We start from the raw sequence: 70,211 nt of genomic DNA on the forward strand, positions 1-70,211 counted from the left end.
TTACCCTTCCCAAGAGAAGTGTGAGGTGTAACTTCCCTTTTCTGCCTTTGGACGTTGTAGCCACTGCAGCCCTCTTGACATCATGAGGGGAGGAGCTGGTCTGCTGTGGATGGAAGAGGGGATGGTTGAAAGGAACCTGGATCCACGATGATGTTACGTGCCTGAATCATGGAAGCCAACAAATCTCCTTTTTTGCTTAAGCCAGTTAGAGTTTTGTGTCACCTGCAACGGAAGAATCCTGGCTAATACTTCCATCACAAGAGCCGTAATCAGATTTGTGGAATGCTGTGTTTGCATAGCTCTCTCCTCTCCAGAAGCTTTGCACAGCTCTCTTCTCCTTTGCAAATTCTAGCTGCCTAGGCCACTCTGAGATTCTATTTTGTCCTCCACAATTCAATGAGATTGCCAGGCTCTAGCTGGATTCCACCTATCTACCCTGCAGTCCAGAAATCGCTCCCAGGAAGAAAGCCGGGGTGAAGGTGGGTCTCATATCATTTGCTCTCCTCTCACAGAAATTACAGTCCTGCACTGCCTGCTGCCAGTGACTGAAAATTGTTGTTTTCCACATTTTCTTCAGTTTTCTAGTTGTTTACAGTGGGAGAGTTATTGTGGACCCTGTTTTCCCTGATGATTGGAACATTTTCCTTCCCATTCTTAATGCTTTTGAAACAACAATGCTCCTTATGTAACTGAAAGTGGACTTTCTTCCTCCCTAAAAGGAGATCCTGGGTAGCAGGTTGAGGGAGAAACCTCCATTCTTCTGGCATCTTGTTTCCTTGTGGAATAGGAAGCAGGTTGTCTGACTGGTGAGTCTGGGATAAAGAAAAGGGCATGCATAGCTATTTTCTTCTTCCTCTCTTGGAATCTGTCTGCCTTTAGGGAGCATGTGCTTTTGTTTATTTTTGATCGCATGGTAAAGTATTTGACTGCTGTGTCTATCGCTACTGGTTCCATACTTTAGTGCAGAATAGATGAATGTTTTAGTATTTTTATTGTTTTAATGTTTTATTGTGCCCAGCTCTATATTCAGGTTTTCTGGGTAATGTCTTCTCCTTCTTTAGTTCTGTTGTGATGCTGTCTTCATGCTATGCATAGAAATCAGAAAATATCGTCTTTAATTTCTTCAGTCATTCCTTTTTATGGAAGTGTATTTGGCAAGAAGTCATGAAACTATAATAACATATCAGTTGTTGGGATTCTACTTCCAGCCAAGATGGAGTAACAGAGACTGAACTTACCCTCCTGCTTTAAACTAATAAAAAATCTCACAAATTGGCTGGCTGGTTAGCTCAGCTGGTTAGAGCACAGCCTTACAGCACCAAGGTCACAGGTTTGGATCCCCGTACTGGCCAGCTGCCAAAACAAAACAAAAAACCTGACGAATTATGTCAATAACAGTTTTTAGACATTGGACAATAGGCAGTTCAGGACAGTCATTTCTGAGAAAAGAGAAACAAATAAAATGAGCCTTATGAACCAGCTTACTTCTTGGAGAAATTTTTCAGGCTGTAGAACAGGGAGGGGGACCTAGTCAGAGCCTAGAAGGCTTCCTGAGTGGAAGAAACAAAATTGGGAGTTCAAGGAGGCCCAGATGGCAAGAGTTCACGGGGCAGAGGACTGGAGAGGAAAGAGCTGCACAGAGCATTGGGGATCTGTAGAGAATTTTGTTAGAGTCTTCAGCTGAGTATTGTTTGGTGCGTGCATTCAGGGAAACAACTTCATAAAAGAGCAGGCAGAACAATCCACAGAGCTTGCACAAGGCCAGGAATAGTTTATGTTCCTACCAGCCAGAGAGAGATGAGAGAGAGGAGAGAGAGAGAGAGAGGGAGAGAGAGAGAGAGAGAGGACAGAGAGAGAGAGAAGAAAAAACTCATCATACTCAGCAAGTTTGCTTCATTAGTGAGGTAAAATTAGCAGCTTCTCCGCTCCCACTTAACAAAGCTTAAAAGCAAACCTTCAAAAGTAACTTAATGGGCCGGCCAGTGGCTCACTCGGGAGAGTGTGGTGCTGATAAAACCAAGGCCACCAGTTCGGATCCCTATATAGGAATGACCGGTTCACTCACTGGGTGAGCGTGGTGCAGACAACACCAAGTCAAGGGTTAAGATCCCCTTACCGGTCATCTTTTAAGGAAAAAAAAAAAAAAAAAAAAAAAAGTAACTTAATTGTGACCCAAAATAAAGTTCAAAATTAAATCTATAGATCCCAGATCGAAGAAGGTAAATAAGCCCTGATACAATAAATACAATGAAAACTACAAGGTGCATCATAATCAAGTGCTTAGAACCAGTGGATAAAGAGAAAGTCTTGAAAACAGCAGGAGGAGAAAGGCACACATTAATATAAAACAACAAAGATAAGAAGAGCAGCAGATTTCTTCTCAGAAATCACATAAGCCAGAAGACAATGGAAAAATATCTTTAAAATGCTGAAAGAGAAAACCTGTCACCCTAAACCTCTATACCAGCAAAAAATCTTCAGAAATGATGTTGGAATCAAGACTTTTTCGGACATACAAAAGTTGAAAGAATTCAGCAGGAGCAGACCTGCACTGCAGGAAATGTTAAATGAGGTTAAAAACCACCCCCACAGGGTCTATCCGCGCCCGCAGCGCTCCCCGGCCACACCCGCACGTGTTTCTGCGGTCACCGCCGCTCCCGGGCCGAGAGGAAGACTCTGAGTCGCCGGCAGCGTCTGCTGGGTCAGCGTTGTGAGGGACCCCCCGCGGCGTGTCGTCTGCGCCGCCGGCCGGGTGTGCCTGTGGGGCCGGCAGAGCTGCCGCCCGTTTCCCCCGGCTAGTCGGGGGTCCGGGCACCGCCTCCACGGCGACTCCGCCGGACGCGCCGACCGGACCGCAGCCCGCGCCCCGAGCGGACGGCGTCATGAGGCACCTGCCGTACTTCTGCCGGGGCCAAGTGGTGCGGGGCTTCGGCCGCGGCTCCAAGCAGCTGGGTATCCCCACAGCTAACTTTCCTGAACAAGTAGTAGATAATCTTCCAGCTGATGTATCCACTGGCATTTATTATGGTTGGGCCAGTGTTGGAAGTGGAGATGTCCATAAGATGGAGATGAGCATAGGATGGAACCCATACTACAAGAATACGAAAAAGTCCATGGAAACTCGTATCATACATACCTTCAAGGAGGATTTCTATGGGGAAATCCTCAATGTGGCCATTGTTGGCTACCTCAGACCAGAGAAGAACTTGGATTCTTTAGAGTCACTTATGTCAGCAATTCAAGGTGATATCGAGGAAGCTAAGAAACGACTAGACTTACCAGAACATTTGAAACTCAAAGAAGATAATTTCTTCCAAGTTCCTAAAAGCAAAATAATGAATGGCCACTGATGAAAAAACATCTTATTTATTCATTCACTGTTTTCTCGTATTTCACTGTTCATAACTTTGCCATCTCATCTTAGTTATATTTTAAAAATCAAACATTTTCTTACAGCCGTGATTAGTTTAAACAGTACAATGTAGTTACTGTATTATGCTTCAGTTTTAAATCCATCATGCCATTGTACTAAAAAGATTCATTTAAAAGTCAAAATTCTTTTTTATGTAATACATTGATTAAAATGTGCTACTCAAAAGGTATAAATGTCTTATAGTGGAAATGAAAAGTGTATAAGTTTGGGTAAAAAGACAAGTCACTAGTTTGAGATGAGAACTATAATTCTCATGGTAAAATAGCAACATGTATGTAGTTGTACAGCAGCTGCTACTAAACAGAGAAGGCTTATAAAACTAAATGCATCAAACAGAAATTTGATCGTTTAGTATATAAATCTAAAGGGGGAAATCTAGACTTTATATTTTTGATATTTTGTGCATTAATATATTATAGACATGAAGACTTTTGTCATGTCAAAGAAATTTTGTTATTTTCTTTATGAGGTCACATCATTGTACTGTCTTCATTTTTGTATAGAGCTGCCTCAATTCTAAGTGGTCTAGACTCCCTCCTCCTATCATGTTTTGTCTTATTTTTTAAGACAGTAAAATAAGCGTTTTCCAGTCTATAGGTCTCGTTTTTGTGTTGGTTGATGCCTCTTTTCTTTTTTTTAGAAGTAGTTATTGTTCTTCACCAATTTTTTTTTTGTTTGTTTGTTTTTTGGTGGCTGGCGTGTACGGGGATCTGAACCCTTGACCTTAGTGTTATAACACCATGAGCTAATGGGCCAGCTCAGCAATTTTCTTGACTTTTTTTTTTTTTTCCTTTAAACAATTTACCAGTGTCAGATTATTCCTTTTAGAATATCCTACAATTATACATTTAAACGAGATTGTACTTTTCTATACCATTTTATCCCTTCACTATATGAACAGTGATTAAGTGCACGTACTATAGCATTTTTAGGAAAAAACAAAACAACAGACCACTTTAGGTTCCCTCAAGATAAATAAAGATGTAAATAAATACATGGCTGTTCATTTATGTGTATCAGTTTGTTAAAGAACACAAAATGCTGTTTTCTCCCTAGGGAAACTATGTAAGAGCAGTTAAACTATGGAATAGTTAGAAAGTTGTTTATTTTTAATGTAATTATATATTCCAGAGCAAATCTAAACTGTTGTAGTTGTGTTACACAATGTAATTTAACGCTAAAGAGTGCTTGTAGCTTGTGGGAAAGGTATAAATAAAGTTTTAGTTAAATGGTCTTCATACTATGCATCTCTCCTCCTACTAACTGTATGATTTTTGGCCACTTGAGTCTCTGTTTATATTGGCAGAAGGCTTAAGTCTTTGAATATTTAGGAAATTAAGATTGCAGATTGCTTTGGGTTCCCTCAAACAGTAGATTGAATAATTTTTCATTTTTGCAACAGATTTGGTGGTTGGGGGTTGGGGTGGGGTAGAAGGGAACTTTAAAGATAACTTGTTATAAATAAATCTTTTTCTAATCTAAAAAACAAACAAACAAACAAAAAAAAACGACCCCACAAAGAAGATTCCAGGCACAGATGACTTTACTGGTTAATTTTGTCAAACATTACAGGAAGAAATAATACCAATTCTACACAAACACCTACAGATAGTTGAAGAGTAGGGAATACTTCACAACTCATTGTATGAGGCCTGATACTAAAACCAGGCAAAACATTACAAAAAAAGGAAACTAGATATACTGGCCAGCTGCCAAAAAAAAAAAAAAAAAAAAGAAAAGAAAAGAAAAAAGAAACTACTAGAGAGACCAATATCCCTCATGAGCCTAGATGATGCAAAAATCATATAATTTTATCAAATTTAATTCTAAAATATGGAAAAAGGACAATACATCTTGACCAAGTGGGGTTTATTCCAGGAATGAAAGATTTAACATTTAAAAAATCAATTAATATAATTCACCATACTAATACATTAAAAAAGAAAAATCATACGATCATCTCAATAGATGCAGAAAAAGCATTTGACAAAATTTAACATCCGCTTGATAAAACTCAGCCAGCTAGGAATAAGGGAACTTCTTAAAATTGTAAGGGACAACTATGAAAAAACTACAGTTAATATCATACTTAATTGTGAAGGACTGAATGTTTTCTACCTAAGTTCGGGAATCAAACAAGGACATTCACTCTCGAAACTTTTATTTAACAGAGTACTAGAGGTTCTGGGCAGTGTAATAATGCAAGTAAAATAAATAAAAGGATTCCAGAAAGGAAGAAAAAGGAAATCTGCTTTATTTTCAGATAGCATGATTGTACAGAAAATCTTAAGGAATCTATTAAATCCCTACTAGGACTAACAAGTAATTTTAGCAAGTTTGCAAGATGCAAAGTCAATGTACAAAAACCGATGGTATTTCTATATACCAGCAACAAACAATTGATAATTAAAATAAAAATACCATTCATAATAACTATGAAAGCAAAATAAGCAAGAGGCCATTAGCCTGGGGTTGTTTCTGTACCCAAAACCCTTACACAAGCAGACTGAAACTTAACATAGAGGCATTCCTTATAACTGGTTAATTTTGAAAACAGAGACAAAGACAAAATCAAAAACCAAGCTTCAGTCAATCACAAATAGCCAACGAGCCATTAGTTATATAATTAGGAACTTTCCACCAGATCATACCCCAAAATGCCTAGCCGTAGCCAATTAAGTTATTTCTTCACTTTGCTTCCACGTTCAGCCTATGAAAACCTGCTGCTCCACACTGCCAAAGTACAACTCTATGAACCTCTTCCAGTTTTGAGTCATACTCAAATAAACTCTGTTAAATTTATTTAGTCTAAAGTTTTCTTTTAACATAACATAAAAATATAAAATGCTTAGGGAGAAATTTGACAAAAGATGTGCAAGACCTGTATACTGAAAATACAAAGTATTGCTGTGAAGACTTAAATAAATGCAGAACCATGTCATGGATTGGGACACTCAATATTAAGGTGTTAATTCTTCCCAAGATGATTTATAGATTCAGTGTAATACAAACAAAAATCTCAGCAATTTTTTGGGGTAGAAATTTACCAGTTGATTTTAAAATTTATATGGAAATGCAAAGGATCTAGACTTTGACAGAGTTGAGCAGTAAAGGATCTACACTCTCTGAGTTCAAGATTCAACAAAGTTACAGTAATCACGACAGTGTAGAACTCATGTAAAGACGAATAAGTAGATCAATGGAACAGTATAGAGAGTCCAGAAATAGAGCCACACATATGTAAACATTAATCTTCAAGATGTCTAGACAATTCAGTGAGAAAAAGAAAATTTTTCAGCAATTGGTGCTGGAACAATTGGGTATCCATATGCAAACAAACAAACAAACAAAACTCCATAATAAGCCACAATCTGCTTACCTCGCATCATTTACAAGAATAACTCAAAATGGATCATAGATCTAAATGTGAAAGTTAAAACTATAAAACACCTATAAGAAAACAGGAGAAAATTTTAGTGTTTTGGGGTTTGGCAAGGATTTTAAAAATAAGACACAAAAAACATTAACTATAAAATTAGTAAATTGGACTTCAAAGCTTTAAAACTTTTGCTATTCAAAAGTCACTGTTATAAAAATGAAAAGGCAAGCTATAAACTTGGAGAAAATATTTGCAAAACACATATTGGGCAAGGTACTTGTGTCTAGAATACATAACAAAGCTTCCAACTCAATAATAAGAAATCAAATAATCAAATTAAAAAATGTGCAAAGTTTTTGGACAGACATTTTACCAAAGAAGAGGTCGAGATGGAAATAAACGTGAAAAGTTGCTTAACATCATTATTCATTAGGGAGATATAAATTAAAACTACAATAAGATACCACTACCCATTCACTAGAATGGCTAAAATTAAAAATTTTGATCATTCCGAGTGGTGACAAAAATGTGGAACAACTGGAATTGCTGGTGGGAATGTAAAATGTTCCAACCACTTTGGAAAATTGGCTATTTCTTAAAAAGTTAAACATATACCTTGTATACTACTTTGCCATTCTCCTTGATGTAATAAAATCAGGGCTCGAGAGGAATGGAAGCCTATGTCCACACAAAGAACGGGCACGAGGAAACTTTCGTTGGTGGTGGATATGTTCATGGTCTTGACTGTAGTGATGGTTTCATGGATGCATGCATCTGTCAAAACTCATCAAATTGTATGCTATCAATACGAGCATCAAATTGTCTATTATGTTTCAATAAAGCTGTAAAAAAATACACATTATCTTTGACTGCAAATCACAGAAAAACCAACTCACAATGGCCGAACATAGAAGGAGGACTTAAATTTAAATTGTCACACTGAATAATTAGAGTAGAGGTAGGTAGCTCCAGGACTGGATAAATCAGAGGGGTTAAATCATCAAACCCAAGATTGATTTAATCTTTCCATTATTTTATTCTCATTTGTTGCCTTAGGCCTTGGCTCTGGCTTCCCTTCTGGGTTCCAAGATGGTTGCCACAGTTCCAGGTATCCCACCCAGCCTCAACATTGTCTACCACCTAAATCTAAACCCTAACCGATTCAGGCACTTACAGGCTGCTTGGTTTCTTGCATGCGTGTGGCTCACATTGCACTTGCTACTGGGGTGTAGACATCTCCTGAGGGAGAGGTTTAGGGGAAGCAGGAGCACATCACCCTAGAGCTGGCCAGGGAAAGCGAGCCTCAAATTCATCTAGTTTTTAACTCCAGCATTTTGCAGTGGAGTCAGCTACTGTTCTGTGACTACAACCTGAACCACATGGAAATAGTCGCATGTCAGAGAACATCATATATGGCTTTCTTGAAAGAGGAGGCACAATGGAGCAACGGAGTCTGCCCAGTGTTTTTGTTTTGCTCCCTATACCCATAACAAAAAAGTTTTCTTCCACAATTTTCAAACAACTAAGGGGGGCTGGGGATTTAGCAGAGAGGAGTCTAGGAGTCCCCAATTTAAATGCCTACAAGGACCAGAGGGTAATCTGAACGCTGTGGATCTGACAGAATGTAAGACAATAGGGAGCGGTGAGGCCTATGGTGATCTAGACATTTCGACCTTATCCCCACCAAAAATACAGTGCATGAGAAAATAAAAATCTCTGTGGGCCTCCCTGGAGGAGTCTGAGAACAAGAAATGCGTGTCAGTTTTCTATTACTGTTTTTAACAAATTGCCCCAAACTCTGACTTAAAACAGCACTTAAAAATGACTTAAAAATTTATTCTCTTATAGTTCTGGAGGTCAGAAGTTTAAAATCAACATGTCCCAGGGCTGCGTTCCTTCTGCAGGCTCCAGGGCAGAATCCATTTCCTTGCCCTTTTCACCTTCTAGAGGCAATTTGCATTCCTTGGCTTGTGGTACCCCCCCCCCTTTTTTTTGAAAACACCCAATGTATTTATTTAGTTGTTTGAATGACCAGAAGTTATTTGTATTTGGTAACAATTAATTGAGGTTTATGGTCTCCACCTTAACTTAAACATATTCTTTTTCTGTTTGTCTGTCTTTTGGTTCTTTTTCGTATCCCTCTAACCTCTGTCTTCTTTTGCCACAGCTCCTAGTTCTCACTCTGACCTCCCGCCTCTTGCTTATGAGAACTGTTGTGATCACATCAGCCCCACCCAGAAAACCCAGAATCATTTTCCCATCTCAGAATCCTTAATTGAATCATATCTGCAAAATCCCTTTTACCACGTAAGGTAACACATCCACAGGTTCTAGGGACATATTTGGTGTGTGTGTGTGGGGGGCATTATTCAATGTACCACATGATGTGAAAGCTTAACTGATCGTCTGCTCTCTAAGGGGTCGTGCAAACTACTGGGAAGCGGGAGAGAAGAGCCTAAGGGAGGGCTTGGTGTGGACTGAAGCCTGGGTTGTAGTGGTGGGACTTGGGATGACAAAGCAGAGCCCTGAGAGGTGGCTTCTGGTGAACATTCTACCAGGGCCAAGCAGTTGAGGATTGTTCTGAGTGTGCCATCCTGGCTGAGGGTGGGACCTTGTGGTAAAAACTGGGGATAGCATCTGAGGCCAATGGGGGTGGGGCACGGTGGTATCAGAACTCAGGCTCAGGACCAAGGCTTGAGGATGGGATCTGAGCCAGTGTTCTGGGGGTGACTCCTTGGGAGGGCAGAGTCAGAAGGACCTACTGGTGACCTAGGAGTGGGAGGAAGTATGGTTCCATGTGGTCGAAGGCACAGGATGAGTGTAGGAAGTCCCAGCCAGGAGCTGAGGGAATGGGTTCTGTGCAGATGGTCTGAGCTGTCTGAGGCAGCACCCACAACTTGGACCCGTGGGGAGCAGCTGGGGCGGGCCAGGGGCTGGCTCTGGGTGGCCTTGTTGGGCAGATGCAGATACCAGGTGATCTATCTGACCACAGAGATGAGAGACCCACAGAAGGAGTCAGAGCTTGCTGGAGGGGTTTTGAGGCAGGGGGAGGGCAAGTTGCTGGTCTCAAGACCCCCAGATCTGCAAAAGCAGGGCTAGTGCAGTTGTCCCATGCTCCCTGAACCCCCGGTCTCAGCCCTGTTTCCCTGCTCAGGGCTGGTGAAGATGCCATTCCAGGTGTCTCATGAGGGTCAGCCATGAGGGCAGTGCTGCCCAAGAAATTGCAGCAGGGGTGGGGCTGCTGGTATCTAGTGGGTCCCCAGGGCCAAGAAATTCTCAGGGAGCATGGGAGTGTTAGCACCATGGGGGATACCAAGGCTCCAGATGTTCTAGGAGGTGGGGTGGGTTATGGCGATTTCAGCTCTGCCCAGATTTGTCCTGAGAGTCCTGCTGTCTGAGCTGCCATGAGCTCTCCCAGGGCCGTGTGGCCTTTTCAGGGAATCTCCAGGCCACATCCCCTCTCCAGATTGCCCTCACTCAACCTGAGCCCCAGGGTCCCACCCGGAAGGCAGTATGTACAGCATGAGGGATGTAGACTTTCCCTGGGGGATGAGGGGCTGGGGGGCCAGGTTGGCTGCAGGAGAAAGGGGTACAGGCAATGTGCTGGCAGACAAACATGCTGAGCGAGCACATTTACGGCAGGGCACAGCAGGCCCCACTCCTGCACCTGCAGGTGCTAGTAGGGCTGCCTTTTCCCATGCCACCCCAGGCTTTCCCCAAGTGAGCTCCCTTGCTGACATAAGTGCTGGACATCCTGGCCTTTTCCTGACTGTAACGCCTAAATTGCCTTCCACTGCTCCTGTCACGTGGTTCTTCTCATGGTCCCCCCCACTTCCCTTTTTGCTTTTCTTTTTCTTTTCTACCCAGGAGGAAGGAGAAGCTGGGTGCTGGGGGTGGAAGAGGCTAAAGTCTCAGTGCCTCACAACCCCAGGCCAAGAGGGGTCAGGCACACATGTTCTAGTGCTAGATTGTCTGTATTCTAATCCTGACTCCACAATTTACTAGCTGTGTGAATTGGGCAAGTTACTTAACCTCTCTGTTCCTTGATTTCCTTAACTGTAAAATGGGGAATAATAAAAGTACCTACCTCCAGAGGTATTGGGAAGATTAAATGAGTTAATTTATGTAAACTGCTTAGGGCCGTGCCTGGCACATGATTAGCTCTCAGTACTGACTCTCCCAGGCTGTGTTCCCCACACGCCTTCTTTTCCCTCCCTTCTCCCCTCCACCAGCCCAGGCCCCACGGGAGGCAGAGCAACAGAGGGCTCAGGATGTGCAGCAGGAAGGATCAGGCTAGCTAGCTGGTAGAACTTCCAGCTCGAATTTAGAGGATTCCAGCCTCCTGACCATGCTGCTAGAAGGGCCAACATCCTGATGTCACAGCTGTAGTCATTTTTTTCTCCTCTTTTGCTGCCGAAGTTCCCACCTGCTCTCACAGAGGGGGAAGAGCCTGAAACAAAGCCTCTGATTGGCTGCTTTCATTTCAGTCTCTTGTCAATTTCTGGCCCCAACAAGCAAGGGGAGGGGCATAACGTTTTTAGCTAAAACTCAGGGAAACATTTGAATAAGTTAGAGGAGGAGGGAGGGAAGGATGGACGGAGACGGGTCTGATGTAAGAGAATCTTTTCTAGTTGTCCAGGATCCTTCGTAAAGCCCTTGGAGTGGGAGTAGGGGATGGGATTGTCTGATCTCTTGGGCTGGAAGCTGGCTGATGTGAAGTGGCCTTTCCATTTGAGACGAGAGACAAGCAGAGATGCGGCACACAGTCAGAACTTTTAATGATGTGGTCTTGGTGGGGTCTATTTATGGAGGGGGAACCCTGGGGAGGTGCTTCCCTGAACCATGGCCCCACACTTCGGCCGCCACTCCCTCTTCCCCCTCCTTGTATGGGTGGCCCAGGACTTGTAGGACCCTCACTCCCTTCAGGCCTTTGTAAGGCCCTTTCTCAGTTCTCAGAGTCCATTCTTCTCTTGTGCTGAGGTCTGCAGTGGAACCATCTGCTTCTGCTGCTCCTGCTGCTGTTGGCTCGGTTTCCCTTTCCTCCTGGGGGTAGGGGTGGGGCAGGAGAGCAGGACTCTGGGTATGCAGCTTCCAGGTGGGCTTGGGAGTTGTGGGCTTCCAGGGGGCTCTCCACTCAGCTGTACCCAGTCACCTGCTCTCTGCCTCAAACATCTACTGCTCCTCAGAGCTGGGAGCCCCAGGAAAGATTTTAGGAGAATCTCAGCCAATTGTGGACAAAGGAATGAAGAGCTTTGGTCTGGAACAGGAGACCTGGGTTTGCGTCTCAGTGCCACCCCAGCCTGGGTGTGTGACCTGGGATAAGTCCCTGCTCCTCTCTGTGTGGGAGCCTACCTGCTCTCCAGGTCCTGCACTGTGTCCGGCAGTGGCTGGCCCAGGGTCTCTGGCAGGAGGGCAGTGACAGCGCTGGCCACCACGGGGACAGCGCCATAGATAAAGAGGGGCATGGAGGGGTAGAGCTCGGCGGTCATGCTCACCAGTGGGCTCACGATGCTGCCCACTCGGGCCATGGTGCTTCCCATCCCCATGCCTGTCTGCCTGTGGGGCCCACGGAGTGGGTGTTGGTTAGAGTTCTGGCAGGAATGCTGATGTTCTGGCCACATTTGGAGTAGGGAAGCTCAGGCCCAGCCCCAGGACACCCCCTGGTGCCTCCTATGTTCCCCATTTGATTAGCAAACCAATCTGGATTTGTTTCAGTGATTTTTAAAAAAGGGAAATTGAGAAGGGCTCTCGCTAGAGAATCAGGACTGAGATTGAATTTTGCCTCTGTCCTTAACTTGCTGTGTGACCTTGCATAAGTCCGTTTTCCTCTCTGAGCCTCACTTTCCTTAGCTGTCAAATGAGAAAGTTGGGTTAGACCAATGGTTTTCAGGTCATCCGGAGGATTTTTGAGTCACAGCCCTACACAGACCTATGGGGTTACAATCTCCGGGAGAAGAGACCTGGAATCTGCATGTTAAGAACATGTTAAGAACATTCTCTGTGAGAGAAGAGATTAAAAACATTGACTCAAGAGACAAAATGTTTGGGGTTCAAGTGCAAGCTTAACCACTAGCTGTGTGATCTTGGAGAAATCATAAACCTCTCTGTGCCTCAGTTTTCACATTTGTAAAATAGGAATAATGAGAGTAGCTACCTCATTGCCTTGTTATGAGAATAAATGAGGATTAAACTTAACATTTTACCAATACTAAATATTAAATTTAATATTTGCAAAAAGTTTAAGACCGTGCCTGGCACATAGTGAATGCCTTACACTACTGTTCTTTCCTCTGAAATCCCCTAAGGGCACAGGACAGTGACCATGACCCCTTGGGGTTCTTATTCCATGTAACCTAGGGAAGCTGTCTTTCTTTGATATCTCATGGGAATTTTGCATTCCATTCTTAAAATAGGCATGTTTCTTGTTTCTTAATGTAAAAATACCCCCCCATTAGACTTCCACTCACCGGATCACTGTGGGGTACAGCTCCCCAGTGTACAGGAAGATGCAGTTGAAAGAGGAAGCCAGGCAGCCTTTCCCCAGCACAGCAAGGGAGGTTCGGACAATGATCTGGTCTAGAGAGAAAAGAGGGGGACAGCTGGATCTTGGAAGTGGGGGTTGGAGGAATTGGCCCCCTCCCTTCTGAGAAGTTGGGTTAGGTCTGGGGGATGGGTCTGAGGATGAAGGGCCAAGGGCTGTGCTCACCGCGGGGTATCACCCCATTGACCAGGATGCAGATGCCAGCCAGCAGCAGTGAGGCCATCTGGGCGGTCCGGCGACCCAGAAAGTTGATAACAAAGAAGCACACAAACTTGGAAGGTAGGTCCACGGCACCAAAGATCACCTGGATTAGGTAGATGCTGACCCCAAAGCCCTGTAGATCCATGACAAGTCCGTAGTAGGCAAAGCTAGTGGCAAACCTAGTGGGGAGGGGTGAGGGGTACGGAGTTGGTTAGGGAGGCTTAAAGGGGGATGCTCTTTCCAAATAGGGGTGAGATGCACTGGGAACCCCGCTTACACAGCTGGAATACACCCTGGTCAATATTTCTTCAGATATTGAACTGCATGTTTAAACTGCATAATATAAGTATTGGGGGGTAGTCCTCTAATACTCCAAATTTCCCAGTCTTCTGATAACTAGTGTCCCCAGCGTGTCGGGGAATTTTCACTTGGTTGCTATGTAGGATTTACATAGGTTTAGTGTTTGTCTTATCTGTTGATGCTGGGCTGAGGGAGGGCAGGTGGATATCTAAGCCATGTCTTTAGGGTCAATGTGTTGGGAAAGGCCAGAGCCTTCTGGGACCTGTCCATGGTCCTGAGATGAGTGTTGTACTTCTTAAGGTGTCAAGAGCCCACAAAAGGAAGTTCAGGTTACTGGAGAGAACCCACAACTGAAAGTAAATCCCAAATTAGAAGCAAAGAATTCTTTGACAGGATTGTTCCTTTTGACCATGCTTCTCTGAACTGTCATGGGATTGTTATGGTGGTGGGAATGTTGCAAAGGGAAAGGAAGATTTTCAGCTTATATCGGCTTCTCCAAAGTGTACTTTCAGAGGTGAGTTTTAGTTATCTCATTGCGTGTGCCTGTGTTTCTGGCAGGCACCACCAGGCCAGCAAAGTCTCCAACTGGTTTGCAAGCCAGACTGGTCTCTTCCTTCCCAATGTAATTCTACTGACTCTGGAGGCCACTGGTCCTGAGGAGGTATTTTCATATTGGAAAGAGTTGGCGAAAGGAGAATGTGGAGAGATTGATGTCCAGTTTGGGGACTGGAACTGAGTCAAGGCTGGAGGGTGTTTGCTTCTTCAGGAGTCTCTCTGGTGTGGGATTAGTGCTCCTCATAGCAGTCCGCTGACTTTTCCTCCCTCTCGTCTGTTCTCTTCCACCCATGGCACGCACTCCCTCCCCAACCAGCCATTTGTCTCTTGGTCCGTCTGTTTGCCTATCTGTCAGTTTGTCTCTCTGGGCTTACCACACCATGGAGAGGCAGAGGAAGAGGTGGCGAAGGGGTGGGCAGCGCAGCAGCTCCATGGCCGAGGCCCGACCTTTGCCTGTGGTCAACTCCTTCTGCAGACTGGCCCGGAGCACCTGGTGGGACGGGCAAGGCTCACGGCCTGAGCTCCCCCTAGCCTAGCCCCTTCACTCAGAGAAGCCCCTTGGGTCCTGGGTTTGGGGTTTGGAGGTGGAGCCCTAGTGGGGTGTCACAGTGTCTCAAGGGGGTCTCACCTCCATACTCAGCTTGTCCCCCTCTTCACGCTTCCCATTGATCCGTGCCACCCTCTGCAGGGCCCTCAGGGTGAGGTCCAGCCTCCCAGAGGAGGAGTACCAGCGGGCTGACTCTATGAAGAACCTGGAGGTGGGTGTGGAGGGTGGGTGTTGGCAGGGCCTCGGTTCTAGTCAGCTGGTCTGGGGGTGGGGGCTGGGCTTTCCAGGGGTTTGCAGTAGGATTTTACTTAAGGTTGGGAACCAAGAGGCCTTGCCACATCCCTCTCTCTAGGACCACATGGCAGAGCCCAGCTTGGTGATGACCTATTTCCCAACCTGGAAGCTCAGCTCTTGAGTGCTGGGTGGGAAGAACAGTGCAGACAGGCTGGAGAATTTGGGGAGCCAGGGAACTGGGTACCCTGGGGCAAAGCCTTCTCCCCACAGCCTTGGTTTCCTCATCTGTCACACTGAGGCATTGGACTGGGTGTGACCTGGCTTTAAGCTCTGATTCTGTGGCGTGGGGTGTATGCTGAAGTCTAGGAGATGTTCTCTTCCTTGCAGCCCTCTGGGCTCCTATGACACCACTCCCCACCCTGGGCCCCACGCACCAGGAGTAGATGAAGAAGGCGAAAAAAGGCACAGAGACCAGCAGCTGCAGGTGGCGCCAGTGGGGCACAGCATAGGCCACACCGGCCAGGAGGAACTGGCCCGTGCTGTAGACATAGCCATTCAAGGTGCCCACATGGGCCCGCGTGTGGATGGGCATCCACTCCATATCTGGAAAGAGGGTTAGAACAGGGTGGTGCACCTAACTGGGCTCTGGGCAGGTAAAGACTACCTCCCTTGGAACCTTGGTCTGTCCCAAGGCTCTGGGGAAGATGCATCAAGTGAGATTAGATGCCAGGGCAGGGGGAGTGGGGAACTTTTGGTGAAGGTAAGGATGGGAGGTGGGTTCAGAATCCCCCGGAACTTCCCCCTTACCACTCCTGCTGTTGTTTTGCTCTTCTCCAGCCTGCTATCCTGTCTGGATCCCCTTTCCCTTCAGAGCATCTTTGACCACTCAGTCTATCCTCAACAGAAGCTAATCCTCTGGTCCTCCTCAGCCCTGGGCCATATTCTGCCCTCAATGGCTGGAGCAGCTTGAAGGAGGTAGTGGCTTTTCTCCACCCTGGAGTATTGAGTTGGGAGTGGGACTGCCTCTCTGCTGTGATCTGAAGAGGCCCAGCTTGGTTCCTGGTGGGCTCCTAATTTGGCTGATGGGGAAGGGACTTGGGTATTTAGACTGGACTGGGGCTGGATTTCTTGGGTGTCCTGCCTTGACCCAAGCCCAATCCCAGGTAATTAATTTAGTCTAGAGAATCTCAAATCCTTGGATTCCTTTCTGGGTTTGAGGGGTGACCTTGGGCAAATCCTTTCCCTTCTCCCCAGCCTCCGGTCCCTCATCTGAGAAACAGGAGGGAGGGGAGGTGATATATCAGATAATGCATATCGATGGCCCATGGATAGATCATACTGTTTATAAATGTGTTTTGTCTGCAGGGTGCTGGCTTGCCCTGTGTTTAGAAATATCACAGTTAATTGCAAACATTAAAAAGCTGAGATGTTTTACTTTAATCAGAAAGGAGGGGGGAAGATCTGACAGCCATAGGACCTCTTGGTTGGAACAGCTGAGTGTCTGTGGTGTCTCTGGATGGCGTGAGTTTCTCCTTTGGATACAGTCCTCACCACTCCCTAATGCCTCTTGTACCTGGCCTGCTTCAATGGAGTTTGCAATTTCATTTCTAGATGAGGGGTGGGGATGGCATGAGCCTGAGAAAAAGGTTATTGTATTGGCTGGAAGGGCAGACCCAAGGGAGAGGCTGTAGGCAGGGCTCAGGGAGGGTAGGCTGGCAGGGGAGGCTGGGAAGGGGCTGCTGGGTGGGGTAGTCAGAGGGGAGCAGGTAGTTGAACATTTCTTACTCAGCGTCATGCAGTTGAGGGCGATGCTAGCCATAGACATGCCCGAGAGCAGCCGGAAGACACAGTAGGTGGAGAAGTTAGGTGCAAAGGCTGCGCAGGTTCCTGACACGGCTGTCTGCAGGTAGTTCAAGATCAGTACCTTCCGGCGGCCCAGCCTGTGGGGGAGGAAAGACCCGCAGCAGGGGCCTGAGGACTGACGGGGGCCAGTGCTCGCTGGGAAAGGCCAGGCTGGGCTGGGAGAGGAGTGTGTGTCCTGGCGGGGAGCCCTGGGCTGGGGGTGTTTTGAGGATCTGTGAAGTATCAGGAGGCTGGTGCTGTAAGTCCTCAAACCAGCTCCAGCTGGGAATGCCAACCTCCCATGTAGGCCCCCTGAGCCCAGCCAAGGAGCCCCCGATCCCAGCCCAGCCCCTTGGCCCTACCCAAGACTGACCTGTCTGCCAGGTAGCCGAACAGCATGGCTCCGAGCAGCACCCCCACCATGTACAGGGACTGGGCCAGCTGGCGTAAGGCCCTCTGGGAGCACACAAGGTCCCACTGTGGGAAGAGGGGAGTGAGGGTCAGGCCGAGATGAGCCTGGCTACAGGGAAGCCCCTTACCCTCTTTTGGGGTGGACCTCTGGGATCCATGTCACCCTCTTCCCCTGACACTTTCCTTGCTGTTTGTCTTCCTGGTCCCTGGAGCTGTGAGCATTTTTTCTTTTTTTAACCCAGCAGCTCTCACATCCACCTTTTTTACAAAGACCCCCGTCTGGAATCCCTTTCTCCATCTTCCCATCTTGGCCCCTGGAGAATTTGAGACAGTGTGTGTGTGTCTCAGAGGGGAAGGCACAGAGACGGGGAGCCCCAGGTCCTCACCTCAGTCACAATGGTGGAAGGGAAGGTACTGTTGTCGTAGATCCAGCCATCGGTGCAGGGCTCTGTGGTCCCCGTGCTGTTGGCCTCTGTGCCATTGGGAAAGGGAGGTCCCGCCTGGGGGGAGGTGAAGCGGAGGCAGGACTCGGGCTGCCCTGACCTGCTCCGGGGCAGCCAGGCCTCCAGGCCCTTGTCCTTGCTGAGGCTGGTGTTGGCAGGTGGGCGGCAGTGGTGGGTGGGGATGGCAGCGGTGAAGTTCTGCAGAGTGTTGTGGGAGGCCATCAGGAGAACGGGCAGGAGCACCAGGGCGACCTGGATCTGCTGGAAGCGGCCGACGCCCCCCACCTGCATCAGGAGGTCATTGAAGGCCATGGGGCCAGGACCGGCTTAGCGGCTGGGGGCTGAGGACTTCCAGTTCCAGCACCTCTGTCTGTCTGTCTGCCTGCCTGCCGTCCTTTGCCGGAGGAGTGGGGCTGCCGTTGGCTCTGTATTTGAATTGCTCCTAGAGAGGAATCTGAGCTGGCTCTGTGGGGGGACAGCAGCCTGGCCGGCTGCCCCTCCTTCTTTCCCTCCCTTTCTCTTGTAGCTTCTCCTTACTTTGGGGGTCGGGACGGCTCAGTTCTCAGGGCCTGCTGTAGCCCTGACTGGTACATGGGCAGTTTTAAGTCCTTGGCCTGGAGGGAATGAGTTAAAGTGTGACTTGGTATCAGAAGGATTAACCCTCTGAGTATTCCTTGTGTCAGTGGAATTTCTCCAAGTGGGTATAAAGGTCAGGAGAGGGTGGACTGAAGTGGGAGTGGAGAGAGGGGGTGTCGTGGGAGGGCCCTGGGGTCAGGAGGGGACAGGGTGGGACCTTTTGGTCTTCTTTTTAGGGAGGAGACTGGGCTCTGTGAAGCGTGGTGGCCTCTTGAAGATTTCTGTCTTTTTTAGTGGACGGCATCCAAATGCTCTGTCTTTGGGAAGGGTTGCCAGAGAACGTGCGGGATGCTCAGTTAAATCTGAATTTTAGATCAATGAATAATTTTTAAAAAGTGTATGTATCCCTAATATTGCATGGTATATACAAACACTAAAAAATTATTCATTGATCTGAAATTCAAATTTGACTGGACATCCTGTATTCTTATTTGCTAAATCTGACAACCCCAGTCTCTGGCCTTCAGAGGACAGCTCACATCTTATAGGACCACGGCTTTATTCAGTTAGAAGAAACAATAGAGGTCAGAGGCTGCTCTTGAAGGAAGGGGACTTAAGACCAATGACACAGGTGGATTCTTCTAGTGTCTCAGCTTCCACCTTCTTGCTTGTCTTGATTCAAACTTTTCCCTTTGTCATATTGTCTCTGTCCATAGTGTTTTTTTTTTTTTTTTTTTGAGCAATGACCATGAACTCATTTTATTTTTAGCCACAATGCTAAAATAATCACTTGAATTCCTCCAACAGTTTTTGGCTCGTGAGCCCTGGTTGCTCATGACGGGGGCAGTGTTGAGCTCTGATTGGATGGGTTTCCATGGGATCCGGTTGGTTGGACCATGGATTGGGAATGCCAAGAGAGCAGGTTGCGGATTCTGGTTTTTAGTCTGCACAGTGTATATTATATAAAACATGGACTCAGGAGTCAGCCTACTTAGATCCAAATCCTCACTTCACACTTACTGGCTGTGCAAGCAGGGGCAAGTTACTAAACTCTGTACCACAGTGTCCTCATTTGCAAGGTGGGGATAATAGTCATGTCTGCCACACTGAGTTGCTGGAAAGTTAAATGAGCTAATGGAGGTAAGGAGCTAAAGTAGTTCCTGCCTTGTAGCTCAGTAATTATGAGCTTGTCTTATTTGTTTCTGGTGAAAAGCTGAGACTGTTGCATTGATTTCAGAGAGAAAATATGCCTAAGCACATCTTACCCTAAGAATGGTGATTATCCACTGGGGGTGATTTTGCCTGCTGGGGGACATTTGGCTATGTCTGGAGACATTTTTCATTTTGCAAGGTGAGGAAGAGAAATTGTCTTTCTCCTTGTTCTGCTTGAGCACAGCAGAGTATCCTGCACGCCAAAGTACTTCTGGCTCTTTCTCTATCCAGGCCCACCCAGCCACTTTTGCTGCTGGGGTGACTGAATCAGGACCTGATCTTTTGTGTTCAGGCCAACTCTCTTCTCCATGAGCTCTAACTTGAGTGCTAGGCTTGACTTAGCATGCTAGACTCTCCTTTGCCCTTTATGGTATGTTTCCATTTTGGGTCTGTAGCTGTCTTTCTCTGTCATCTGGCTCTAGTCGACTGTCCTTCCACTGGCTTATGTCTAAACATGATGGCTGATTATGGTTCCGTGGTTTTATAGGAAGTATTCCAGGCTCTGTACAAATTAGCTGATGCCCAGGGTCATGAGGGAAGGAGTGTTTCTCAATTCTTCTTGGCAGAAATCTCCAAGTTTTGCTGTTGAGGGGAAGTTTTTTGCTCAACTTCTCTTGTTAGAAGTCAAGATGCCCTGTTCTCATTGTGCAGTTAACACTAACTGCACTTTTGTTTATTAAGTTGAGAGGATATTTATTGTCCATCGAGGCTCTGGAATATATGAGGTCTTAGACTGGTTCAAACTTATTCTAACTTCAGAGCTGGGTTCTTAACAGCTGCCCTAGAGGTGTAGACTGCCCAGCTAAAAGGGTTTTGGAGAGTATCTGGTCTCATATTGTACAGAAGAGAATAGGGGAGGTCCAGAGAGGCATGAGACTCAGCTCAGCCTTCCCTCTCCTACCCAGTGTTAGTTCTGGGCTGTGACCCAGTAGGTGTCCAGATGCCTGACAACATTCTCCAGGCCAAGGTATATAAGAAGCCTGTGGCCTGGGGATGCAAGGACAGCTGGACAAACAGTTTGGGTCTATGGGGCCAGTCTCCTGCCAGGACTTGGTGTCCTCATGGAGGAGTGGGCAGAGTGCGGAGGGTGGTGGGGGAAGATGGGGGCCCCTACAAGCACCTTCCCTTTTCAAGCCTGTACCCCACCTCACCTTGGAGAAGAGCTCCTGCCCTAGTGCCTGACCAGCTCCAAGCCTGGCTGAGTCTAGAAACGGCTCCACTGGAGACTCCAGGGACTGAACTGTGGTTGGCTCCTGGAATCATCTGAGTTGTGATGGGATTCCCCAGCAGCCTCCCAGCTCATGGAGAATTTCTGGATGGAAATACTCCCATGGCAAATGATTTGCAGAGCCAGGAGCTATCTTTTAGGAACCTTCTGGGTCACTAAAAACTTAGAATTGGACTCCCCTGTGCTGACTGGAATGTGAATTTAAATTCTGGCAGTGATCACTGAGAAGGGATGAAATCCTGTGACTTCCAATTGGCCCAGAGCCAAAGCACCACACACTGTCTAGGTTGAATGCCATCACTTAGGTGAAAATGTCTCAGCGCACAGATAAGGAGACCGAGGCTCAGAGCAGGCAAGGGCGTTGTCCGTGATCACACAGCATGCTAGACTAGAGCTAAACTCTTGACTCTACTGCTCTTTCTACTGTGCTAACAGCCACCACCTATCCCAAGTTGTCTGGGACAAGTCCTGATGGTCTATAACTTTATTCTGTTAAGTAAATGGGGTTTAAAGTGTGGGACTACCTGTGATTTTGACTTGTATCATTTTGTGAGACTTTTCAACTAAATAATTTACAGATCAAAGAAAACACCCTTGTCCAGATCACATGCCCTAAGTGAGAGTTTGAAATGATTGACCCAGAGAGGACTCCAGCAGGCTCCATGTGCCTGCCAGGACCACAGCAACATTCTGAGCAAGGAATTGTGAACCTGACTGTGTGCTTTGTGCCTCACACAAAGCCTGGCTACCCTGGCCAATGGATGGTGCAGAAACTAGAAATTCATCCAAAGACTGCCATTTGAAGACTGGACATGAGACCAGTTACCAATGAGGTAGTCACCATGAGGACTCCATCTGAGAGGGGTGTGCCATACTGGATGGCGATCACTGAGCCAGTTGGAGCTCCTGCTCAGGGACAGAGAGAAGGGAGTAGGGGAAGCTGGAGGAGCTAGGGTTGTAGAAGAACAAACAGCAATGGAGAGAAGGAGGAATCTAGAATGGGGATATGGGGATGGCAAGAGAAGTGGGTCATGTGAGGGGCCCACCTATCCCGGCCAGCATCCCAGTTTACCATGAGTCCTGATCGTGTGACTGCGAAGTGCTCTTTTGGGTGTCTTCCCTTTCCTTCGGATGTGTCCTTGCAATAAATACTCTGAAGCAGCACAGGAATGGCCATGGCCAGGACATCTGGGAGCCACCCTGAATTCTGGACAACCAGAAGATGGGCATAGGGTGGGGGCCAGTGTTCCTCATTGGGCCAGTTCTTTTGGCTTCAGGTGGAGACCCAGTCAAGCCAAGGGGAGGCATTGCTGGCTCCATTGTCTGCTGATCCTAGGCTCCAAGGTAGAAGCTCCAGAGGTAGAAACCAGGTGGGGCCTGGTGACTCCCAGAGTAAAGGCCAGATCTCAGTGGGCAGTGCAGCACAAGGCTGGTCCTGGCTGCCAGCCCCAGATTATCTAAAGATTGGGAAGAAGGGAGCCCTGCAACCAAAATGACCTGACATGGCCAGTACCAGCAGTTTCCCGTATGGCTGGGTGACAGATGGGCTGGCACAGAGGACCCTTCTGCCTTTTTCTCATTCTCTCTCCTTCTGGCTCCTGCTTCCCTTCCCCGACTCACTCCCACACTCCCCTATTCATGCTTTCTGGGATCGCCTGCCACATAAGCTATGTGCCCTCACATCCCTGTCTAGGGGTCTGCTCCTGGGGAAACCCACACTAAGATACAACTGTGATCACAGTTCAGTGTGTTTTAAACAGGACCCCTAACCCAGGCTCTGCAGAGCCACAGAAGACTTTTCAGAGGAAGTGATCCGAGCTAAGGCAGTAAGGACAAGTTGGGCCAGTGAGCCAAGTGCAGTGGTGGTTGGATGGGGAGAAGTCAAGTGCTGGGCATGTGTGAAGGGCAGGAGCAGTCTAGGAACTGAAAGAAGCTGGATGAGGCTGGACTTCAGGATGCAAGGGAGAGGGGGTTAAAACCTGAAGCTGCTGAGGCAGGTTGGGGCCTGATCATGGTGGGCCTTGTAAGAAAGTAGGAAGTCACCGAGAGGTTGAAGCAGGGGTGCAATATGATCTCTTTCATGTTTATTAAGTTCCGTCCCAAATCTCTAAATACAGATTTGAGAATAATTAGCTGATAACCGAAGTCCTGGGGCCTGCCGAGTTGTCCAATATGGAGCCGCTACTGAGTGCTTGAATTGAGCTAGTCCAAACTGAGATACGCTGTTAGTGTAAAGGACACCCCTGATTTTGAAGACTTAGTATGAATTAAAGACTATAAAATATCTCATCTTTTTGATAACTTTTATGTTGATTAATGTTAAAATGGTAATATTTGGATGCATTGGATTAAATAAGATATATTAGTATAATTCTTGTATTATGTACATATTATTAAAATTAATTTTACCTGTTTCTTTTTACTTTCTAAAAATGGCTACTAGGAAATTTAAAATTACATATACGGCTTGCATTGCATTTCCACTGGACAGAGCTGGTGAAGTATGTTAGAGGATGCAGTCCTAGGAGAGATTTCTGAAGAACGTCAGTGCTTAAGAGATGTTAGAGGAAGAGGAGCTGCTTTTGGAATTGTTCGGTTGTAAGAAACAGAACCCTTGAGTTTGCTTAAACACAAAGGAGAATTTATTTGGAGAATTCAGGAATATTTAATAGGACTCAGGGGTAGAAAGTGCATCCAGAGCTGATGAGGAACTGGGACAGGAATTTGTTAAGAACCAAGGTAATAGTCTCACCAGCTCTTTTTATCTGGGCCCATGTGGTCTCTTCTCTTTTTCTCTCTGCAACTGGCCTTCTCTGCTCTACTTGCATCTGGGCTAGCCCAGCCTCATGCTAACTTGCCTCCTCAGGGCAAGCACCAAGAGATGGACTAGAACTTCTTGCATATCTCAACTCTTAGCACAGGAGGGAACATGATAACGAAGTTTGGATCAGGAGTGCCCTCTGTGCTAGTTAGTCATGACCAGAGGTGGAGCGTCATGGAACTTTTTAGTTAGTAGACTCTGGGGACACAGACCCTTGGAGAAGAGGTGGGGGCAAGATAGGCAAAGTGACCACTGTGACATTTATAGGAGATTCCAAAGGATCCTGAGAAGGAGCAGCCAGCGTGTGAGAGGGAGCTGCAAACACACAGAATCTCAGAAACTAGGGAAGGAGGGAGTGACCAGTATGGTCAAATGTGCTGAGAGGGCAAGTGAGAGGAGGCATGAAAAGTGACCTGTGGATTCAGCACAGGGGGGTGATGGGCATCCTTGCGGAAGGCAGTTTCAGGGAGGGAAAGGGTGGGAGCCCAAGTGCAGTGGGGAGATGTATGAAGTTAGAAAGTGGAGGCAGGAGAGGCAGACAGCTGCTTTATGAAGTTTGGACTCAAAGGGGGACAAAGAGACAGTGTGGCCTCTGGAAGGAGATATGGCATCCACGGAGGGTTCGTTTGCTTGTGTTTGGTTTTTTTTTGAGATGGGAGATGGAGCTTGTTTAACTGGTGATGGGAGGGAGCTGGAAGAGGGGAAAAGGGCAGAAACCCAAGGGCGAAAGAAATGGTTGCTGGTGGGACAGGCTTGATGTAGAGCAACAGGGCCCATAAGAGGCCTGGCCCTTCTGCTGTGACCAGACGGAACCAGGGAACATGGCAGTAGACATGGACAGTAGTCAGCTATAGCTGCAGTTTTCTCAGTCTGCTGAGCATGGGGCTGGGACACAGATCAGAGATTTGGGGCAAGCAGGGGAGAAAGAATCAGTATTGGAGGAGCCTCAGCTTCTGTCTGAAGCCTTCTGGACTGGTCCAATCATCTCCTCACATGCATGCTGGGACATGGAAGCACACACATGGTATTTCCATGCATGGGCCTGGTGTGCACACACCTCAGAGCTCACACATGCACGTACATGTTCACATCAGCCCAACCTGCATACACCTGTGTACCTCTACCTGTATGTGCACACAAGTGTGGATGTATGTGTATGCTCACATGTTCACACTGTGGCCAGCCCCCTTCTCTATCCCCGTTTCTGAACAGCATGGATTTAGTTTTTATTGCTGTTTATTGAAACCTCCCATCAAAGAAAGGGGTGGGGGGCAAGAAGGAGAAGCTGTCTTTGTTAGAACTGAGCCAGGAGACTTCAGGGGAAGGGGGCTGAGACAATGGGGGAAAGTGGCCAGTGGGGAAGGACTGGAAAGAGGACTGTGAGGGCCCAGGTTGCGGGGAGGATGAGGGCAGGGGCGCGTGTGTGAAGGCCTGTAGCCGAAACTTAGAACTGGCCAGGGCTGGGCTGGGCTGGGAGCTCTGGCGGCGGTGGTGGTGTTGGCGATGCCTTCACCCAGCTCTCAGAAGGCTTTGTCCCAGGAGCCTGGACCCACCCACAGCCTCCCCCCAACTCCAAGGTGCCCCCAAAAGCCCAGAGGTGGGCAGAGCCCTAGCTAGGATCAGTCTCTGGAGGGCAGGGAAAGGGGGTTCTGTTATCCTCATCTGGGGTCCAGGCCCGGTTCACAAGGCTGCAGAGGGATCCTCTGGGATGCCTTTTCCACTTCTGGCTCCTGCTTTGGCTTCCTTGCCCGTGAGGACCTAGGAACAGACAGCTCAGGAAATTCCCTGGGCCCAGACCTGCTTCCCCAAGGAGGAGCACTGATGGCGCTGGAGGCAGAGGACTGACCAGATTTCCATGTCTTCCAGAGTCTCTGGCAAGGGCCGATTGAGGGTCTCAGGCAGGAAGAGGGCAGCGCTGCCTCCCAGGAGGGCGATGGTCCCATAGATGACATTGGGGATGAAGGGCTGCACGTCACCCGTGATTTTCACCAGCGGGGCTGTCATGCTTCCCACACGGGCCCACATGTTACTTAAGCCCATGCCTGTTTGCCTGGGAGGGTTCAGAGCAGAGATTGGCAGCTTCTGTATGGGGTTCTTAAAAGATGGCTCTGGGACCCCTGGGCAGGGGGCAGGAGGATGCCACAGTCCCATCTGACCCTGTGTCCTCTGGCTGGGCCCAACCCCAGGTCCAGCACCTACCGAATGACAGTGGGGTATAGTTCACTCGTGTAGAGGAAGAGGCAGCTGAAGGAGCTAGAGAGGCATCCCTTTCCAAACACAGCCAGTACTGTCCTCACGGTCTGCATGTCTGCAGAAGGAAGAAAATGTGCTGGGCCTTGCAGTTTGGGAGCACCGGAGTGTTCTTACTCCTCAGCAGGTCTTGTATCCCTTTTTTCTTTGGCTGCCGGGAAGCCCAGATCTAAACTTAAAGCTGAATAATAGCCCCTCTGCTGTTCCTAATGCTTTTCATGCTTGTGTCCTGCTGTGTTTGTGTTTTCCCCTGGCTCTGTTCCCTATTCCTATTTATATTTTGCTGTATATGTTCTTGTCCTAAAATACCTCAAATTCCTTTGGAAGGATATGGGTATATAAACAAAGAAACATCTGTATAAAATAAAAGTGGCTTTTCCAAGGTCATAGTGGAGTATGTCGTAGGGTCTTTCTTGAGCACTGAGCTCTGTTGTTTCCCCATCTGAGCTCGTCCTCTGCAGTAAGGTCACCCAGGACATGCCCAATCCCCAAGCGATTCCTCACACTATCCAGACACTACCATATTTTGCCCAGTCCAAGTCAGAGCTGGTAAAGAGCTTTGATGTCATCAAGCCCAATTGAATTATTTTCTAGATGAAAGACCTGAGCCCCAGAGAGTGCAGGGACTTCACAGTGAATTAGAGGCAGAGCCAGCAGACCTGGAGTCCCTGGCATCCCACGTTCCACCCTATGGCAGCCTCTTCCGGAAAGTTCCAGGGTTGCCCCAGCTTCTCACCTGAGGGCACAAAGATGAGAGCCAAGATGGCCCCTCCTGCCAGGAGCAGGGCAGCGGCCTCAGTGGTGTGCCGGCCCAGGTAGCTCATGGAGAGGATGGCAATGAACTTGGCTGGGATGTCAACCCCGCCGAAGATAATCTGGAGGACGTAGATGTTGACTCCAAATTCTTCCACACCCATAGCCAAACTGTAGTAGGCAAAACCGGTGGAAAACCTGAGGGGCAGAGAGGGACTGGTTAGCACCCGCCGCCAGGTGGGCACGTCTCACCCATACCGGCTGTTGGATCACCAACATGACGAATAGCTTCATCGTTTCGTGTCAGCTGCGACTGATGGGTAGGGGCTGCTCGAGTGCCATTTGAAGCTTCTGAGATTGTGTCTGGGCTCAGTGGGAAAGTGCTGGGATTGACTGGCCATGTCTGACATGGGCATGCCCTGGAGTGTGGTAGCAAAGGTGCCCGTAGTTGGCCCTAGAGAATGATCAGGACTGGAGGGAATCTTGGAGACCAAAGGAGGCAGTGAGTGATCTCCCCTGGCTGAGTAGCAGGTTCATATCCAGACGGGGACGGTGAAAGTCGAGCTGTGCACATGGGTTCCCCTCTCAGAATTGTAGGATCCCTTTTGAGAGATTCCTGGACAAACTGGATCCTATTCACAGAGAGATGGCCCGATAGAGAAGGACCTCAGAACCAGGTCACAGAAAGGGTTTTGAGGGAGCCACAGAATGTCAGACAGAAGAGGAAACTCAGGAGAAACATCATTTCTGTCTTCTAGTCTGCAGCTCAGAGGGCCAGCCTTGCTCTGTGGGGTTCCAGAGGGCATAGCTGGACCAGCTGGGGAAAGAGTGCGGGGAAATTTCCATGGCAGGGATGTGAGCTGGTGAAGGAGTCTGGAGCATTTGCCCTTTGGGTGGGGGTGGTGGTGGTGTGTGTGACTCCAGAGAGAAGCAGACCCCGATGGCTGGGCTTGGGTGTGGGGCACAGATGCGGCAGATTTCTGGGGTTGGGGCTGGGCTATGGTGGCTCAGGGGAGAGGATCCCTTGACTTCTCTTGCAGTTGCCTGAATCTTCAGGCAAGCCTGCTGGAGGCCTTGTTCATCACCCCTGCCTTGGCAGGGTGTGGGCAGGGAGGGAGTGGTGGGTTACCAGGCCAGGGAAAGACAGATGGTCATGCGGCGCAGGATGGGTATCCGGAACAGGTCGGCTGCACTGTACTTGGTCTTGGCCAAGGAGATCTCCTTCTGCAGGTTGAGTTTGAGCTCCTTGGGGCAGAGGAGCAGGAGGGGTGTCGTTAGTGACCAGCAGTGGGAAGGAAGAAAAGAGGGAGATGTAGGCCTGGCGCCTCTGTAACAACTCGCTGAGGGGCTCACACGCGATGTGGGCTGTGATCAGGGGAAACAGGCAAGGGAGGTACCAACCCCAGCGTGAGCACAGGGGACCTGCCTCCAGACCATAGTCCCTTGTGGCCCTACCTCTAGGCTGAGTTTTGCTCCCTCATCCTTCTTGCCATTGAAGGCAGCCACCCGCCGGAGGGTCTTCAGGGCCTTCGAGGACTTTCCAGACAGGACCATCCAGCGTATGGACTCTGGTACCCACCTGGGGGACAGAGTCCAGTCATAGTGGCTCCCTCCACTCTAGAACCCCTTTTGAGAGGCTGGGAGGTCATCAACAGCCAGGGACAAGGAGTAGGAGATTCAGAAACCGCAGCTGCCTTACTGCAGATTTCATGGAATTAAACTCAGCCAAGCTTTGCACCTGGGCTGCCCGCAGCCAGCGCAAATTCCAGAGTTCTGTTCTTCCCCTTCCAGACAAACCTTTCCTCTGTCCCCTACCTGCGACTCTTGTTATTGTTGGGTGTCTTCCTTAGCCAGGAGCCCCAGGCTCTAGCCCAAGGCAGGTGAGGCTGGGGAGGGGACGGCACGTTCGAGGATGGACAGTGGGAGCGTCCTGCCTGTCCACCTTCCCAGCCTTCCATGGGCTCCATTCCCAGTCTCTCTGATGAAGAAGGGGCAGGGCTGCGACCCCGGGGCAGCTAGGGGAGGGGGCTGGAGCTGAAAACGAGGGCTGTGGCCTAGGGAATGGGCCTGAGGACCCTTAAAATCTCCCTGCAAAGGACCAACTCTACTGGGAGGGTGATAGTTGGAGCATAGCATGGGGTCTCTGGATTGGCAAGTGGTGGTCACCTTCACTGTCCCTCATCCCTAGGCTGTCCTTTTGGAGCTAGTTCACCATGATCAGTCCCTGAGGGATATTAGGTGAGTAGAAGAGACGGAGGTGTGGGGAGAAAGGAGTAGTGTTTGCAGAAGTCTGGTCTGGGGTGGATTTGGCCCCAGCTGTCACCCAGGACCTGGCTCCTGCGAGGCCCTCAGGGAGTGGACATTGGTCACCTGGCCTCAGACCACTGTCCTAAGCTGAGGTGGTGGCTCCCTGGGCCCATCGCTATCTACCCTCCTGGCCTTGTGGTTTCTGTTTCTGCCCTGACAGTCTTCTGGGCCTGCTCACACCGAGATTCTCAGTGACTTCCTCCCAAACACCACGGCCAGGGCCTGGACTCCATCCTCCTCTCCCTGACAAGAGTGACAGCAAGGGCCTCCAGCTAGTGAGCCCTCCTGCGTACCAGGCCCAGGAAACTCTGAGTGATAGGCAATAGTATCTTCATTTTACCTAGACAAATCTTGAGGCTCAGAGTAGGCGAGAATTGCCCACAGTCCACAACAAAGGGGCCCGAGCTCTGATGACGACCTGCCCTTATTTTGCCTCCTGCCTCTGATGGCTCCTTCTCTGCTCCCATGCCAGGCTGCAGACATGCCCTGGGCCCTCTGGCCATCTCTCTTGCTTTCTCACCCCAGACTGCCCACCCCCTCTAGGAACTTCTATTCTCATTTCCATGCTGAGATCCTATCCCAGTTCTGCATCTTTTGGTGTAACTTTGGGGAACGGCTTCTCTTCTCTGAGCCTCAGTTTCCTCATCTATAAAATGGGGCAATAATGCCCCCTTCACACAGAGATGCCACAAGGACCAGAGACAACATAGGTCGATGCCCAGAACAGGGCCTTGCACATAGTAAATGCTCAATGAAAGGTCCAAGACTTCACTTCTTTTCCCGAGCTCCTTTGTGATTTCCTGTTCTTTGGCTCCAGCTCCCTTGTTGACTCGTTTCCTGTCTTTCAGTGCGGCCTCGCGTTTGGCATGTTGCTAACGAGCTCTCTGTCCACTCTGGGTCTCTGGCCCCTTCTGCGATTCTCCCAGGTTTCTAGGCTGGGACTCCTCTTTGGACTTCCCTTTCCTTTACACTTCAAATCCAGAAGTCCCTCAATTATTCCTTCAAAATGTCTCTTCAATTTGTCCCCTAGAATCCTCCTGCTCACAGAGTCACCTGCCTTCTGTCTCTCGTCCCCACCCAAGTGGGTCTGTCCTTCTGGACAATAATAACTTCACAAGTGAAAGCTTGGTCAGGCCTGCCGGCACCACGGACACCTTCAGTGGCTTCTATCTCACTCCATGTGAAGTTGAAGCCTCCCTGGTTTTCTGTGCTCTCCACAGCTTGGCCCTGTCCCATCCGTTTCACGTATCCCCCTTATCCAGCTGCAGGTAGCCCCCGATCGCCCCAGACACCTGCTCCCTCCTGCAGCGCGCCTTTGTTTGCGTATTTCTTCCCTGGAGTGCCCTTTCTTGACATTGGGATGGGACAGCCAGGGGACAGACAGACTTGGCTAGTCTGTCAGGCATGGGCTCCCCCTATTTGGCCCTGGTGGGCTGAAGGAGCCGGGTGAAGAGGAGGGGCCACATACCAGGATGACAGGAAGAAGATGAAGAAGGGAACAGACACGGTTAACTGTAGCCAGCGCCACTGGGGGATGGCGTAGGCCAGGCCGGGCAGAATGAACTGGCCAACGGTGTAGCAATACCCAATTGCCGTCGACGTGATGGCCCGCATCCGTGTGGGCACCCACTCCACATCTGCAGGAGGAGCCCAAGGACCAGGTTAGGGCCCTGCTAGGCCCCAGGCACCTTTCTGTGGAGGGGCACCAGCTTCTGCTTCCCCATGGCTACTTGACCTGATCCTGATCCTAAGGGCTCGTCATCCCCATTTCACAGATGCTGCAGCTGAGGCTCGAGGAGGTAGGACTCAAACCCAGGTCTGTCTACTCTGAAGCCCATGCTCTTGACCACTGCCTCTCCAGTGGCAAGTGCCTTCCCTTGTTTTGCCTTAATTTCCTCATCTGTAAAATGGGGATAATAGTCTCACTTACTGCTGTGTGGCCTGAATGAGATCTCATACCTAGCGGAGTGCCGGGCCAGGGTAAGTCCTCAGTACCGATTGCTGTTATTATTGTTATACTTGCTGTCATTTCAGAGGGGGCTCTGGGGTCCTGAGAGGGGCAGCACCTTGACCAAGGTCACAGGGAGCCCGTGGTGGAGCCCAGGTCCCACTTTTTTGGGGGGCTTCTGGCTGGTGCTCCCCAAAGCTCTGCTCCCTGCCCCTTGCCCCCGCTGTGGCTCACTTAAGATGACTGTGCTCAGAGTGATGCCTGAGATCCCGAAGCCACACAGGAAACGGAAGACTATGTAGACGGTCAGGGTGGGGCTGAAGGCTGTACTGGAGCCGCCGACTGCCAGCAGTAGGTAGCTGCCGGACAGGATGATCTTGCGGCCAAACCTGCAGCTCAAAGAGAGGAAGGGCCAGGTTAGCCACCGTGTGCCTGCCAAGATGAGTGACTCTGCAGGCTTGGGGGCAAAGGGCTGGACCCGACCCCCCCCTCCCTCCCAAAGGATCAAGCAGGTCATATAACTCCCTCCCCAGACAGAGCCTTGCTGTTAATTGCTATTTTTCAACAAGTTTGCAATTAGAGGTTTGAGTTAATGACTGATCTCCTTCACCTCCACCCCCAGCTTAGCTGACTGAGCAGGGGTCAAAGGAGCACCCATCTCTAAGCAGCCCATCTGCCCTGTCTCCACTGCTACATAGCCACTACGCTGTGTCCCAAAACCTGAGGCTTTCCCCCCTGGGTCTGGGGAGGTTGGGAGACTCAAGTTGTAAGGGCTTTGCAGCAAAGGGAAGGCTGTGGCCCAGAAAGGGAATGGGACTTGCCTAAGGCCACACAGCAAGAGTCATCCCTCCCATCTCCCCAGCTCTTTGCCTCTTTGGGGTGCATGGGTGGAGCAGAGTGGGGAGTGGGTGTCTTCACGGGTTGCACCCCCTTGTCTCACCTGTCAGACAGGTCTCCCAGCACGAGCCCTCCAATCAGTATGCCCGCCATGAAGACAGACTGGGCCATCTCCTTCAGTTTGTTGGATTTGCACACCAAGTCCCACTGCACAAGAGAAAGGTAGGGCCACCTGGCTCAGTGCAGACCAGCCCCCTCGGCCATGCACAGCTGGTGCCCTCACACATGCTGGCTCTCTCCCCCAGCACCCTGACTTGGCTCCCTGAACCTGGCCCATGCCTCCCTCGTACCAGTTACTCTTTCAGCCTGGCTGGGGGCTCCATAGGTCCCTGACCCCCAGTTGTGTTATGACAGCATCCCTCAAGCATGTGAGGCTGACAGTCTCTTCAGCTGCCACATCCAGATCTGTCCTCAATCTCCTCCCTCATCCCCTCCAAGTATGCCTGTGTCCCTGTGTGCTGTGATTTGAATGTTCCCCAAGCTTATGTTGGAACTTAACTCCCAATATGGTGTTTGAAAGGTGGGACCATTAAAAGGTGATTGGATCGTGAGGACTGTGCCCTTGTGAATGGATTAATTCATTCATGAAGTAATGGATTAATGGCTTAATGGGTTTATCAGGGAGTAGGCTGGGGGCTTTATAAGGAGAGTAAGTGAGCAGTAAAAATACTGATGCTGTTCTCACCATGTGATTGCCTGCATCACCAGGGGACTGGGTAGAAAGTTCCCACCAAGAAGGCCCTCACCACATGTGCCCCCTCAACCTTGGATCTCCCAACCTCCAAAGCTGTAGGAAATAAATTTTATTTCTCTATAAGTTATCCAGTTTCAGGTGTTCTGTTCTGAGCATCAGAAGATGGATTGATACACTGTGGCCTTTCCTTCCCTCCCCTCCTCTCCTGCAGCCAAGGCCAGTCCCTCCGCCTGCACCATGACTCACCCTCTCTCCTCCACAGGGACATCCCTCCATTTGCTGCCTTCTCTCTGCTGAGCCCTTGAAGCTTCCCCAGGGATCGTCCTGGATCCTCCCCTAGCCACCTTCCCAGGCAATGCCATCTGTTCCTATGGCTTTGATCACTGTATTATGCTGAAGACTCCAAATCCGTATCTCCAGCCCAACCTCCTCTTCTGGCTTCCAGACCGGTAGATTCAAGCTGCCTACTTGGGAACTCCATCCAGATGATGCCACGTGAGCATCTCAGACTCAATGGGACCTGTCACCCCACTCTTCGCAAAGTCCCAATCTCATTGACTGATGACTCTCTCTTTTTAAAATTTTAATTAAAAAAAAATCTATACTATTGCTTTTTTTGTTTTTGGTGGCTGGCCTATAATGGTCAAAATTTATATTATTTCTAATTGACAAATTTTTTTTTAGTTTAAAATTTTTATTTATTTTTAGCATATTCATTCTTACAAATTGTGGTATTGCTTTATGCCCTTTGCTCTCATTGACAAATTATCATCGTATTACATGTGGGGAGAACAAGGTGATGTTTTGATATATGTATACGATGTGGAGTGATTAAATCAAACTAATATATCGATCACCTCACTTACTTGGCATTTTTTGTGGTGATACATTTGAAATGTACTCTTTTAGTTCACTTGAAACGTACAACATAACTATTGACTATAGTCACCCTGTTGTGCAATAGATCTCAAAACTTTACTGGCCTGTCTAGCTGACGCTTTGTACCCTTTGACCAGTATGTCCCCATCCCCGTGCTCCACGCCTCCCCCCACCTCCCCTCGCCTCTGATAACCACCGTTCTACTCTCTACTTCCATGAAATTCAACTTTTTAAAGATTCTACGTAAAGTGATACCGTGCTGCTAACCTTCTCTTGACGCCTCCTGCTCTCTCCCACTCCACAATCACTCAGTCCTCAAGTTTCTTACCTTTTAATATTTTGTGAGTCTGGATTCTTTTATTGCCATGACTGTTGCTTTAGTGTAGGCCTCATCTCTTTGCTCTTAGATTAATAATGACAGTTGATACTTATTGAGGGTTTTCTAGGTACCAGGCACTGTCCTAAGTTCTTTTCATGTTTCAACTTCTCTAATCCTCACAACAACCTTATTATGTAGGTGCTAACATCATTCCCATTTTACAGATGAGGAAACTGAGGCCCAGAGAGGATTACTGGGACAACCTTCGGACAGTCTCCTGACCTTCATTCTCCTCCCCTCCTATCCATTCTCTCCCTGATAACCTGGCTGGCTTTCTGAAACACCACTCCCATCAGGTTCCTGTCTTGCCTAAATCACTCGCTGGCTTCCTTCTGCCCTTTGGGTAAAGATAAAGCTCTGTTAATGCAGATTTATAAGGCCCTCCATGCTCTGGCCCCTGCCTACCTGTCTGGTCTAATCTCCTGCTAATCTCCAACATGCACTCTTTGCTCCAGCCATCCTGAATTACTTGTGTAATGAAGTGGAGAATTTTATTCACTAGAAATGCCTCCCAAGAATGTTTTATTTTTGTATTTTATTTTTTTGTGGCTAGCTACAGGGATCAAACCCTGGAACTTGGTGTTATCAGCAACCAACTGAGCTAACCGGTCACTCCTCAAGAATGTTTTAGAAATAAAACATTCCAAAAAGAGAAAACCCCCACATCTCAGGGAACTTCTTTTCACTTTCCTCTGCTGGAAGTGAGGAAGGATGGGGGTGGATAAAGACTGCAGGCCCTCCAGCTGTCTCAGAGTGGCCCAGCCTGGCCAGCAGTCCTGGTGGTCCCTGCTAGCTGGGAAGGGGGCCTGCAGGACATGTGTGCAGGGAAAAGGATAAAGGAGGAGGTGCCTGATATGTAGCAGGCCTTCAACAGATACTTTAGGAATTGATGGGATGAAAGAACAGAAAGAACAGGGGGATGGAGAACCATAGAGGTTAGAGATATGCTGATGTCTGAATGACAAGTCCACACTCCAAAAGCCATGTGGAGAATTGCAAGAATGCATTATGTCAGAACAGGCAGAGTCTGGGCTGGAAGAACTTCTATGGTAAATTGGCCACTGGAGGATTACCTTCCTTCAATGAAGTTTTGAAGCTCAGAAGGAGTGCTTCGTGGTTAAATATTTAAAATTCTAGGCTTCAGTTGCACCCTAAATTGCTCCTAGAGATTTCTGAAGCTCATCAGAACTGAGAAAAATGTGGCCATGGCTTCCCTGCAGATCAACACAAATAAATCTGTGGGGCTCCCCTCTGACACATGCAACTGTTATAGGTTGAATTGTGTCCCCCAAAAGAAACGTGGAAGTCCCATCTCCCAGTACCTCAGAAAGTGACCTCATTTGGAAATAGGGTTGTGGCAGATGTAATTAGCTAAGTTAAGATGTGGTCCTACTGAAGTAGGGGGGGGCCGTTAATCCATTCTGACCAGTGTCCTTGTACGAAGAGAAGAGAGATGCACACAGGAAGATCAGCATGTTAGGATGGAGGCAGAGCGTGGTGTTGATAACACCAATTCAGATCCCTGCACCGGCCAGGCCCCCGCCCCTCCAAAAAGGTTGGAAGCAGAGGTTGAAATGCTTCATCTACAAGCCAAGGAATGCCAACATTTCTGGCAAGCACCAGAAGCTGGAGAGGCAGGAGGGATTCTTCCCAAGAGCCTTTGGAGAGAGCATGCTCACACCTTAGTTTTGGATTTCTAGCCTCCAGATCTGTGAGACAATAAAATCTCTGTTGTTTTAAGCCCCCAATTTGTGGCATTTTGCTATGGCAGCCCTAGGAAGCTAAAATTCTGCATGATTCCTGTATGTTTGAAGTATCTGCCGGCCTGATAGGTGGTGATGGGGAGGGGATTGGGAATAGAAGATCATGGCAAGCAGGGAACCAGGTGTAGAGGGAATGGGAGAGATTTTTAAAGGCATCCTGAAAGTTTTGGGAGTGAGGAAGATATTTAGAGGGAATTTTGGCATGCTTTCTGTGTAATTTGCTGTGCAAAGTCCCTAAGAAGGCCCCATTGAGAAAATTTATAGCAGAAGCCTTGATTATTCTTCAAGGCGTTGGCTGTCATTGCATTTCCTTTGAGCGTGGTCTATGCACAGGCTGGGCCACGTGGAGCCCTTGGATTTAGTTGGGTTACACCAGTAATTCTATGAAGGCTTCGTGCTCTTGTGCTCCTGTTTGCTTTTGCACTTGTTATGCTCCCCTTATTCTAGTAATGTTGCCAGTCCTTCAAAACTCATGTCAAGATCACCTTTTCTGTGAGTTTGAACCTGTTCCTGATAGGAGAAATACATTCTGGTGTGGGTGACTGTAGTTAACAGGTATCGTATTGTGTAGTTCAAAATAACTGATAGAGAGGACTCTGAATGTTCTCACCAGGAAATGATAGAAGTCTGAGGTGGTAAATATGCTAAATGCCCTTTTTTGATCATGACGTGATGTGTGCATGTATGGAAACACCACACTGTACCCCATAAATATGTATGATTATTATGTGTCAATTAAAAATAAAACTTAAAAAAAATCTTTTCTGAGTGCCGGGAACTTTTTCCCTGGGTGCCTGGCACAAGCACTTCCAGACTCCCAGTGGAGGTAAAGGTGTCCCTCATTTCTCCTTCCACTCCCAGCAGCCCATTCTCACCTCTAGGAGGCACACATGACACAGCAATTTAACTGCTTATTTACTTGTTTTCCTCTCCTGGATTCTGTAACCTCACCAAGGACAGAGGACACCTCCTTTGACTTTTTATCCCTAGTAGCTAGCAGAATAGTTGCTGCATAGTAAATGTTAATGTTTGTCCAACACATAACTAATGAGTAAACAGGGCAGGAGTTATTATATGTATTTACTGATAAGGCCCAGAGAGGGGAAGGTGACTTGCTGGCTGGAAGGAGCCAGTCACTCAGCTTCCCCATTAGCATGGCCTTGGCTGATCTTTCCCATCAATGTTTGGCAACTCCACATAGCGTTCCTGCTCCTGATTTCCTAGTCCCATGTTCTCGGCCTTCTTTTTCCTTTCTTGGAGTGTAACTGAGCACCAGGGGAATTGGGTTCTGGAAGGAAAGAACAGGAAACTCACTGTCATGTCTTCCTGTGTGGGTTGATATACCAGGAAGGTGGCAGGGAGGAAAGACCAGGGCTGCCATGCTCAGGAGGAAGCTTTGCAAGTCATGCCATAACAACCTCATGGAGGTTCGGAGGGTAAGTGACTTGCCCAAGCATAGCATTGTCCATTTTAAGGCAGAGACTCAAACTCTAGTCTGCTGAACCCCAGCTGGTACTCTTGGCCACAGTTCCCTGATGCCTCACTGGTGAGCCCTGGGCTGCCAGAGGAAGGAAACTGTTGCTGTGAGACACTGTAAGACAATGCAGCCCAGGATGGGCTGGAATTGTATGTAGTAGGGGATGCAGTCAAGGTCAGAGCCAAGTGGGCTGGTCTGATAGTGGGTCCAAAGTGTGAGGTGAGGACAGGCTTAGGAGCTGAGGCTGCAGCAAGAAGAGAGGCCAAGAGGCCCCTGGAAAGGTCAGGCAGAAGATGGGCAATAGAAGGTCAGGGCAAGCCATTTGTGACTAAGGCCATGATCAGCTGGATGGGGTCCTGCTCCATGTGTTGGGGGAGCTGACTCTGCTAGAGGACCACACGAATGGTTCCTACCCCATAGTAAGGACAAGGAAACAGCTTGCCTTAACTTGGAGGCCTTTGGAGCCAGGTCAGACCTTGGGGAGCATCACTGTTTCCCCTGTGCTTTCCCAGACCCCTGATGGAACTTGTGCTGGGGCACAAGGGCCAGAGAGGATGAGCAAGGAATCTTGGGGAGAGGCAAAAGGACATGAGTCTCCATCCCTGCCACTTAGGAGCTGTGTTCCTGGGCCAGTTATCTGACCTCTCCGTGGCTTGGTCTCCTCTTATCTGGAGGTATCTAGTACCTGATTCTCAGGATTATAAATGATGTAAGGAATGAAAAGCACCCAGAACATACCTGGCAAACATTGGACACTGGATTCATGATGCTCTATTATTATTGTCACGTATCATCGTAAGGCCTATGCTCACAGGGACATGTGGTATAGTGAAGAGGACATGGAGTCTGGAGTCAGGACTTCTTGACCCACCACCATGTCTGGGAAGGCCACCTTCTGGATCTGAGCCCCATGTATTCCTCTGTGAAATGGGGATGACAGTGCCTGATTCAGAGAAGGGGTGCAAAGCACCAGCTGGGGGTCTTGCATACAGCAGGTGCTTACCCAGTGAGTTCCTGACCCTGGAGAGCCCACAGGATGGCCCTAGAACCCTCCTGTGTGCATGTTTGGGGCTCTCTAAGGGCCAGGCTGGCCAGAAAAGTGGCTGAGTGGGGCTGTCAAGTCCTCGCCCAGGAGGCAGATTGGAGCAAGGAAGGACACAGTGGGAGGGGGTGCCCTGAGCAGGGCTGAGGATGGGCAAGTGAGATTTGAAGGAGGCTGGGAGCTGGAGACAAGAGTCAGACAGGTGGTTTGGGAGCTGGGCAGCCTGGGAGTTTGAGAATGAAGATGAAAGAAGGTCAGAGGTGCTGGCCAGAGACTTGGCAGGGGACGTGCTGGGCAGGCTCTCTGCTTCTCCAGCAGCTGACTCAGGGCCTCCAGGGACTTCTGGGGGGCAGGGATGGGCTTCTTGTGGCCCTGGGGACAGGATAGGAAGGCTCAAGGTACAGAGAGGAATTCTCGGGGCCAAGGCCCCAGAGGCCCACAGGGCTGAGGTGCAGGGGTTGGGGCTCTGGGCTTCCCTCCTCTCCAGGGAACCCAGGGCCCAGAATCTGTGCTCCCAAGCTTTTCAGGCTTCAAAGAAAGGCCTTTGTTTCCTCTGAATGTCCTAATAAAGCTCCTGAAAAATCCTGACCTTGTCTGTGCTGCACCAAGAGAAAGGAATTTGTGGTCACCCCTGCCAGGAAAGCTTAGGGGACCAGAAAGGGGAGGGAGACTGCCTCCGCTCCTCCCAGACCCTGTGCTGGGCTCGCCCACTCCACCTGCCCTGCCCTCCCTCATGCCCCCTCCATGAGGGAAGTGCCTTATTATCCCCATTCTGCAGCTGAGGGGACTGAAGCAGGAGAGCAGAGGTGACTCACCAGGTCAAGGATTGAGGGATGGTTGGGGTGGAGCAGGGATCTGAGCAGGGGAGGAGGGCTAGGGGAGCCCATGGACGGAGGCAAAGTCTTGGGGTCTGGGTGAGCCAGGACGAGCTGTGACAGCTGACTCCCCTTTTTACTGGGGATCCCCTACTCTCCTGGTAGGAAGAGTAGGCTAACTAGAGGGTTAGCCTCTAGTTCTCAGACATCCTATTAACAACAGCAACCACAGCTACAACCTCAGCCACGACAACCATAGCCACAGTGCAACTCACGTGAACTGAGCGCTTTCTAAGTGCCGGGGCCCTCTGCTGAGTGCTGTCCTTGCACTGTCTCCTTTAATCCTCACCCTGGCTTTCTTGTTTCTGTTTACGGATGAGGAAACTGAGAATTCTGGGGTTGTGACATCCCTGGTAATTGGCAGAGTCAGGATGTTCACCCTGGCTGCCTGACTCTAGTTCATGATCCCACACTGTCTGGGAGACAGCCCCTTGCCTCTATTAACCCAGGTCACCTGGACCCAGCTCACTCCTGGCCAAAATACTCCAACCTTCCTCATTACCACTCTCCCCACCCAGAGCCAGCACGTCCAATCCCCTGCCTCCATGCTAGAGAGCCATCCCTAGGTAAGTCCAAACACTGAACCACCTCTATGCGAGGGGCCAGAGCCCCACTCCACCCCACCCCAAGCAGATGGAGCCTGGACTTGGCATGGCTGAGCCATGGAAAAGGCAGAGGGCTCTGCCCTTGCCGTGCGGGCACCAGCGGCTGACTGGGTCGGCCATTAAGCCTTCAATGGCTGGGCAGGGACCTCTCCTAAGGATCTCAGGGAGCTGAGCATCCTCAGGGAGCCAGAGCCTGGTGCAGACCTGAGCCAGACCTGACCCAGAGAAGGGTGTGGTACACCGAGGGCTGGTGACCCCCCGTGTCTTTTTGGGATGTAGATTCACACTGTCCCAACTGCTGGAATGGCGACTGGGGACTCAACTGGCACAGACGTGAACTGACGCTTGACTGGGTTCAGGGCCCACAACCTCTGCTCTCATCTAGACCCCCTGGAGCCCACCCAAGGGGTATCCTGTAAAGGAATCACTTCCTAGAAGTCAGCAGTGTCTGTGTCCCTCCCGGGGCTCTGAGGGGCATGTCCTTCATTCAGCGTTGACTGAGAACCTGCTATGCAGCTGGCCTGTGACGACAGAGATGCATGGGAGAGACACTGTCCCTGCCCCAGAGGAGCTACTGCAAGAGGGCAGGCAGAAGTGTGCACATGGCAGGGCAGCCCACCACCCTCCTTCGGGCTGCAGGGTGCGCGGTCAGTCTCACGGGTTGTGGATCGGGGTTTTGCATTCTTAAGGAGCGTGGGCTCGGAGCCTGACTACTGGGTTTGCCCCCCAGCACCATTTACAAAATGTGGTGCCTTGGGCCAGACCCTCAGTCTCATCTGTGAAAATGGAATAATAAAGGTGCTACCCTTAGAGGACTGCAGTGGGGATTAAATGAGTTCACATGCGCAAAGCATCTAGAGCCATCTGGCACAGGGTGAGCACGCAGCAAATGTTAGTGATGGTTGTTATTTAATTGTTCCCTGTAGGATTTTTGTTTCTTTGGCTAGGTTCTGTATTTTTGGAGGATATGGATGATGGCTTTTACTCCTTTTCTTTATCTTACCAGGGACCAGATGCATAGCGAGTCACTCATACATGTGGAAACATCCTTACGGGTAATGAGGCATCTTCAACTTCCTCCCTGTCCTTAACTCCTAATATCCATTCAATTACCAGGTCCCATAGATTCTAACTCCCTAACATCTCTGGTATCTATTTCGACCATCCCTTCTATCTGTCATCTCTGGCCTGGATCCTTGTGCAACTTGCTAATGGGTCTCCCTGCTGCTAGACTAAAACTTTCCACCCTGCAGTCAGGATGATGATCCTTAGAAGGTGATCTGAGAGCGCCACTGTCCTGCTAAACACCACCACATTCGATGGCTCCCCTTTGCCCCTGGAACACAGGCCACATTTTTGCCTCAGCATCCAGGCCAGGCCCTCTTGCTGTCCTCTCCAGCCCCGCCTCTGATGGCCTCCATGCCCTCCTGGGTGCCCATCCAGCCTTCCCCTGGCACTTGCAATTCTGACTTTTTTGCTCTCTTCACGCTTCAGTGATTTTACATTCCCCCCATGCCCTGTTCCTTTTGCCTGGGGTGCATGTACCCACTGCAACCTGCTCCCTGACTCTAACCTCACCTTCACACTCAGTGCAGCCATCGCTGACTCCAGCAAGCCCTCCTTTGGGCTCCCAGCACGCTCCAAGTTTATAAAGTGCATCTTCATTCATTCATTCCACAGACCACCTCCTCTGTGCTACGCTCTATCCTAGGTGCTGGGAGACAGTGGTGAACAAAGACACTGGGCTTGATGCTGGGGACCAAAAGAGAGTATGACAGGGAGGAGATATAGTCTACAGGATACGACAGCAGGGAGTGTTGTGGTTAGAAGCACAGCTCTGGAGACAGGTGTCTGTGTTCAGATCCCAAATCTGCCACTTAACTAGCGGTGCGACCTTGAAGAAGCTGCTTAACCTCTCTGTGCTTCAATTTCCCCATCTGAAAAATGGGATTATAATACTAACTACCTTATAGTGCTGTCAGGAATGTTAAGGTGTTCATATTTGTAAAGCACTTAGCACAGCGCCTGGCACATAGTAAGTGCTTTATGTATAAATAAATATTTGTTAAACAAATGAATAACAATCATATAGACTCTGCACATAGATAGTCCTGGATTTAAATCCTACCTCTGCTAGGTTTTAGCCATATGTAATTCTGGTAAAGTCACAGAACCAGGATGAGCCTCAGTTTCCTCATCTGTCAACTGCAGATAATGACACTTCCCTCAAAGAGACTGCATCTCCTGGGATCCCGCACATGCAGGGTGCTTAGCGCAGGACTGGCACCGGGTAAGGGCTTTGCAACACAGCTCTTCTAATAAGGCAAACACCCTCGAGGGGCTTACGGTCCTGAGGGGGAATAAAAACATTGGCCTCGGCTCACTGTCGGATGCCACCTCCTCCACAAAGCCTCCTCCACGTCCTGTGGTTTTTCAGTCTTTTGAACTCCCATGAACATTGATCCGGCTGTACCTCTTATGGGCTTTAGCTTTAAATTCCTTTTCTGTAACTGACCAGTTGAGTGGCACTGAACAATCACTTCCCTTCCCTGAGTCTTATCTTTTTTGTTTTTTCTTTTGATCTGTAAAGGGAGATAGAAATCACCTTTAACAGAGCAACATGGTTGGAATCAAATGAGACAATGTCTGCAAAGCACCAGAATGTGCCTGGCACATGTTTGGCTCTTCAGCCTGTCATGGTCTCCTGCCTGGCCTGTCAGTTCACTGAGCAGTCTGATTTAACTCTGTGATTCCCAGAGATGGCAAGTGAAAGAGCCAGTGCGTCAATGACAAGATGAATGGACGGGAAGTGAACCCATGAGGGACGGGAGCAGGTGAGACGTTTCCTGGCCTGCTTGGGATTGTTTAAATCCTCCACTCCACAGAGTCTTTCTTCCACATACCCTCCCACCGTAGGGCCTTTGCACAAGATGGCATTTTCTTCCCTTCCCTCGTTGCCTGGTTAACCCTTGCCCGACATTCATATCTCGGTTCCAGGGTCACTTGCTCCAATGCCCACCCCTCCTGACCCCACACCCAGCCCAGAGGTAGGTCATAGTCTAAGGTCACAGCATGAAGTTGAAGTTGTAATTTTACACTTCTTTGTATGGCACTTTCATTAACCGGCACTGCCCCCACTAGGCTGTAGACCCCACTGGAGCAGGGATGGTGCATTTTTGTATCCTCAGAGCTTAGCGCTGTGCCTATCCCAGAACAGGCCCTCACAAACTGTTGCAGAAATGCTTGAACTCTGAGTGTGAAGAAATCACACTCTTGGTTGGTGCATTTGCACCCATATCCTTCCTCTCTGCCTGCCCAGAGCCTGTCCTCAGATCCTAGGAGACCAGGCTCCTCTCCTGTCCTTAAGTGGTGCTGGGTGTGTGGTGGTGCCTGCACTAGGTGGGGAGAAGGGTTGCCGGGCATACCTCTGTCACAATGGTGCTCCTGGTGATGTTGTAGACCCAGCCATCCAGGCATGGCTCGGTGGCCCCCTGGGTGTCATTGGGCAGGCTGGTGTTGGGCGGATGTACAAAACGGAGGCACCTCTTGGGCTTCCCACTTGGGTCCATGGGAAGCACCCAGGGCCCTGCAGAGGCGTTGGAGGGTGGGCGACAATGGTGGGCAGGGGTGGTGGCTGTGAAGATCTGCAGCAGGTTGTGGTTGGCTACGCAGAGGACGGGGAGGCCTAGCATGGCCACGTGCAGGAACTGGAATGGTCCCATGCTGCCCACACGGTCCAGGATCTCGGAGAAGGTCATGGTGTCGGGTAAGACGAGCCAGAGCTGTGGGCAAGGCACCAGGCCAGGGAGAGGTATGTGCATACATGTAACACATGGGCCTATGGACGGTGTAGAACTACATGTGGGAGATTGTGTCCAGGTGGATGTATAAGCACAAGTGTGTGGAGCAGTGTATGTATATATGCATAAAGATGTGGGGGTGGAGTTGTGTGTACCCACAGAGTCACCTGTGTACATGCTAGGATGTACCCAGCTTCATGGAGAGATATGGGATCACAGGTGGGTAGACACAGAGGTGTCTATAAGTATGTGCACACTTAGGCACAGCTGTGTGAGCTCGGGTGTGTGGCTGTGGGTATAGGTATGTGCTCAGCTAATCTGGTCATGCGTGCAGCAGGCAGTGCAGCTACATAGCAGGGACTGAGGGGCCCAGTCCTGGATGTTGGCTATACAGGTCAGAGGGTGATGGTGGGTGGGAGACACCCCTGATTGCTCTGGGCAGAAACACAGGGTTAGCAGAGCTCAGTCTGCCTGCTGGGAAGGGCGTCCCCAAGCCCAGGGCCTCCCGGCTTTTGGCTGTTCCCTGAGGCTGGGTCCCCTATGCTGGGATGTCAGAAAGGGCCCACGCAGGTCCCAGAAGGCATTAGGGGCCTGGCCAGTTGCATCAGGGAAGCAGGGCCTGGCCTTAGGCACTTCTTGGGGGTTCCTGGGTACCTGGACTTGGGGGCCCTCCATCCCTCCTCACCTGGTGGCTGGGTCTGGCTCCAGTGGGTCTGTTGGTCAGTGAAGCAGAGTCCCCTGCTCTGTCCCAGGGTCCGGCAGCAGCTGTAGTTGGGCAGCTCAGCTCCAACAAGCTGTGTTTGTCCTTTCCCCAGGGGGGCTTATATAAGGCATAAGCTGTTTCTCGGGCTAATGTTTGACTTTCTTTTGAGGATTAACATCACTGGCAGGGAGAATGCTGTGGACCCACCAAGCTCAGCTCTCCTCAAAAGGCTGCCTCAGCGAAGGCCAGCGGGGGTGCAGGGGGGCATGGCTGAGCCCAGTGGGGCTGCTGGCTGGACAGACGGACAGGCAGCCCGGGCAGGCTCACCTGAGGGAGGGTCTGGGAGGGGGACTGGTCCGACACCTGAGGGTCTGGGGTCCCTCTGAGCTGATGTTCTGGGTCTTCAGCTGAGAATAGCCGATGGGACAGGTGCTACCTCCCAGGGACAGACAACGCTCCCCACCATCCCACCTCCCCCTGCCTGCTGCCTCATGCATATGGGCATGGGGATTTGCCTCCCAGCGCACATCCAGACAGAAAATGTCACCTGCATCTGTCCCTGAGGACACAGGGCTGTCATTCCCTGGGCCTCAGGGGCAGCCAGGGCCTCCCCTGTCCAAGTCTCCAATGCAGGTGAACTGTCCCTTCCATCTGCCCTCAAGGGACAGGCCCCTCTTCTGATTAGCTCCTTCCTCCTGGGGACCAATCACAGTCCCCACTGTTTTGTTTTTTCTCTGAATAATCTTTTAATTATATAATAACGTGTTTCTTGCATCGAATGTAGGGAGTACAGACACGCCAAACAAACCAAAACAAAACATCCGGTCTCACCTGACAGCCAACCCCGTGAGTGCTCTGATATATGTTCTTGCAGCCCTTTCTTCGGCAGAGACTTCGGTCTAAGACCCCGTCTTCTAGCAGCCAGCATTAGGTTCATTTAAGCCTCAAAGAGCCCTGCTACTTTCCTAGCATTATCAATGAGGAAACTGAGGCAAAGAGAGGTGCAGTCACCTGCCTATGTTCCTCCAGCCAGGAAGTGGCAGGCCAGGGGTAGTGTGGCTCTAAGCCCTCTTCTGTCCCTTAGAGCCAACATTTCCTATGAGTTCTCCGGGGCACTGGGCTATATTTCCTCTCCCTTAGCAACACACCTGGACTGGTCTTCGGCATCGTTCCTGCCTACTACCTCCAGGGACTCCTAGCCCATCCCACCTGCTCTGGGCTATGGGGAGACCTTCTTAGGGCTCCCCTTCTTGTTTGGGGAGCTGCTTCCCATTCTCCTCCCGGGCCCCCTTCTCCACCAGTACAGCATCCAAGCTCCCAGGGCTCTGCCGAGCTCCTCCCCTCTGCCCCCTCCAGCTCTTCCCCCCAGGGCAGGACAGGGTCAGCTTGTCAACCCTCATCCAGCCCCTCCTCTCCCTTCCCACCTGGGCCCAGCAGTTACTGACGTCCTCAGAGTGGCCTGAGGCAGGGCGAGATCCGGAGTCATCAAAGGAAGATTAAATTATGCTCCAGAGCAGCCAAGGGGTTGTTTGAGGAAGGTTTTCGACTGTGGGGCTTGCAGCAAGCTGGGCGGCTGCTCCGAGCCCCCCTGTCCTGCACATTCGCCCTCTTGGAGATTTTCTGTTTCCTAATTGGCCTGAGTTATCCATCTGTTCCTATCCTAGTGGAATGTTGTTTAAAGGAGCCTGATGACTTCCCACTGAGGCTGCTGGAGTGGAGCCAGAGTAAACAGGTCCAAATGGCCCAGTCGGGCAGGTGCACAGGGGCCCCCAGCCCCCAATGGATGTGACTGGATTCACGGTATCTGAATTGAGGATATGGGGAATTGTGTGATGTACTTGTTATATGACCTTGGGCAAATCACCTCTCTCTGGGCCTCTTGTCTCTCTTCGTTAGTTAAGTGGCTTTTTAAAAAAGCAACAGAAGCCTTTTATTCAAAGGCTATATTCTGTTCATAGGATCCATGCATAAAGCAGACAATACAGAAGGTGCTCTGGGAGAAGAGGGGCAGCAAGAGGCCCCTCCATCCTCCTCCTCCCCCACCCCTCAGTTCATCCTAACCTTTGACATCCTTTGCTCCAGGCTGTTCCTGCCCGAGGTGTCTGCATGACATTAGGAGATCCATCACTTCTCACACGCTGCGATCCTCAGTTCAATACGTCAAGTTAATTTTCTTTAAAAAAGAGATGATGCAGTGGGGAAATCTTACATGCTAAATGCATTTTTAATTTGGGATACGGAAATAGATTTTCTCTCTCTCTCCCTCCTTTCCTTCCTCAGTTCCTTCTCCACACTCCCCTCTCTTCCCTTCATCTTTTGTCTAAACTCTCCCAGAGTCTCTTTTAAGATGGAGTCTCCTCTGGGCTGGATTCAGTCAGTTGCCCTTGCTCTCTGCTGGGTCCCAGCAGCGACATGTGTTTGAATTGGGAGGGCCCATGAAATCATCTAACCCAATGTCCTCATCTTATCTACAGGAAACTGAGGTCCAGTGAGAAAAGAAACACGGGTTTGCTTCCCAGTTTTCCTGGCACGCGCTTACAGTACATGATCTTCCTAAATCTTAAATTCACTGAGGCTGTGACAAGTGAAAGAGGGGACTCTTATTCCTGAGAGCGGTAAGGGAGTCTAGGCATTCTGGACAATTACAGGAGGCCTCGATGGATTTTCCTGACCCACTCATCCATCCATCCATCCAATGTGTCTCACGGTCTTGTACGTCTGAGGCCACATGCTAGCAGCTATGGTACCCACCCTCCTCTCCAGTGTGCTTGTCAGCTCCAAAACGATTATGGCACAAAGGAGACCGACCTCAGTGTCACAGGAGATGAGGAGGTTTGAGGAACTGATCAGGGTGGGTTGCTCCTGGAGAAGGTGGCATTTACACCAGGCTTTGATGATTAGGGGAGGTCAATAAATAGAATTGGAGAGGGATCTGCAGACCCAGAGCATGTTGGGGAAACGGGAGGTAAAATGGATGAACTAGCTTGAGCAGAACTTCTCTGCCCACCCAGAGTGGTGACCTTGGTCTCAGAGATTGGGACATCTCTGGGATAGTCTCGGAAGGGCTGATGATCCCCTGGGCTTCTCTGTCCCCATGGGGGTGGGAAGGGGAAGCTCCTGAGGCTTGTTCACCTGACATGCCAGGAGCTGACTGGTGCTCAGTGGTAACTGAGCTCACTCTGTGCAGAGTCTGGGTCTCTCATCCCTCACAGAGGTTCCACTGGGCCACGTGAGCCCTCCAGGTGTCCCTGCTCCCTGCTGTCTACCTGCTCACCACCCTCTCAAGGGTCCAAGACTGAAGCTGTAGCATGCGTGGAGCCCTGTCCTGCTGTTCAGACTGTGGCGCAGGTGGGGATGGTGTTCAGTAAATTCCCAAGGGCCAGGAGCTCTTCTTCCCTGGTGGCCGAGTGGGGTCCTCTCAGCCCCTGACTTTTTCACTGGCTTACTAGGGACCCCACATTCAGCCCCTGTCTTTGGGCAGCTGCAACAGAATAGGAGGCCCGTGGGGGGTGGTTTCAGTCTGGACCTGGGCAAGGGGTTGTGCCTTGCCCTCGCCCCAATCCCTCCTCCCCCTCCACGGGCTGATTCTAAAATTTCCTTCATGGTAAGGAGGAAAGGGGATTCCACACAGCTGGATCTGAACCTTGACTCCGCTACTTGCTATCTGTGTGGCCTGGGGCAGGTGATATCACCTGTTCAAGACTCAGTTTCCTGGCCTGTAAAATGAGGATTAAAACCTACCTTACAAGATTGTTGGGATTTTAAATAAAGTACAGTACGTAAAGTCTGAACACAGCACCAAGCACGCAGGACTCAATGTGAGGGTGAGTCCTGAGGGAATAGGTCTTAGGAAGGCTGAACACTCCCAGAAGAAGAGAAGGAGGAGGAGATTGCTGGGAGGAGTGGGGACAGAAGGATCCCCTTTGGCTCCTGGGGCACAGGCCAGCAGGGCTTTGAGGTGAGTGGGTAGAGAACGCCCTGGCCCAGCCAATCCTGGCTGAGCCCATCATGTTGCCAGGCAGGCTGGTCCTGTTGTTACCTCAAGTGACAAATGGCAAGGACACAGGACCCCTCTGAGGCCCTGGACGACTAAGGGACTGTGCTCCCGCCGCTGGAAGCCGGCAGCCCCCGGCAAAGCTAAATGACTCTCAGGGGCAGCTCTGAAGGAATGGCGGGGAGAGTCGCCCCCTTCTGGTTCACAGGCGCAACTGCAGGTCTTTCTTCCGGATGGCGCGGCTGAGTTTGGGGCCTCCCGCCACCTGGGCGGAGCCCAGCACAGAGAAGGAATTTATGTGGATCCAGAAGCGCCCCCGCACACTGGACAACTGAGGTAAGAACCTGAGGGAGGGGACTCCAGGCTGATGCTCCTTAGCTCCAGGCTGATGGCAACAGATGCCACGGTCCCTATACCCCCAGCATGGCTTTCTGCTCATCAAATGCCTTGAACTGGAGTTGGCACGCTCAAATGCCCAGGGGTCCAGGCGACATGAATGAGTGAGGGGGCTCGGTGTCGGCAGCGGGGAGCAGCGGGTCCACGCAGAACTGCAGAGCGCATGTCCAGTCTGAAGCGGGCAGCGGCCGCTCAGCACCAGCTGGTGTTGCCATGGCGATATGCAGGCTTCGGGTTGCCAGATCTTCAGATATTTTAAAAATAGCTTGAAATCTGGACTTTTGTGTGAAAATTTCCAATGGTGTAGGCGACCCCTCCTCCCACCTTCTGGAATCCCTTTGTCTTTCTGCTTCTACCACCTATTGGGGCCACCAACTCCAGCAAGTGATTCCTTGTCGACTAAGGTAGGATTTCCTTGGATTTGTCCCCACGTTCCCTCCTTGCTGGCCTTCAGGAGTTTATTCATTCAGCAAACATTTATCCAGCACCTGCTCTGGGCTGGGCCTTGTGCAGAAACAGATACTGGAGATGGGAAGAAATGAAAAAGACACAGAGCATTGCTTTGGGGGTTCACAGACCCATGGAGGAAGAATGGGGGTGGGGACAGAAACCCATGGAGCCCACGCCAGATGTCAGGCACTCTGGGGACACCATCCCACATGCGTGCCCTCTGAGGTCTCGTATCAGCGCTGTGTGGTTTCCTCTCTGCAGTGCCAGCCCTGGCGAGGGTGGGACGGACGTGGCACTGTGCTGCGCCCACTTCCTCTCAGCATCTTCCTCTCTGTTTCCAAGGCCAGCTCCTTCTCAGCTCCTCGCATCTCCCCTCCTCAGAGAGGCCTTCCCAGACCATGCTTGCTGGAGTAGCTTCCTCTACACTGCCTTATGCTCTTCGCAGCATTTCTCATGGCCTGAGATCAAGTGCTAGCTTGTTATCCGTTCTCTCCCTGCTGCCTGGGAGGCCATGCAGGCGGGGCCTTCATGAAGGAGGACACATTTGCTGCTCTCTGGGCTCATGGTAGGAGCTCCGTGTGTCCATGTTCAGCAGATACACTTCAGGGACAAAACTCTAGACTGGAACTTTTCAAACAATCTACCAAGGGTCTTTAAGACTCTGGTGTGACCTCTCTCATCTGCGGTCCTTTTACTTCTGCTAGGTGTCTCCATGGCAGGGCCCTGGAAGTCCCGGATCTGTTTTCAGGAAGCAGTTTTAGTGGAGGTTAGTGCTCAGTCCTGGACTCTGCCAGCAGGGCTCTAGTTTCTTCACTTGCAAAATGGGCTCAATGATAAGAGTTCCAACCTTGTAGGGTTGTGAGGAGGGGGTGTGTGTGTGGTCCTGTGAGGTGACAAGCCCAAACCTTGTCATGGGTATGGTGTCTCTGCATCCCTGGGTCCTGGCTGGGAGCTTAGAACCCATTTCATCACCTCCCCCCATCAAACAGCACATTTATTCTGCCTGCCTTGTTTCCTGCCCACGGCCCTCACGCAGGCCTGCTTTGCAGGTGGTCTTCCTCGGCGTGGCAGAAGAGCTGAGTGATAAAGATGGGCTGAGCCTCCAGGAGCAGACAGTGCGGGAGAGAAGAAGCCACAGACACAAGGGCAGGCGCTCAGAGCCTGAGAAATCCCAATTCAACTGCCCTCTCCCGGCCCTTGGGCTTCCAGTCTCGCCCCTGGGGAGGGGCGTTGGCAGATGAAACTTTACCATGATGAAGGCAAGGCCCAGGCACAGTGGGGCTCCTGCATGTAAAGGACTTGGCAGTGAGGACCGGTTCTATGGTAAAGATGCCAATAACCAGATACCTAGCTGCGTGGACAGGGGAAGGAGCCTGGGGCTGGAGATGGGGTGGGAGAACAGCCAGGTGATTTCCAGTGAGGTGCAGAATCATAGATGTCTGTCCATCAGGGGCAGAGGGCACTGGTGGCCACCCAGGGCTCTGACCTCATCTTAGTTTCATCAGTGCTGTTGATGAACTTCAGAGAAGTAAAGTTTAACAGGTTTGCAGAGAACCCAAAGCTGGAACAGAGGGGGTTTAAGTAGGAGGACAGAATTAGGATCCACAGCAATTGGAAGGCTGAATGCTGAGCCTGCTACATTCCAGCAATTGTCACTTCAGACAAGTCACACAAACTTTTTGAACCTTGGTTTTTCCCATCTGCAAAATGGGGACAATGTCATCTACTTGGCGGTGCAGTGAGAATTAATGAGACAAGCTATATACAGCACCCAGCCCAGTGCCTGGCACATAGTAGGTCCTCACTAATTGGTGGCTACTCCTGTGATGAACACCAGCGTGAACTCCTAAAGGGCAGGGAACTTGTTTTTCATTCCTGTATCCCCAGTGCCTGGTACGGCGTAGGCACCGAACAAATGTTTGTCAGATGAATGAACAAGATGAATTTGACAGGGATAAATGTCAGTTCCTGGACTGGGATCCAAAGACCCAGCTGCACAAGGATGCGGTGGGGGAGAAATGGTTTCGCACCGGCACATGTGAGAAAAGCTGAGGGATTTAAACTGGTGGAAATTCTGGTCGACATGACGTGGCTGCCAAAACCAGCCGCGGCAAACTTGGTTGGCATTAGTAGAGGTCCCGTGCTTGGACGGAGGGAGGTCACGGTGGTCAGAGCAGCCTCAAGAGCCACATCCCACTCCTTATTCCCCTTGTAGAGAGGCCGGACCACAGGAGGGAGTGGGGAAGGAGGCCTAAAGACCACACATCATGAGGGATGGTTGAAGAAATCGGGGCACTGAGCCTCGAGAAGAGACGTTCACAAGGGCCACGTGGCGGCGTTCAGATCTTGCCTCTCCACTTGCTCTGGACAATCGACAGCCCCAAGCCTCAGTTTACTCATCTGTAAAATGAGCATGCCACAGGTTGGAGGCCACATCGCTGCTGTAGAAGGGCAGGAATGGGAGCCCGAGCCTCGCTGGATTCATTCCCCCACCCTCCTGAGTCCCCAGCACGGGGGTTGTTCACACTGGAGGACAGCTGGCAGGGAAACCGTGGGTGGCCGGCGGCGTCTGTTTCCATTTTGGGGGATTACAGGGGCGGCCCCTCTGCGCCCTGTCCTCCTCCCTTTCCTACACTTGCAGCCCATTCTACAGTCCGGTCGCTTTCCCTGCGGCCAGCGTCCCTCTCATCTGCATGTTTCTGCGTACACAGGACGTGTGTGCAAAAGGCTGGGATCCGCGTTCCTCTTCCTGGCACAAACCGCCCGGCGTCTGCAGCGCTGCAGCTCGCACGCTGGTGTTCCCTGTGCGCCCTCTGGTGGCCGAAGGGGGCACTGCGCCGGGCTCGGGGGAGGTCTCGGACCCCCGCACTGCCCGCCCCCAACCCAGGTAGCATAGGGATGGATGGGATCAGACATTTTGATACAAATCTGGATCTCCATCAGCAGATGAGTAGATACACACAATGTGATATATACACGCAGTGCAGTATTATTTAGCCTTAAAAAGGAAGGAAATGCTGATACGTGCTACAGCATGGATGAGCCTTGAAGACATTGTGATAAATGACAGGAGCCAGATACAAAAGGACAAATACTATACTTTGTAACTCTACTTGTAGGAGGTTCTTAGAATAGGCAAATTCATATATACAGAAAGTAGAATAGAGGCTTCCAGTCAAGCCGGCGGAATAGATGGTGCTAGCGTCACTCTCTCCCACAAATCGACCAATTTACAGCTATTCAAAAGCAACGATGGCCAAGCTGGGGCTGCTAGAGCTCAGGGGAAGAGGAGCAGAGACCTACAAAGTGCATGAAGGTGGGGGAAGCCAGGATGAGAGAAAAAAAAAAAAAAGTCGCAGCTGTGCCCTTCGGATGAAATTGCTTGGAGGTGGCAGGGGAGAAGAGGGCCTCGGTGTCCCCCAGGCCAGCAAGACCACTAACAGGGTTCCCATGGACCCACATAGGACTGAGGAGCCACAGCAACTGAAACAAAAGAGCCACTCAAAGGCTGGTGAATCGTTGCAAGTGACCGTCCCACGGCCCATCCCATGGGAAGTGTTTGCAGCACAGGTGGTGGCAGAGACGGGCCCACCAGGGAAACACTGGGGCACAGCAAGGACAGCTCATCTGCCCCCCCATCAGCGTAGGAACATCAGTGGAGACTGGTCAGGAATGTAGAACTGCAGGGGGTGCAGTTTGCTGACAGACTCGGGCCCAGACCAGAGTTTCCATACAACCCAGGTGTATGGGATCTCACAAGAGCTGGATGTAACCACAAAATCAACCATTAAAACCTGAGCTGCATAAAAAGCCTTCCCCAGGGAATCAGCAGCAAAGCAGCAATTTAGCCCAACCGCAGGGCTCAAGGGCTGGTCCCCACAGGAAGTTCCCCCATTTTAGAAGTAAGCAAAGGACAACAAATTAGTTCCAGTGCTGAGTTTAAGTGCTGGGAACAGCAAAAAACCCAGCCCAACTGAAAGAGAAAACAAAATACCCACAACTAGAGACAAAGTTTGATATTAACTAGTAAAGGTCCCACATCACCAGTGAACAACTATAACACCTAGAAGGACCAGAAGTCCCCTGGTCTACCAAGGCAGAGATGGGGGAGGGGGAGGGGACTCAGCCATGCCCCCCGATATGTGCAACCAGCTCAACAATGACCACACAGCGGCTGCAGGAAGTGCCTCAGGCTCTCCTGAGCCTGGGTGGTGGGGGGCTGAGGGCCTCGGCCATGCCCCCTGACACCTGCAACCAGCCCAGCAATGACCACCAAGCTGCCACAAAAAGTGCCCCCGGCTCCCAAGCTGGAGAGTTGGGGGTTAGGGTTTTAGCCAGAGCCCCCTGACATCAGCACCCAGCCTGGCAATGACTGAGCCACTGTTGGAAGCCCCCTGGTCTCCACTGTGGGAATGAGGGGGTTTCCACAGGCCTCAACCCTGCCCCTCATCCTACCTCCTTCCATCCTGTTTCCTTCCCCTTTCCCCTCTCCCCCTCCCTCCCAACTGCTCCACAACGTCATAGAATGTAAAGTAAATAAGTAAGAAAGTAAGTAAATAAATAAATCAATAAATAAACAAGTAGAATAGAGTATACCAGGGGCTTGGGGACAGGGGAATGGGAAATTATCGTTTAATGGGTACATCTCTGTTTGAGATGATGAAAAAGTTCTGTAAATGCATAGTGGTGGTGGTCGCACAATATTGTAAATGTATTTAATGTTACTAAATCATACACTTAAAATGATTAAAATAATAAATTTTGTTATATATATTTTACTACAATAAAAAAGCTACCTGCTACTTAAAGGTTGCATGACCTTAGTTAAGTCACTTATCTTCTGCAGGCCTCAGTTTCCTCATCTGTAAAATGGGGGCAATAATTCTTACTGCTGTCACCCTGGTGCAAGCCACCATCCTCTCTAGCCTGGAGGATTGCAAACAGCCTCCTTGATGGTCTCCCAGCTTCACTCTTGGCCCTCCCTGCAAATGTTTTACAACTAAGCAGCCAGAATATTTAGAAACCTAAGTCACATCAAGTTGATTTCCTGCTTAAAATTCTTCCCAAACTCCTCCCCTTGGCTGAGAAGATCTGGCCCCTGCCTACCTCTCCCGTCTCAGTACTTTCCGCTACCCGTCCAGGTTCCTTCTGCCTCCAGGCCTTTGGCCTTGCCAGTGTCTCTGTCTTGAACACCATTCTCTGGGTTCTCTGGTTATCGAGGTCTCAGCTCAAATGTCACCTTCTCTTCCGGGCACTCCACTCCTTACCATCTACTCTAAAGTTGCCTTACCTCCCAGTCTTAATCTTGCCACCTCTGTCCTGTTTATTTTCTTCATAGCACCTGTTATTACCTGAAATTGTCTTATCTTCTTTATAAAATTAGCTAATTCAACTGGCTGGGCTTTGCAGGGAGCAAAGCAGGAAATCGTTTTATTTTTCTCCCACCAGTATCTTTGCACTTGCTCTGTTGCTTCTCTCTTCTCACTCCTTGAAAATGTTTCAGCTAAGTATAGTTTTACCCATTTCTTTCAGGTGTTAGATCAGTTTCAATTTCATGCATTAAAAAGTCCAATTCTTTTAGGAGACGTACAAAGAAGGATCCAGGAGTGAAGTGCCATGTTGTCTAAAGCTTGCTTTCAAGTTGTTCAGCAACACCATGCACACACACACAACATACAATGTTAATTTTTTAATCTAAGTGGTGAATATATGGGTGTTTCTTGTACTATTATTTCAACTTTTCTGTATGTTTGAAAACTCTTATAAAAAGTTGGGAAAAAAAAGAAACTCTTTTGTCAAGTTAAAAAAATAAGACCAGTCCTACCAAAATAAAAATACTTATCTCCCATCCAACGTAAAGCTGCTCCTTCGCGAGCTGACCCAGGCCTGCTGTTCTGCAGTGGGGAAGCGGGGGCAGTGGGCGCGGGGTCGGTGTCTCCACTCTCTTGGACTCACTTCCTCTCCCACTTGCTAGCAGCTTCTTCCGGCTCCTTCAAGGTCTGGGAGGGGAGGAAGGATGTAAAGGAAAGGGGAGGGGTGCCTCGATTATGCTGTTGTTGTCACGTGGGGTGTCCTGGTGGGCTTCCCTCTCTGGAAATTGCGCCCACACACTCCCTGATGGGAGTAATGCCCGCTCCGGCTGCCCTCCCCTGCTGCTGACAAGGCCTCTTTCTGCTGGGGTCGCCTTGTGCCCGCAGGCAGCCGTCCTGGCTGAGGTCCCATGGACAGTGCTCTAGCCCAGCTCTCCTGGATGCCCACTCTGGCCGTGGAAACGCATCTCCTGCCCTGCCAAAGGTGGAACGCAGGCCACTCCCTCCCACTGCAGCCCTCCCTTCCTTTATCCTGCCAGACTGGAGCCTGTCCCAGGTTGATGGTCCCCACCGCCTCAATGACTCACCATGCTCTGCCCAGTAGCAGCAGGAGCAGGCCCCTGAGTGTCAGCGTCTCAGCCAGCACCCAGGGCAGTGAGAGTGGGGATGTGGTGCCAGGGTCCCCTCTGGAAACCCCATGCCCTCCACAAGTGGTCTCTTGAGTCCCCTTACTTGGCTTGAAGAGCGTGCGTGTGTGTGTGTGTGTGCGCGTGTGTGTGTGTGTGTGCGTGTGCGTGTGTGCGTGTGTGTGCGTGCGCGCATGTGTGTGTGTGTGTGTGTGCGTGTGCGTGTGTGTGTAAACATCACCGCCTTCTTCCTCCAGGGCTGACAACTCTCTAGGAGAATATCTTCACTTAGAACAGCTGCCTTTGAATTTCTCTATGGCTTTGCCTCCCACGGATTTGTCACCCTTTCTCCCCTGGGTGACGGAGCTGCCAAAGATTACTCAAAGCCCATCTCTTCTGAGCAGTGAGAAGCCCCCAGAAGGGGTTAATCTCCCGGAACCCTCAAGAGTGAGGTGTTCCTTCCATTTGGGAAATTAACCACAAATTGGGGTTCTGTTCCCCCATTTATTCTCCAGACCAGGAAGTTACAGGAAGAGAACATAGGTGGCGTTTTTGCTAAGTACAGTTTAACAAGTTTTAACAATAGACATTCCATAATGCAATTTTCAAGAAGTGAAGTTGATCCACCAACAAAAGCTTGATCTTAGCACACATTCTCTTCTTACAGCAATTTCCCACTATCTTTACATATCAATCAGTAACCTGTCTGTCTTTGAGCCAGCAACCTTGCAGTGTTACAATTCTTTGTCTTACAACAGAGACTATATAGCCTGAAGAAAATATCCTGTGCTTTGCAAGATCCATATTTGAAACTGCAAGGCTTTGGAAAACCAGGCCCTGTGAAGTACATTTGTTTTATGCATACTTCACATTTCTCAGTACCTTCCACATAGAGTGGGGTGCTGTTAGTGGGCTCAGGAGAAATGCTCGATTTTCTCATCTCATAGTAAGTCCAGCAGAGGCGGCTGTGGCTCTTGGCTCTGGGGATCTAGCAGAGAGCCCTGTGAGCAGGAAAGTTGTCATTCAATGCCCTTCCTTGTATATTTACTTGTTTACAGTTGGCCTTTTGTGTGTGTGTGTGCGGTGAGTAGACCTGCCAGCTTCCTTCACCACCATGTCCTGGGATGGGCAGGAGAGAGGCTCAGTGTTTGCTGGTGGAGTGGAGTAGATAGTCTTGTGAGGATTACGATAGACAGGGCATACGGGGCTCTCTGCAGAAGGCTGGCACAGATGAGGGAACTGTTATTATGGTATGTCAGTTGAAGGTGAAGATAGATGCCAGAGTTCAGGTGGGGCAGGGGCTGGATCTACGAATCAAGAGTTCACAGCAAGGAAGCCAGATGCCTTCCCCTGTCCCGCCCCAACCTGCCACACTCTGCTTCACCCCTGCAGACCAGCCACGTCCAGTCTTAGCTTTTGCTGGGTCGAGTCAGCTCAACCTAGAGGGTTAACCTGGAAAAGAAAATGGTCCAGAAAGCAAACGCTAAGCAGAGAGTGGTGCAGGGCGAGCAGAGGTTGTGGATCTGCGGGATGAATGTTTGCCACGGGTGTGCAAACGCGAAAACAAACTAAAAATAAGAAAAAAATTTGATTCTCCCTGTTGAAAAAAGGAAAGCGACTTTCTCCACTCCCTTTTCTTTAGAAAACTTGTAAGTTCTTTCTCTGCCTTTTTGAAATATATGTAAAACTTCTCAAAAGCTAGATAAGCCTCTTGCCAGCTTTTACATCTGGTGGAGTTTGAATGTGTTGTCCCCTCCAAAACTCGTGGAAATTTGATCTCCAATGTGGCAGTGTTGGAAACTGACTAAGTCATGGGGGCGGATCCCTCATGAATGGATTCACGCTCTCCCTGGGGGAGGGAGGTTAGTGAGTGAGTTCTCGCTCTGTTAGTTCCTGTGAGAGCTGATTGTTTACAGGACCCTGGCACCTCCCTCTCTCTCTCTTGCTTCCTCTCGCCATGTGATCTCCTTGTACCCGCCAGCTCCCTGCCACCTTTCCACCATGAGTAGAAGCAGCCTGAGGCCCGTGCCAGATGCAGCTGTCCCAGAATCGTGAGCCAAATAAACGAAACTCTTTCCTTTATAAATTACCCAGTCTCAGGTATTTCTGTCCTAGCAACACAAAACGGACTAATACAACATCCCAGGAGGGTTCGCTCGAGATCCTGGAAGCCAGTTCTTTTCAATGTAACTAACCATCGAGGGAGTTAGCGTCCCTGTCTCCCAGTTGCTGTGGGCAGGTATAGGAGCCTCACTTCAGCTGGTGCCTGGCTGCAAGCTGCAAACCTACCTCCTGTCATAGAGACAGAGAAAGGCATTTCCCCTTTGTGTAAAGACAATTGGCAAATACAGGTGCCCACGTGACCCACAGGGAAACTTTGGGTGAACTGTGTGTGCCCAGTGGTGCTGTCAGGTCCTCATGCTTGAGGACTAGCTGTGGTTTGTTTTGAGGACAGGTGTGTCACGGGCAGTTTTCTGCGTGGTTATGTAAAGCGTGAGAGTTCTCTCCGTATTTGTAGTCTCTTTGCGGATCGCCTGCGATGCGCACCAGATTCTGGTTTAATGCTTATTAAACCTTCTCCCTTCCACCTTTGCAGAGAGGTTTTCTGGTTTGGCAGGGAATCCTGTCTTTACTCTGTATCTCCCAGGCCGCTGTCGTGGGCGCCCTTCCGAGATGTTTCTTCTTCTTTTGGTGCGTGCGTGTGTCATCTTGTCCACAGAGACAGGTGGCAGCCAGGTGGCCCCTTAGACTCCTGGGGCCTCCTTGGGAAGGGTCAGCCGTCCTGGATCCACTGAGGCAGCCCCTCCTGAGAGGGGCCCCTCGCCCAGGGAAAGGGGCGCCGTTGAGGGCTTATTGCCGTGGACCCTCGGCATGGTCCCGGGAGGGCAGGTCGGGGTTCGGGGCCCAGGGGGAGGCAGAGCCCGGCCGGGCTGGGGCCCTGGACTGGAGCCGTGCACGGAGTCGCAGCGTCAGGTCCCTCCGCACCCGCGCCGGACAGGCCCGACAGCGACCCCGTGTGGCAGCGCGAGGCGACAGCGGCGGGACTGCGGCTTCTCTCTGCTCTCCTCTGTGGACAGCAGCAGCCTCTGGGGGCGGGGGGAGAGTACGGTAGATGAGGGCTTGATCCGCAGGTCGGAGAAAAATAGACGACATCATGTGACATTTCCTGAGCGCCAACAAGTGAGAGCGCAACAGACATTCCCGAGTCCTACCTCATCCCTGAAGAAAGGTTAGGCTTAGGGCTAGGGCTGGGGCTAGGGCTAGGGTTAGGGTTAGGGCTAGGGCTAGGGATAGGTCTAGGGTTAGGGCTAGGGCTAGGGCTAGGGCTAGGTTTAGGGCTAGTATTAGGGCTATGGCTAGGGATAGGTCTAGGTTTAGGGTTAGGGTTATAGCTAGGGTTAAGGTTAGGTTAGGGCTAGGTCTAGGGCTAGGGTTACGCTGGGGCTAGGGTTAGGGTTAGGGCTAGGGGTAGGGCTAGGGCTAGGGTTAGGGCTAGTGCTATGGTTAGGCTTATGGCTAGGGCTCGGGCTAGGGTTAGGGCTAGCATTAGGGTTATGGCTAGGGCTAGGGTTAGGGTTAGGGTTAGGGTTATGGCTAGGGCTAGGGCTAGGGTTAGGGCTAGGGTTAGGTTTAGTGTTAGGTCTAGGGCTAGGGTTAGGGCTAGGTTTAGGGTTAGGATTAGGGCTAGGGCTAGGGTTACGGCTAGTGCTAGGGCTAGGGTTATGGCTCGGGCTAGGGCTAGGCTTAGGGCTAGGGTTTGGGTTAGGTCTAGGGTTAGTGTTAGGGTTAGTGTTAAGGTTAGATGTAGGGCTTGAGTTATGGCTAGGGTTAGGGTTAGGGTTAGTGTTAGGGTTAGAGGTAGGGCTAGGGTTACAGCTAGGGCTATGGCTAGAGTTAGGGTTAGGCTTAGGGTTAGGGCTAGGGTTAGGGTTAGGGTTAGGGCTAGGGTTAGGGTTAAGGTTAGGGCTAGGGCTAGGGTTAGGGCTAGTTCTAGTGTTAGGGTTACAGCTAGGGCTAGGGCTAGGGTTAGTTGCAGGGTTAGGGTTATGGCTCGGGCTAGGGTTAGGGCTAGGGTTAGGGTTAGTTTTAGGGTTAGGGTTACGGGTAGGGTAGGGTTAGGGCTAGGGTTAGGGCTAGGGCTAGGGTTAGGGCTATAGCTAGGTCTAGGGTTAGGGCTAGGGTTAGGGCTAAGTCTAGGGTTAGGGCTAGGGCTAGGTTTCGGGCTTGGGTTAGTGTTAGCGCTAGAGCTAGGGTTAGGGATAGGGTAAGGGTTAGGGTTAGGTTTCGGGTTAGGGCTAGGGCTAGGTTTAGCGCTAGGGTTAGTGGTGGTTTTAGGGGTAGGGTTAGGGTTAGGGCAAGGTTAGGGCTAGGTTTATGTTTAGGGTTACAGTTAAGGCTTGGGCTAGGGTTAAGGCTAGGGTTAGGGTTAGGGCTAGGCCTAGGTTTAGGTCTAGGTTTAGGGTTTGGGTTATGGTTAGTGCTAGGGCTAGGGTTCGGTTTACGGTTAGGGTTAGGTTTAGGGCTAATGCTGGGGCTAGGGTTAGGGTTAGGTTTAGGGCTCGGGCTAGGGTTAGGGCTAGAGGTACGTGGCCATCTGCAAACCCCTGCATTACTTGATGATCATGAACCAACGGCTGTGTGTTTTGCTGTTGCTGTTGGCCTGGGTTGGAGGTTTTGTGCATGCTGTCATTCAACTTCTCTTTGTTTACAATCTTCCCTTCTGTGGCCCCAATGTCATCGACCACTTCATCTGTGACATGTATCCCTTATTAAAACTTGCCTGCACTGACACCTCTGTTATTGGCCTCACTGTGGTTGCCAATGACGGGGCAATCTGTGTGGTCATCTTTGTGCTCTTACTCATCTCCTATGGGGTCATTCTGCACTCCCTGAAGAACCTTAGTCAGGAAGAGAGGCGCAAAGCCGTATCCGCCTGTGACTCCCACATCACTGTGCTGGTCCTCTTCTTTGTCCCTTGTATTTTTATGTATGTGAGACCTCCTTCTTCTTCCTTACCAATTGATAAATCCTTGTTTGTGTTTTACACTGTTATCACCCCCAGGCTGAACCCCCTAATCTATACTCTGAGAAACGTGGAGATGAAAAATGCCATAAAGCAGCTCTGGACCAGAAACAGAAAATGAAGTGGCAGATAAATGTGTCACCCATTTTCAACGAAGACTTTCTTCTTCCAGGAAAGCCATGTGCAAATATATAATTTTAGTACAGTTTTCCTCAGATTTAATAAACTTGGACACAATGAATAGCATTTGTTATGTAAATACTTCCAGGGATCAAAATATATTTTTAAGATTTGCATAATTTCTTAGGACTATTTGGATTGGAAAAGGAGAAAAGGACCTGCCACAAAATAGTAACAGAGACCTCTGGATTTTCTAAGACAGAGGGCAAAGTTTGCAAGCTAGTTTATTCTGGTCCTCAGAATATTTTTCTTCATTCCATTATATGATGTAGGTGTTTTGGGAATGGAGAGAGTTGAAAGTAGGAGGCGATTATATAATTCTTTGTAGGCAGAAGGGATTTCCTAAGAAATCCCTGTGTGAATGCAAAAAAAAAAAAAAAAAAAAAGATCATTTATGAGAATAGTTTAAAATACTTGCCACCTTTTGAACAGAAGACTCTTTTCTGCCCAAGTTAGTATCTTTCAAGACGCACACTTTTTGCTAGATTAATTGTGGACTATTCCCAAGTCACTCCAAGCCCCCGTGGGACATAAACACAAAACAAAACAACAAAAAATGTATTGTCTTTGTAATCTGAAACTGTGCAAATTTCTTTCTTTCTTTCTTTGAAAAAAAGAAAAGCATTGTTTACAGCACATTCCTCTACAATGGTGTATATACCATTAGGGGAATTCCACTGTGGGATTTCTTCAGTTCTCTAAAGGTCTTATAGGGCCTTTATATTTTCTGTTTCCTCCACCTAGAGCAGTGATCCAGCACACTGCTTATCTCATCTAAGTCTTTGCTCAAATGTCATGCCATCAAAAAGACCCCTGGACCCTGGACCTCTTTGCCCAAAACAGCTCTTTGCTCCTGTCATGTCCCAACCATTTCCTTTTTTTTTTCACTTTTCTGTTTTTTGAGGTATTTAAACATTAAAATATTACATAATTACTTGTTCTCGTATTGTCTGTCTCTCCCCAGTAGAAGAAAAGGTTCGTGAGAGTAAGAACGTTTTAGGTCCACTGTTTGTCTCCATACTCCACAGTCTGGCACATGATAGGTGCTCAATACATATTTGTTTGAAAATATTCAGTTCATATTTGATTAAAAAATTAGGGATGATCAATACTAAATTATTTATTTCATTGGTGTTAAAGTTTGACAAATATTGTTAAAAATAAGAGCCCTGGCCAAGTTTACTTGGATGAGTGGTTTAATGACAAAAAGAAAAAATTCATCAGGTTGAACAAATATCCATACATACACATTTAAAATATATGTATGACTGAACATGGAGTTTGGCATGTAATAGATAATCAAAAAATGGTGACTTCTGAAGAGTGAATTGACTTTTTCTTTATGATTTTGTTTTATTTGTCTCAATATGGCAGTTCCAGTGATATGATCTTTATTTTTGATAAGGCATCATATTTTTCAATATTTCCTGTAATATGTACTTGTTTCTTGCTTACAGACATACCTTTACTTTATTTATATTTATAATAACACCCTAACTATTGGAGTATTATTTCTCACCTACAGAATGCAGTCTTGGAAGGACTGTGACTGAAGTCCTTGCCTTCCTACAGCATGGTACAGGCACAGAGCTAAGCTTAAACTATTTCTCCCTGGACTTGAGTTGTAAGCAGAGTGACACAGCAGAAAAATTGTTGGGGCTTGTTCATTTCAGGCAAAATCTCCTGATTAGACAGACAGTCTGTGCCAGAGGGATACCCAGAACTGTCCTGGTTCACATGCTGTCTTCAGTCTGTTTCTCTCGTCTTCGCATTGATGCTGTGAGCTACCCAGTATACTCGCACTAGATTTTCTATTTCTGTTGCTTGCAACTGAAGAACTCTGATATATTGTCCAATTTTTCTTTGCCTGCAAAAGAATTAATTTAATACTCACTTTTATTATGTGTAACAATTTCTTCAATAGAATCTAAACTTAGAATTTATTATTTAGCATATGTTAGAAGATAAAAATAGATCTCCTAAGATCAAAGTCATACTTAAATTACTGCATTTTGATAATAAGTTAACCCAGTTCCATTTGTTGAATAATCCTGTTAATAATTATGATCGATTGAACTTCCACAATGTAACAGTTTACATGCTATGGGCTTTACAGACTTATCTCTGATATCTACAATAATCCCACAAATGAAACACTAATGTTTCCATTTAAAAGATTAATATACCAAGTGTGGTCATTGCTGCATAACAAATTATCACACATTTAGCAGCTTGAGAAAACATAAATCTACTACCTCACAGTTTCTGTCATCAGGAGGTTCAGGCCCCTCATGGTTAGATTCTTTGTTCAGCGTCTCTCAAGACTGAAATTAACATGATGGAAAATCTACATTCCTTTCTGGACACAGTGCAGAAGAATCTGTTTCAAAGCTTATTTGGGTGGTTGACAAAATTTAGTTCCTTGCAGTTACAGGACAGAGGTGCCTATCCTTCACTGACTGTCAGCCAGGGACCTCTCTCGGTTCTTTATGGATGACACAGTCCTTCTCATGTGGTCCTCTATCCTCAGACCAGCAATAACACATCCAGTCCTCATAATTCAAGCCTCTCTGACTACTTCTGCTATTAGCTGGAGGAAGCTCTGGATCCACCCACGGAATCCATTGTGTATATGTACCACATTTTCCTTATCCAGTCATCGATCAATGGATATAAGGTTGGTTCCATATCTTGGCTTTTTGTAATAGCTACCAAAAGAATGAAATACCTGGGAATAAATTTAACCAAAGAGTTAAAACATATCTACAGTGAGAACTACAAAACTCTGCTGAAAGAAATTAAAGAGGACACCAAAAGATGGAAAGACATTCTTTGTTCATGAATTAGAAGAATTAACCTTGTGAAAATGTCCATGCTACCCAAAGCAATCTACAGAGTCAATTCAATCCCCATCAAAACACCAATGAAATAGAAAAAAAAAAAAAACATAAATAGAAAAAACAATCCTAAAATTCATATTGAACAAAAGATGCCAAATCGCCAAAGCAACAATGGGGAAAAAATAAAATAAAACCAGAGGCATTACATTACTTAACTTCAAACTATACTACAAAGCTATAGTAACCAAAAGAGCATGATACTGGCATAAAAACAGACACATGGACCAATAGAATAGAACAGAGAACCCAGAAATCAATCTGGGTACTTAGAACCAACTGATCTTTGACAAAGGCACCAAGTACATACACTGGGGAAAAGACTGGCTCTTCAAAAATGGTGCTGGGAAAACTGGATATCCATGTGCAGAAGAGTGAAACTAGACACATACCTCTCACCATATACCAAAATCAACTCAAAATGGATTAAACACTTAAGTATAAGACCTGAAACTATAAACTCTTAGAAGAAAATATAGGGGAAACACTTCAGAATGTAGGCCTGGACAAAGATTTTATGAATAAGATCCCCAAAGCACAAGCAACAAAAGAAAAAATAAACAAATGGGATTACATAAAACTAAAACTTCTGCACAGCAAAGGAAACAATCAACAAAGTGAAAAGACAACCTACAGAATGGGAGAAAATATTTGCAAACTATTCATCTGACAAGGACTAATATCCAGAATATACGAGGAACTCAAACAACTCCACAGTAAGAAAAACAAAGAATCCAATTTAAAAAATGGGCAGAGGAGCTAACAGACATTTTTCAAAGGAAGACATACGAATGACCAACAGGTATGTGAAAAAATGCTCAACATCACTAATCATGAGGGAAATGCAAATCAAAACCACACTGAGATATCATCTCACCCCAGCCAGGCTGGCTATTATCGAAAAGACTGAAAATAACAAATACTGGTGAGGCTGTGCAGAAAAGGGAATTCTTGTACACTGTTGGTGGGACTGTAAAATAGTACAGCCATTATGGAAAACAGTATGGAGGTTCGTCAGCTGCAGATGGAAGTACCATATGCTCCAGCAATCCCACTGCTGTGTATATACACAAAGGAATGGAAATTATCATGTCAAAGGGATACCTGCACTCCCATGCCTATTGCAGCTCTATTTACAATAGATTCCAGTGCTTTCTTACTAACTCACCCCAGTGTTTAAAAACTGTTCTGCCTTTTGTTTTAGTGATGTTGAGTTTGACCTCACGCCCATTACTGAAATATTCTTGAATAAAGTTTTCCTTGCTTATTTAACTCTGTCTATTGCAATTTTAGTTTGACAGTTCAACCAAGCAATTTGACTTCCTGGTATATTCCCAAGAGAAATTTATGCTTACATTTACTAAAAGACATGGATAAGAATGTTCATTGGGGAAAAAATTTATAAAGGTTAAAAACTGGAAACAACTAAAATGTCTGAGAATGAAATAATAAATCATTTGTAGAATAACCAGATAATGGAATAATAACAGCAATAAAAATATATGAACTATGGATTTATTCAACTATGGATAAATTTTACAAACAAAATGTGGGTGGTAGTGATGCTCTGTTTTCTGATGTAAGTATGGTTACATGGATGTGTTTCTTTTGTAATAATTCCCTGAGCAGTGCAAGTAAGATTTTTGCACTTTTCTGTTCCAGTATCATTTGCTAATAAAAGGTTATAAGCATAGCATTGATTTTGCATTTCTTGGTTCTACCCCTCTTTATAGGGTGGTTCAAAAAATATCTGTTTGCGTGTAATAAAATTGCTTAACACATTCCAAATCAATCCTTTTGCTGTCAGCCTTAGAAAAACAAGATGAACTATCACAATGGTACTGAAAAGTAATTGTATGTTTGAGTGACCAAACCCAAACTTTCTTTCATAAAATACAATAGTTCATCCAACTGCCCAATAAAAGGCAGAAAGATATTTCATCAATTGTTCATGTGTCTAGAGATTCAGGACAGAACCAATCAGATAGCTTAGCATTTAGTCTTGTGCTGTTCAGACACTGCTTTTTGAGAAAGTGAGAATACATTTTTAAGTGATGAGCAGGGTGTTGATTTTGCACATATTGTTCTGTACAGGACAGCCTCCACAGGTACCGTATATATTTGGAAACAGAGTTAGCAAGAGTGCTGCATTCTAGGGCTACTCCAAGTGTGGCTTGGAGAAGCAGCATCGGCATCACCTGGGAGCTTATCAGGAATGCAGAATTATTCTCTATCAATTGAATCAAAATCTGCATTTCAGCAAGTTCCCAGGGGATATTTAGGTTATATTAAATTTGAGAAACAATTCTGCATGTATCCAGAGTGTCATAGATTCAGGTTGTGAAGATTTAGTGTAAAGGGTAAGATTTCATCCTACCTCTATGAAATTCCACTAGATGAAAACTCTGTGGGTGGATCTATCTCATATCCTTACTCAAAGGTGAAGAAAAATAGTTATACGTGGTTGTGAAATACTGCTTTATAATCAGAGGAAGAATGATGGGATTTGGAAGAAAAACTAATGTTTAAGTTATTAAAGAATAAGAAAAACAGCGTCTGCATGTGTGTGTGCATGTGTGCGTGCGTGTCAATTTGTGTGCGTGCACGTTTCCTCCATTGAAGCAGAAGGTGAGGATGGATGGAGACCCAGGAGAATTTTACAGTGTGTATGTGCCTGTGAGGATGATCACACTGAATGAATGGATGACTTGGTGAATGTTGAAACAGCAGTGGAATCATGATACTTGCTTGATCTGACTTCTTCCTCAGCATTAGTAGGTAACTCCCCACTTGGGCAAATGTCTGTTTACATTCATTTCTTTTGGTCTCAGTGTTTAAAAAGGCAGAGCATTTGGGTATAGTATAAGGTACCCTCTATTGTAATGTACTTTGGCTGAACAGTTGCAGAAGTTTTTTGGTACATCCTGTGGGGAGAACTTAGAAGCTCAATCATTGCACACAAATTTTACTCTTTAAGTATTTACTTGTTTAGGAAGAAGGTAAAAAAAAAAAGGTGTTTACTAATCAAGCACAGAATATAAATAAGGTGATCCCAGGAGATATTTTACTGAGTTTAAAGACATCAAGAGCAAGACCATTCCACCCAGAGAGGCCTGAGAGCTGCTGGGCCAACAGGGCCCCAAGCTACCCGCACTGGAAAGGCAGGCACAATGCCCCAGGACTCCCAGCTGAGGCCAGTCCCCATGGCCCAGAGAGGCCCAAGCTGCCGGTCCAAAGGCCCCAAGGAAGCCATACTGAATTGGCAGTCCCAGCAGGATCCAAGACAGACACTAGGGTCAAAGGAGTGGACCACAAGATCCTCTGCCACAATGACTAAACACCAAAGGAAAGATACCAGAAATATGAAAAATCAAGAAAGTACAACATCACCAAAGGAAAATAATAAATCTCAAGCTCTAGATCCTATAGAACAGGAAGTCCTTGAAATGACTGACAAGGAATTTAGAGCAACAATTCTAAGGAAACTAAATGAGATACAAGAAAACTCAGTTAGACAACACAATGATGTGAGAAAAAGTATACAGGACCTGAAGGAAGAAATGTACAAAGAAATCAATGCCCTGAAACAGAATGTAGCAGAGCTTGCGGAGCTGAAGGATTCATTAAACGAAATACAAAACACAACAGAGAGTCTAACCAGCAGGCTAGAACAAGCAGAAGAGAGAATTTCTGACCTTGATGATAGGCTGTTTGAAATAACACAGGTAGACCAAAAAAAAAAAAAAAAAAAAAAAAAAAAGAGAGAGTTTAAAAAATTGAAGAAAATCTAAGAGAGATAACAGACAACCTTAAATGCTCAAATATCCAAATCATGGGTATTTCAGAAGGGGAGGAAAAAGGAAATGACTTTGAAAACATATTCAATGAAATAATAGCAGAAACCTTCCCAGGTATAGGGAAAGACACAGATCTTCAGATTCAGGAGGCTCAAAAATCCCCAAACATATTCAACCAAAAAAGATCCTCTCCAAGACGTGTTATAGACAAATTGGCAAAACTCAAAGACAAAGTAAGAACCTTAAAAGCTGCAAGAGGGAAGCATCAAGTTACTTATAGGGGAGCCCCAATCAGAGGAAGATCAGACTTTTCATTGGAAACCCTAGAAGCCAGAAGAGAATGGTATGATATATTTAAATACTAAAAGACAAAAATTGCCAGCCAAGAATACTTTACCCGGCAAGGCTATCCTTCCAAAATGAAGGACAAATAGTATATTTCTCAGTCAAACAAAAACTGCAGGAGTTCACTACCACACCACCAGCATTACAAGAAATTTTCAAGGGAGTACTGAGTTTGGTACCTGAAAAAGAACCATCACTGCCATAAATACACAAGAAAGAATGAAACCCACTCGTAAAATAAAAATGCTAACAATAAAGAGAAAAAAAGTTTATCTACCAGCCCAAGAAACCAACAAACACAGAAGACAAACAGTAAATCAGGAAAAAGGAACAAAAGATACTTAAGACATCCAAACAAAAATCAATAAAATCCTAGGAGTAAATCAACACCTTTCAATAAGAACTCTTTTTTTTCATTCTTCTTTTAAAATTTTTTTTATTTTAACTTCTCAATATACATTGTAGTGGATTTTCATGTCTCTTTACATGTTCCTCTTTCCCCCTTCCTTCTTTCCCCTTCCCCCCTCCACTACATCATATCTCTTCACTTGTCTTAACAAGTTCAAGGAATTGTCAATAACAACTCAATGTAAGAGGATTAAATTCCCCACTCAAAAGACACAGACTGACTGATTGCATTAAAAAGTTGGACCCAACAATATGCTGCATTCAAGAGACCCACCTCACCTATAAAGACACACATAGAATAAGAGTGAAAGGGTGGGAAAAGACATGCCATGCAAATAGAGATGAAAAATGAGCTGGAGTAGCTATTCTTATATCAGATAAAATGGACTTAAAACCAAAAACCATAAAAAGAGATAAAGAAGGCCACTATATAATGATAAAAGGATCTGTCCATCAAGAACACATAACAATCATAAATATATACACACCCAACATTGGAGCAGTCAGATTTATAAAGCAAACACTATTAGACCCAAAGAATGTGATAGACACTAACACCATAATAGCAGGGGACCTAAACACCCCACTCTCAATATTGGACAGAACATCTAGGCAAAAAAATCAACAGAGAAACACAAGATCTAAACGACACTTTAGACCAATTTGACTTGGCAGATATCTACAGAACATTCCATCCAACAACCTCAGGATATTCATTCTTCTCATCAGCACATGGATCATTCTCCAGGATAGATCACATGTTAGGTCACAAATCAAATCTCAACAAATTCAGAGAAATTGGAATTATTCCATGTAATTTTTCAGGTCACAATGGATTAAAATTAGAAATCAGTAACAAATGAAATTCTGGAAACTATACAAACACATGGAAATAAAACAACATTCTACCTAATGACATATGGGTCCAAGAAGAAATTAAACAGGAAATCAAAAAATTTCTTGAAACTAATGAAAATAATGACACATCATACCAGAACTTGTGGGATACTGCAAAAGCAGTACTTAGGGGGAAATTTACTGCATTAAATGCTTACTTCAGAAGTATGGAAAAATGGCAAGTAAACAACCTAACATTTCACCTTAAAGAGGTAGAAAAACAAGAACAATCCAAACCCAAAGGTAATAGATGGAAAGAAATAATTAGGATCAGAGTAGAACTAAATGAAATAGAAACTCTAAAAATGATACAGAAGATCAATGAAAAAAAAAGTTGGTTTATTGAAAAGATAAAGAAAATTGACAAACCATTAGCAATCCTAACTAAAAGAAGAGAGAAGACCCAAATAATAAAAATTAGAAAAGAAAAAGGTGATATTACAACTTACACCTCAGAAATACAAGAAATCATTAGAGACTACTACAAACAACTCTATGCCAACAAATTTGAAAATCTGGAGGAAATGGATAAATTTCTGTACACACACAAACTACCAAAACTGAGTCAAGAAGATGTAGAAAATCTGACCAGGCCAGTAACAATAAAAGAGATTGAAGCTTTTATCCTAAGTCCCCCAACAAAGAAAAGCCCAGGACTGGATGGGTTCACTGCAGAATTCTACCAAACATTCAAAGAGGAATTGATACCAATTCTCTACAAACTATTCCAAAAGATTGAAACAGAGGCTATTCTCCCAAACTCATTCTATGAGGCAAACCTCACCCTGATTCCAAAAACAGACAATGATAGAACACAAAAAGAAAACTACGGCCAATATCTTTAATGAATATAGATGCAAAAATCCTCAATAAAATACTAGCTAACAGAATACAGCAACACATATGCAAAATTATACACCATGATCAAGTGGGATTCATCCCAGGTATGCAAGGTTGGTTCAACATATGCGAGTCAATAAATGTGATACACCACATCAAATAAAATCAAAGACAAAGACCATATGATTATCCCTATAGATGCTGAAAAAGCATTTGACAAAACTCAACATTCATTCATGATAAAGACTCTGTACAAGTTAGGTATAGATGGAAAGTATCTTAATATAATTAATGCCATATATGATAAGCCCACTGCTAATATCACTCTGAACAGGAACTATACAAGGGTGCCCACTCTCACCACTCCTATTCAACATAGTGTTGGAAGTACTAGCCAGAGAAATCAGAGAAGAGAAGGAAATAAAAGCATCCAGATTGGAAAAGATGGAGTCA

General features: G+C 48.1%; 3 protein-coding genes across 4 annotated transcripts; 1 reads left to right on the top strand and 2 right to left on the bottom strand.

The window, feature by feature from the left end:
* Positions 1-2,835: 2,835 nt before the first annotated feature.
* On the top strand, positions 2,836-3,445 carry LOC134377186 (riboflavin kinase-like). The gene has a single exon (XM_063095801.1). The coding sequence runs from the start codon at positions 2,883-2,885 to the stop codon at positions 3,348-3,350; it is 468 nt and encodes a 155-aa protein (XP_062951871.1). The 5' UTR covers positions 2,836-2,882; the 3' UTR covers positions 3,351-3,445.
* An 8,319-nt stretch (positions 3,446-11,764) lies between these two features.
* On the bottom strand, positions 11,765-18,198 carry SLC22A6 (solute carrier family 22 member 6). Of its 2 annotated transcripts, none has more exons than XM_063094419.1 (10): positions 17,830-18,198; positions 17,406-17,509; positions 16,976-17,130; positions 15,625-15,793; positions 15,038-15,161; positions 14,784-14,899; positions 13,519-13,733; positions 13,280-13,388; positions 12,165-12,236; positions 11,765-11,852 (listed from the first exon to the last, which is right to left on the bottom strand). In XM_063094419.1, the coding sequence occupies exons 1-10, from the start codon at positions 18,196-18,198 to the stop codon at positions 11,765-11,767; spliced, it is 1,521 nt and encodes a 506-aa protein (XP_062950489.1). The 2 variants fall into 2 exon arrangements, with proteins under 2 accessions (XP_062950489.1, XP_062950488.1); XM_063094418.1 differs by having other exon boundaries at positions 12,165-12,368.
* A 7,183-nt stretch (positions 18,199-25,381) lies between these two features.
* On the bottom strand, positions 25,382-43,350 carry SLC22A8 (solute carrier family 22 member 8). The gene is made up of 10 exons (XM_063095157.1): positions 43,018-43,350; positions 31,922-32,025; positions 31,216-31,370; positions 30,502-30,670; positions 28,182-28,305; positions 27,856-27,971; positions 26,710-26,924; positions 25,923-26,031; positions 25,570-25,773; positions 25,382-25,481 (listed from the first exon to the last, which is right to left on the bottom strand). The coding sequence occupies exons 1-10, from the start codon at positions 43,348-43,350 to the stop codon at positions 25,382-25,384; spliced, it is 1,629 nt and encodes a 542-aa protein (XP_062951227.1).
* Positions 43,351-70,211: the final 26,861 nt, after the last annotated feature.

This window comes from Cynocephalus volans, chromosome 4 (genome assembly GCF_027409185.1).
Source record: "Cynocephalus volans isolate mCynVol1 chromosome 4, mCynVol1.pri, whole genome shotgun sequence".
Taxonomy (NCBI): Eukaryota; Metazoa; Chordata; class Mammalia; order Dermoptera; family Cynocephalidae; genus Cynocephalus; species Cynocephalus volans.

Coding starts and splice junctions, on each gene's coding strand:
- LOC134377186 (XM_063095801.1), top strand. CDS start 2,883: ATGAGGCACCTGCCGTACTTCTGCCGGGGCCAAGTGGTGCGGGGCTTC.
- SLC22A6 (XM_063094418.1), bottom strand. CDS start 18,198: ATGGCCTTCAATGACCTCCTGATGCAGGTGGGGGGCGTCGGCCGCTTC. Junction 17,510..17,829: donor CTTCCACCATTGTGACTGAG/GTGAGGACCTGG, acceptor CTCTTCCCACAG/TGGGACCTTGTGTGCTCCCA. Junction 13,734..14,783: donor CTCTGCCTCTCCATGGTGTG/GTAAGCCCAGAG, acceptor CCTCCCCACTAG/GTTTGCCACTAGCTTTGCCT.
- SLC22A8 (XM_063095157.1), bottom strand. CDS start 43,350: ATGACCTTCTCCGAGATCCTGGACCGTGTGGGCAGCATGGGACCATTC. Junction 25,774..25,922: donor CTATACCCCACTGTCATTCG/GTAGGTGCTGGA, acceptor GAACCCTCCCAG/GCAAACAGGCATGGGCTTAA. Junction 25,482..25,569: donor CTGGAAGACATGGAAATCTG/GTCAGTCCTCTG, acceptor GTCTGTTCCTAG/GTCCTCACGGGCAAGGAAGC.